At 47.9% G+C, this 70,406-nt stretch overlaps 2 protein-coding genes across 5 annotated transcripts in view; one reads left to right on the top strand and one right to left on the bottom strand.

The window, feature by feature from the left end:
- The first annotated feature begins 20,150 nt into the window (after positions 1-20,150).
- On the top strand, positions 20,151-46,583 carry OGDHL (oxoglutarate dehydrogenase L). Of its 4 annotated transcripts, XM_059398002.1 has the most exons (24): positions 20,198-20,309; positions 22,602-22,672; positions 24,133-24,337; positions 26,184-26,342; positions 30,119-30,221; positions 30,632-30,747; positions 30,851-31,005; positions 31,761-31,907; positions 33,336-33,426; positions 35,716-35,895; positions 36,177-36,305; positions 37,324-37,503; positions 37,798-37,950; positions 38,494-38,596; positions 39,184-39,312; positions 40,361-40,511; positions 40,994-41,121; positions 41,725-41,903; positions 43,331-43,402; positions 43,483-43,608; positions 43,711-43,783; positions 45,100-45,263; positions 45,427-45,581; positions 45,978-46,583. In XM_059398002.1, exons 3-24 carry the CDS (start codon positions 24,134-24,136, stop codon positions 46,099-46,101), a joined length of 3,021 nt encoding a protein of 1,006 aa, XP_059253985.1. In that variant the 5' UTR covers positions 20,198-20,309; positions 22,602-22,672; position 24,133; the 3' UTR covers positions 46,102-46,583. The 4 variants fall into 4 exon arrangements, with proteins under 4 accessions (XP_059253986.1, XP_059253987.1, XP_059253985.1 ...); XM_059398003.1 differs by lacking the exon at positions 22,602-22,672 and having other exon boundaries at positions 20,151-20,219; XM_059398001.1 differs by lacking the exon at positions 22,602-22,672.
- Positions 46,584-65,382: 18,799 nt separating this feature from the next.
- Positions 65,383-70,406, bottom strand: part of C4H10orf53 (chromosome 4 C10orf53 homolog) — a 9,970-nt gene continuing 4,946 nt past the window's right edge. The window contains exons 2-3 of the mRNA XM_059395884.1: positions 66,141-66,260; positions 65,383-65,447 (exon numbers count right to left, since the gene is read on the bottom strand). Of these exons, the coding sequence (XP_059251867.1) occupies positions 65,383-65,447; positions 66,141-66,260 (185 nt within the window). The remainder of the gene's footprint in view (positions 65,448-66,140; positions 66,261-70,406) is intronic.

The following is a 70,406-nucleotide window of genomic DNA, read 5'->3' as shown; positions in this document are numbered from 1 at the left end:
TGTTAAAAACTCTAAAGAAAAGTGAGAAAGTTGTTATCATAAAAGCTAGAATGGCGTTATTTAGAGGTGAAGGGAGAGAACCCTCAGGGGAGCTAGAAATATTCAGTTTATTGACCAGAACAGCACTAGCATGGATGCTTGCTGAACATTTGTAGTTTAAATGTTTACCTGTGATTAAGAGTTTAGCCAAGGAGTAAGGAATAAAGAAAAAGAAAGGAAGGGAAGGGAAGAAAAGAAAGGTAGGATAAGGGAGGGAAGGGAGAAAAGAATGAATGAAGGATAGTTTTTTTTATAAAATAACTTTATGGAGGTATAATTTACATACCATACAATTCACCTGTTTTAAGAGTATACTTCAGTGGTTTTTAGTATATTTACAGAAGTGTACACCATAACCACAATCTAATTTTTAGAATATTTTCATCACTCCAAAAGAAATTTTATGACTTCATGAATCCTCACACTCACCTCTAGCCCTCTGTCTCTAGGTATATGACTTTTCTGGACATTTCATATAAATGGAATCATATAATATATGATCTTTTATGTCTGGCTTCTTTATTGTGCATTGTATTTTTGAGGATCATTTATGCTGTAGCATGCATAGTTCTTATTTCCCTTTCATGTTCGAATAATATTCCATTGTATGTATATGCCGCATTTTATTTCTCTTTTCACCAGTTGGTGGGCGTTTGGGTTTTTTCCACTATTCTGGCTATTGTGAATAATGCTGCTATGAACACTCACATTCAAGTGTTTGTAGGAACATTTTTTCTCCTGTTGGAGAATTTTTCTAACAAAGGAATTTCAGAGTCAATGGTAACTCAATGGTTAACACTTTGAGGAACAGCCAAACAGTTTTCCATCATGCCTACACTGTTTTACATTCCCATCATCAGTGTGTGGAAATTCCATTTTTCAACATGGTCACCAACACTTGTTATTGACTTTTAAAAGACATTTTTAAAAGATTTTATTATTTATTTATTTTAGAGAAAGAGAGGTGCATATTGGCGGGGAGGGGAAGAGATAGGCAGAGAGCATCTCAAGCAGACTCTACACTGAGAGCAGAGACCCACCTGGCGCTCACTCTCACACACATGAGATCATGACCTGAGCCAAAATCAAGAGTCTGATGCTTAACTGACCATGCCACTGAGGCATCCCAATTTTCTTTTTATTGTAGACATCTTAGTGTGTGTGTGTGGTATCTTACTGTGGTGGTTTTGATTTGCAGTTCTCTAATGACCAGTGATGTTGAATATCTACTTAGGTGCTTACCGTCCCTTCATATGTCTGTTTGAAAAAATATTCAATATTCAAATGTTTTTCCCATTTTAAAGTAAAAAAAAAAATTTATTGAGTTGTCAGAGTTGGTTTTTCTTTTTAATATTTCAATTTTCAGTCTGTCTTTAGCTATATGACATACATATAGCTATATGTAGCTATATATAGTCTGTTGGTCTTCTTTTCCATTCGTTAATGGTGTTCTTTGAGGTATAAAATTGAAATTGTTTTTATTAAGTTCAGTTTATCAGTTTTCTTTTATCATTTGTACTTCTGGTGTTGTACCTAAGAAGTAATTGCTTAACCCAAGATTGCAAAGATTTACTCCTGTGTATTCTTCTAAGAATTTTGTCATTTACATTTAGTTCTGTGATCCATTTTGAGTTAATTTTTCCTCGTGGTGTGAAGTAGGGGAGTCAACTTCACTTTTTTCCTTGTTGATACTCTGTTGTCTCAGTACCAGTTACTGAAAAGGAAGGGTTTTAATTGGATTGAAAATCTTTTGTGGCTTCCACACCTTATAAGAGCTACCCAGAGACTGCATGGGTCTTTCAAGCCTTTCTTCATAATTTGGTTCCAGCTTACCTTTTCTGATTTAATGGTCTTTTAACTGTTTTAACTTCTTTCAACAGTCCTTAGTCCATTTGCACATGTTTCTTCAAATTCAAATCAGTCCCCTTACTCTTCCCTAAATACCATCTTTCTTTATATTTTTGTTTGGGCCTGAGAAGGACATTCACTTTTTGCCTTTCAACATTTATCTCCCTTCTAAACCCAGGAACAAGAATTGTCTCTGCAAAGCTTTCCCTGACCCTCCTGAACCTGATTCCATTACTTCGTTCCAAGTCTCTGTAACAGGTATCATCTGAATACTTTTCAGTTTGGTAAAACCTTTCTCTCCTTCTCTCTGTTTTTCTCCCTATTGTCACTAACACTAACAAACAAACAAACAAAAACGTCTTAGACTTAATCCTGCATTTGCTTGATTTGTCTCCCCTCCTGGGAGCAGAGACCCACCTGGGGCTCACTCTCACACACATGAGATCATGAGCAGATCTGTGTGCCTGATTGTTTCTCTCCCAGGATTTAGCACAGCATATTTAGCAGGGGAAAAGTGATAGATATATGCTTATTGATTTACTATTACTAGTATCTCAAGGAACCAAGTAAATGGGTAAGTTTGCATTTATGTGAAATATTCATTCATCTGTACGTGAAAACTGTGTTCTGGAAAAACTATAAACTCAGTATCTGTAAAGAGATTGTCTTCAGTGTATGTAGACACTGGATATGTAAAATCTATGCTGAAGCCTTTTGTAAAGTGAATTTTTGGAGTGAAACAATCATTATTAGATAGATTATATATATTTTACAAATTTTATATGATTTAATGGTCACTTTTCAATAACATCTTCATCCATGTGGTTCTTGTCTGTTGTTCTGTTTTGGTGAATTTTCTGAAGGCTAGATGAACTGGCAGCAAAATAAACTGGCAGGCTCTCAGGGACAGAATTCTGAGTGACAGTGCAGTGCACTCCGGGAAGACAGGGGTGCTGAGGGATTGTCAACAATAAGTCTGACCTAGATTTGAATCCCAGCCCTGCACATCCCAGCTGTGAGGCCTTAACCATATTCATGGAGCCTCAGGTTCCTCATTTGAAATAAGGGTTAATGACAGCTATCTTGTAGGGCTATGGAATTAAATTAAAGGTAAACACTGTGGAGCACTCATTTAGTGACAGCATTTAGTGGGTGCTTGGACTAGAAACACCCCCCACCCTGCCTTTTTAGCCAGTTGTACACATTGCAGAATGGTTTTGTTCTACCTACTCATGCTCTGCTTTTCACTTCTCACACACTTTACCCTCCAATTAGCAATCCCAATGGCCCAAGAACTTGTACTACAATAAGTCACTTTCAAATGCCAGTTTCTCTCTAAAAGTGGGAGCAGTCTGAATTATCCACGCTCGACCTGACACACTGTCTTATTCCACACAGGACAGTTATGTCCTCGTATTCCACAGAGGACAGTTAAGAAATCAATAACCATTATTATAGAGAGTAGGACAAATGTCTTCCACCACTTTTAAAAGCCCCATAGCTGGGGCACTTGGGTGGCTCAGTGGGTTGAGCCTCTGCCTTAGGCGGGTCATTATCTCGGGGTCCTGGGATCAAGCCCCACTTTGGACTCTTTGCTCAGCGGGGAGCCTGCTTCTACTTCTCTCTGCCGGCCTCTCTGCCTACTTGTGATCTCTCTGTCAAATAAATAAATAAAATCTTTAAAAAAAAGAAAAAGAAAAAAACACTGTGGCTTTCTCTGGCTCATTATTGAGGAGATCCATTCGGTTGGAAGATGAAGGAAAGCCTGGACCTGCATAGGGATGGTAATCACAAGATCATGGGCAATGATTCAACGTCTAGTTGATCTGGCTCATTGATTGGCCATCCTTATCAGAACACCAGACTTTGAGTCCTGAGCTAGAACTCAGTTTCAGCCGAAGTGAGGCAAGTATTCTCTATATACTTCGGCTTTTCATGAGGTTGTATAAAAGATTAAACTGTTGCTACTTTGCCTCTAAGAATAATTAATTTGCAGTCCCTTGGCATCGTGTTTCAGTTTAATACCATTTAGAGGAATTGATCATTTCCCTGCCTTTATTGCCTTCAGGGGGAAAAAAAAGTCCTTGGATAGAAATTTTCTTTTCTGTTTCGCTTGAAATTCATGGACTCTCATTCTCTCTGAGCAAACCTGGAGGGCACTAGTCTGTTCTGATTTTTTTCCCCCCTGAAAATATATTTTCACTGTGAACAAGGTCATCAGTACCTCTAATGTGCATTGAACACTCTGCCATTGATTAAACATCAGTATGGTGCCTGGAGAATGTTCTCCCTCCTTGCTTGAGTTCATCCTTAAGAAACAAACAAACAACAACAACAACAACAACAAAAAAACCCCATAAATTCCTTCGTATGGGGGATAAGTATCTTCGAAATCATCTTCTAGCCTGTTTCCAATTTGGCTTCATCTGTCTCTCTTAGGCTACCCTTTCATCCTGGCCCTTCTTTTCGTTGGAATTTCCTTCCTCTCTTTTCAAACCAGTAAGCTCCATTCATCTTTGCAGAGCCAGCCCCGAAGTGACTTTCTTGGGGAAGTCTTCTCTAAACTCTCTCAGGCAGAGTCAGCCCTTCTTCCAACTGCATGGTACCCACAGCCCCTCACTATACAGAGCAGTGCTTCTAAAACTTTGCCGTTCGTATTAAAAGACTGATTCTGATTCTAGAGACAAAGACTGTGTGTTTCTAACCACCTCTCAGGAGACACTGATGCTGCTGACCCCTGGCAACACTTTGGTAAGAATACAGAATTCTCAGCGCAAGGTTTTGTTCTTGTTTATGTGTATCTGTCTGTCTCCTCTTTCTGCTTTGCAGGCTGAGCACTCAGGAATGAAAAGGGTCTCCTTTTTTTCAAACAGGTCAGCTCCCTAAGCCATTCTCTTTTTCCTTTTCTCACTGGCTTGTCTTTTTCTTTCTTTCTTCTTCTTCTTCTTCTTCTTTTTTTTATATACTTTTATAGTCTGATAGGTACAATGGATTATAATAAGCAAAACTAAATTACATAATAAAGTGATACCATCTGTAGACGGAGATGACTTGCAGTGAGGATTTGAGATGATATAGTTCTGAACAACTTTAAAATATCAATCAGTTGTAGGATGTTCCACCTGGAAAGAAATAGCAGAGATAATCTGGTCTAACCCCATCATCAAATAGGGAAATTGACCCCAGAAAAACCAGGCAGAGAGAGCATGTAAGCCAGGACCAGAAAAGAGGACCCCTGAACCTGATAGGAATTGTCAGCTACCTGTAATACACTTCCTGTGTCTGGGGGACTCTGGGGCCCCTTTTGGCCTCTGCAAGCTTTTTTTTCTTCCTTCCTTCCTTCCTTCCTTCCTTCCTTCCTTCCTTCCTTCCTCCTTCCTTCCTTTCTTTCTTGGTTCCAGGTGCATCACTATTTACTCAAGGTTTCTGTTATTCTTCCTCTTGACTCATATTATACCAGCTTTAATTTTTCTTATCTCTGACTTCCAGCCCTGCACTTGCCATCAGACATGACTTATGCTGGGTCACAATTTCCCGTTTACTTATCTGTTTCTGTGGCACAGACTGTAAGCCTCTTGAGGGGAGGGATCATAAGATGCTCACTATCCCCGGTACAGTATCTCTGGCACACAGTGCAGTCTCAGGAAAGTGAAAATTCACTTGTCAGGAAAAGGAGAGCCTTAATGCATTCAGTTGGCACTCACATTTTGCATGCAGACCTCTTTGATACTCACTGACTAATGTCTGGCTGCAGACTTAGCTCACCTCTTTCGAGAAGGACATTATTAAGCTCTGACCCAGAGACTAGTTTATTAAATCCTGTTAAATCCTGTTTTCCCTTTTTGGGTCTCTTTCATCATGACTCATGTTACCTTGTAAAGTGGTGTTAGTGTTCAGAAGCAGCTAAGATACAGTATTCTTTCTGCAAATACTCAGAAACAGCCAAGGAAACTATAATTTATCAAAGCAAAAGCCATTGTACATCTGTCGCCCATTTACAACAGAAGTGTTCAGATATTTTTTCAAAGATTTATATATTTGTATATAAATATAGATATTTATATAGATTTTATAGATTTATATATTAATTTTAGAGTGTGTCTGTGTGTGTGTGTGTGTGTGTGTGTGTGTGTGTGTGCACGCGCCCAAGGGAACATCGAGGAGAGGTACAGAGGGTGAGAGAGACAGAATCCCAAGCTGACTCCCCACTGAGCGTGGAGCCCAATGCAGAGCTCCATCTCATGACCCTGAGGTTGCAACCTGAGCTGGAACCAAGAGTTGGACACTTAGCCAACTGTGACACCCAGGTGCCTCCAGAAGTGTTCAGATCTTAATGACTAAAAGTAGTATCTTACCAACTGTTTATCCTACTCCCTAGGCGCACCGAATACTGTCCTTTTGGGTCATTTTATTACACAATTTACACACTGGAGATTGTGAGTTGACCAGATGACTTGGTGGCAGATCTGCGGTGTACATTTCAGTCCTCAGTCACCCCCTGGATCATGGTTTTTCCTCTATCATAAAGCAATAACACACTGACTGTGGCAAAGGAGTGGGCTTCTAACAATTTGGACATGATGAGTTCAGCACCTCCTAAACTACCAAGGAATAAAGAGCACAGTTCATCAGTCTCCCAGAGGTTTGTTTCTTCAGCTATACCATCACCAAGGGGATTGCGCACCTCTAGCAGCATCTGGTCCCTTTCTCTAAGTTGGGGTCTGGTGCACGATATGACCATGGAAAGATGATAAGCCAAAGAAAAGGAATAGAGCTGGCCAAATTACTTTAACAGTAATAAAAACTTTAAAAATGTATATATATACTAAAGGGGCGCCTGGGTGGCTCAGTCAGTTGGGTGTCTGCCTTCAGCTCAGGTCATGATCTTGGGGTCTGGGGATTAAGCCCCGTATGGGGCTCCTTGCTCAAAAGGGAGTCTGCTTCTCCCTCCTCCTCTGCCCCCCCCCCACTAGTGATTCTCTCTCTTATTTCTCAAATAAGTAAAATCTTTTAAAAAAATGTATATACTAAAAATACATTGCAAACCTTCCTGAGAAGACATGGTCTGTCTGTGAATCACACACAGGCAAGTCCCTTATAGTTCATATTCCTGCAGGATCTTCCATAAATGTCATAGTAGAAAACACTCCTCAGTGGCACTTGGGAGAAAAATAATTGCCTCCCGAAAAGAAGAAAAAGGATATTCCCAAAGATTGGAGTTCCTGAACATATAGTCATATCTTTTCTGAAGAAAAGAGCTGAATGATTCTTTTTTTTTTTTTAAGATTTTATTTATTTATTTGACAGACTGAGATCACAAGCAGGCAGAAAAGCAGGCAGAGAGAGAGGAGGAAGCAGGTTCCCTGCTGAGCAGAGAGCCCGATGCGGGGCTTGACCCCATGACCCTGGGTTCATGACCTGAGCCTAAGGCAGAGGCTTTAACCCACTGAGCCACCCAGGCGGCCCAAGCTGAAGGATTCCTGATGTTACAGAGAGGAGCGCTTCTCAAATTTAATGTGCATATCACTTGGGGATGTTGTTTAAAGATTTATTTATTATTTTAGAGAGAGAGTGTGTGTGCGCACACACAGTGGGGGGAAGGGGCAGAGGGGTAGGGAGAGAGAAAATTTCAAGCCAACTCCTCACTGAGCACAGAGCCCACCCTGGGGCTTGATATCACAATGCTGACATTATGACCTGAGTTGAAATCACAAGGCAGATGCTTAACTGACTGAGCCACCCAGGTGCCCCAGGGTTGCCTGCTCTTTTTTCTTTCTTTCTTTCTGAGGGCGAGAGAGAGAAAGAGAGAGAGAGAGAGCGCATGCGAGCACGGGGAGGGAAAGAGGAGGAGAATCCCAGGCCGACTCCACACCCAGTGTATAACCCGATGTGGGGTCCAATCTCACAACCCTGAGATCATGACCTGAGCCAGATCAAGAGTTGGGCTCTCAACCTAATGAGCCACCCAGGTGCCCCCGCCCCCGGGAATACCTAATATAGATCCTGATAGATCCTGATTCGGTATGATGCTGATGTCTCTGGTTTGTAGACCCCCAACCTAAAGAGCAAGGGCGTGACAATGGTGGAACCCAATTCCTAGAAGATGTTGAGCACTCCTGTTCCTTGGTCTCTGAGCTTGAAACTTAAGGCCTGTTCCCTAAGGTTTCCTTTAAGGTTAGCAGAGACCCTCTTTCTAGCTGTAATTCACAGTGTGAAGAATGACAAATATCTCCTTCCCCCTCCCTGGTCAACCACTGAGAATATGTTGAAAACTCTTTTGGGCGGTGGAGTTTAAATAATGACACATATGTGACTATGTTTCAATAGCTCATTTCTTCCTTATGAAATCAATCTGACCCCAACCAAAAATGGCATTGATTATTCCCTAAGGCCATTCTAGAGCTCACATGCTTCATGTAATACAAGAGACTATCCCAATTTTTTTTTTAAGATTTTATTTATTTATTTGACAGACAGAGATAATAGGCAGAGAGGCAGGGAGAAGCAGGTTCCCTGCAGAGCAGAGAGCCTGATGCAGGGCTCGATCCCAGGACCCCGAGATCATGACCTGAGCCAAAGGCAGAGGCTTAACCCACTGAGCCACCCAGGTGCCCCAAGACTATCCCAATCTTATGAACTAACCTCAGCCTATACTTTCTCCTTGCTTCCACTGGAAGTTAACTATACTGCTATAATTTCTAAGTCACCGTGCTTAGAGTTGCCTAAATATTTTTCAGGAAAACAAAAAATGGATTAATAAGAGTCAGGAAATGAGGGCTGGCTAGAACAGTTGGTGAAGCACGCAACTCTTGATGTTGGGGTTGTGAGTTCAAGTCCCTTGTTGGGTGTAGAGATTACTTAAAAAAAATCTAAAGGAAAAAAAAAGAGTCAGAAAGCTAGGTTTCTTAACTTCTCTTATAATGTAAAAGCAAGTAAAGCAAATGGCACTTGCATTCATAATTTGTAGATTCATTGGAATTCAGGGCTCAGGGATAAGGCTGAATCTGGCATGCCCAGATTAGGGTAATTTGTTCAATGCTGCAATGTTTAAGATGAGCCAGGAAAATTTGTTACATAATGAGAAGTACTTTTGATACTCTTAAGTAAAAAGGGATTCTGTGAGTTAAGACAACAATATAACAACTGTGTTAAAAGTTTGAAAACTAAGGAAGAAAGGAAGGAAAACACTAAATAATAAACTCAACTGAGTGAGAGTTTGAGTGGGAGAATATGAATGTTTTTCCTCTTACCTTTTTCTGGTGCTTTTAAATGTTTCTATAATGAGCAGGTATTGGCATTGAAATTTAAAAACATCTTGGCTCTAAAAACAACTCAGTTAAGAGTTTCTGCTTTATCTGATTTGTTGATCACCTCAGTGTTTTTTCCTTTCCTTTTATTCGTTCAGTCTCTGTCCTGTCTTCTCTGAATATTCGTGGCTGCAGGCTCTTCCTGAACCTGCTGAGAATGACCTGTGTCCTGAAACGACCTCAGAACCATCAATAAAGCAGGGGTTGCCTATGTCTCTCCTCTTGAGCTCACAGTAGTTCTCCAAGGGCAGTGAGGAAACAAAATTCTCTTGGCCTCAAGTGATAATAAGGCCCAGCTCTGCAAAACGCAGGGTTTCCTGAACGATGGTAATCCCCTTCCTGAGAGGCATGAGCGGTCTTGGGCACACCTGAGGACCTGGACCACACCCTTGGCTCTTTCTCCCTCAGTCCCCACCACCAAACTATCCCACCTACGGGTTACAGTGCTAGGGGCGCCTTCCCCAGGAGGGGCTGGCACACTGGCAGTTCATACAGGCCTCCACTGAGGGGCTCCCTCCTTGCCTCTGGCTTGTTTCCTACCAGTCCTTCCACCACCCCTCAGAATGACTTTCTAAAATAAAATCTAACCATATCCCCTACTTAAACCCTGAAGCGGCTCCACGGAGCTTTGTGTTTTGTTTTCATTTTAGTGAAGCATAGTTAACATACAATGTTGTATTAGTTTCAGGTGTACAACGTAGTGAATGGACAGCTCTAGACATACCCCATACTTACATGGTAAGTGTAGTTACCATCTGTTACTACACAACGTATTACAGTATTATTGATTCTATTCCCTATGCTATACTGTGGCCTCGAATGTTAGGTAGACATTTGAGGCCCTTCATTGGACCTGGTTGATGTCTCCGTTCCATTGGATGCTGGGTCACCGAGAGCCACCCTGCCCCCTCCTTTCGCCCCTCCCCAGACTTGTCTGACCCTTGCTTGCCCTCCAGACCTTTGCCCACAACATACCCCTTCCGCTTCACTCCATTCTTTCCTTCCCGTCCTGGAAACTCTGATACATCTGTCCTCTTCCCCAGGCCCAAAGTGGGTCAGGCTACCTGGCCCTGCCTGGAGGGTTCTCATACACAAGGGCTCATATGGTGTATGGGATTTCAAGCTGCCTGTCTCCATTTTAAGGGAAACTCGGGTCCCTCTTAAGAGAAATGTGGCTTTCTTACAGCGCAGGCAGTGTCTTCCCGCATCAGGGGCCTGGCTGGGCTGGATCTTCCCGGATACTCCCCGAGAAAGCCCATCAGAGTTAGGCACAAGGCTGCTGCCTCCCAGGCGCCCATTTCAACACATGGTCGGCGGCTTCCTGCCCCCACCTCTGAACACGCTGCGGGCTCCAGCTCAGGGCGAGTGGGGGGCGTGGTGGGGGGTGAGTGGTGGGCGAGGTGGGGGGTGAGGCTCAGGCAGGCGCGCGGTCTGAGGCTGATGAGGGGAGCGCCTGCAGTAACCGCGGCTCGCAGGCTCAGAGCTTCCTGGGAGGCGGCGTTCTCGCCCTACGCTCTTGGCTGGGGTGAAGCTCGGACGCCGAAGAGCCCGTCGCGCGAAAGCGGGGAAAGGTCTCTTCAGCTCGTCCGTAGACGTAGGGACACCGCGGGGTGCAAAGCTCCGGAGGTCCGAGCGCACTGCGGGGCGTCACCAGCAGGGGGGGCCCGAGGCCGGCCCCAGAGAGCAGCCCCTCGGCGGCGCGGAGTTCCCGCCCAGCTGCCCGCGGCTCCGCTCACTTGCTGTGTCTGTGGGTCGCGTCTCTGTACTCACACGTGGGGGGAGGATGTCTGCCCCCAACCTGCCTTTGCAGCCTCCCCTCCTTCCTCTACCTCTTCCCACTCTAGGAAAGGACCTCGCATCCCTTAAACAACTAGGCAAGGTTGCGTCCTTGGGGCTTTCCTTCCCGCGGCTTCTGCCCGCGTTCACCCCATACACAGCCTGTAAAAGTCTTACTCGTAGTTCAGGGCTCCAGCCCAAAGGCCCTCTCACTTCCTTCCTCCTGCTCACCCTACCCAATGAGGGCTTCCCCGAGCTCCCAGTTCCACTAACTGATATCGCCGAGCCCGCCCGAGGCCTCACGCAGGCAGCATCCAATTGCTCCTCTGGGACAACAGTGGTTCACCAGCGGATGCCTGCCACGCGTAGTCCACACCGGAGTGGCAAGAAAGGAAGACGCTGGTGGTGGTGGTGATCGGCCACCTGCTCTCCCCCCACCTCTGGACTCTCAAGGAGGGGACTGCCTCAGGACTCCTCAGAGGAAGGCTGCACTTACTGAAGACGACACAGAGGAGCAGCCGCTGACGCGCAGGTGCCTGTAAGGACCTTGCGGCAGGTGCCCCAGCCTGGAGAGAGAACAAGGATCGTTGCTTCTTTCATTCCAGTGCCTGGCTGTGACCTCCCCTGGGGTCTTGCTGGGGGAGGTGGGAGGCCTCAGCTGCTGCCCGGGTGGTTGGAGGCTGTACTTGCATCCGAACCCTGCTGCTCCGAACAGAACCCAGAGTCACTGCCCTCTCTGGCTCTGCTCCCCCTGGCCAGGCACAGAGTGTAAAGCATCAGCTGGAGACAGACTTGAAGCAGAGGCTTGGTAACAGGGGTTCCATCTTCCAGGGATGAAGACCCATCTGTCCTCAGGAGGTTGGGAGCCAAGGTCCCATGCCACAGGCAGTGGAAACCTGTGGGAGGCAGCTATGACTGTGTGGAACTAGTCAAAGTGTCTCTGGGGCCTTCCTGTGGAGCTGACCACTCCAGGCTTGTGCCCAGACTAATGTTCATCACAGCTTTATCAGAGAAAGCCTGTTCTCCACTCTGGGCAATGCAGATAATTTTTAATGCTTTATGTTTTGGAACAACTTGCTTTTCTTTTTCTTTTTTTAAAATATTGTATTTATTTATTTGACAGAGAGAGACACAGCAAGAGAGAGAACACAAGCAGGGGCAGTGGGAGAGGAAGAAGCAGGCTTCCCGCTGAGCAGGGACCACCCCCACCCCATGTAATGCGGGGCTCCATCCCAGGATCCTGAGATCATGACCCGAGCTGAGCCAAAGGCAGACGCTTAATGACTGAGCCACTCAGGTGCCCCTACAACTTGTTTTTCTTAAGGTGGTAAAAGTTCCCCTTTTAATTCCTTTTTGGGGTGATAAAATGTTCACAAATTGACTGCGATGATGCCTTATTCCCAACTCTGGGAATATACTAAGAATCATTTTAAATTGGTGAATTGCATGGTATACAAATTATATCTCAATCAAGTTAGCGCAGAAACGAAGCCACACAAATATGTCCAATTGAGTTTTGACAAACGTGCAGAAGTAGTTCAATGGAGGAAGTGAGATAGGGAAACTGAAGGGACCCCATGAAACACTGCGTTTGCTCCTTTTCCTGCTTCTACTTTTGCTAGGACCTGCACCCTTGCCTTACACCTGCCTTATAGGATAGATTGTGTATGTCCTCCTCGTCAAGGTCAAGGAGTTAATGATTTCTTTGGAGTCCTGTAGCATTATAGATAACACCAAAGGAGTGGCTGGGCAAGGTTGTCATGCCCAGACCACCAACTCTAGACACCTTGATGCCAGAACCCCCAGTTCCAGGCATGAGTGACTTATGGAGGACACCTGAACACTTGTCCTTATTTTGACCAGTTCCTGGATGCTTGAGAGGGCACCTATACCAAGACACCATCTCAGTAAACCTTCCAAACACCAACCAAAGATGAGGCTTTCTCTCCTTCCCTTTCTGAGTCTGCCAGACACTCGGTCAGTTATACTGTGTCACTGATGCCATTCAATAAACTGCTCTCACTTTCTCTCAGTTTGGGTTTGATTTCTACTCTGTGCAAAGCCAAGGACCCCCTTGACTGGTCTTGTGGGAACCCTTCTGGGTTCTCAGACCTGGCCACACTATATCAGAAGGATTGCGTTTTCAACAAATTATGCTGGAGCAATTGCCTTTCTATAGGCAAAACAAACAAACAAACAAACAAACAAGAATCTCAACCTGTCTCACACCTTACAAAAAAGTTAACTTAAAATAGATGATGAGCTTAAATATAATTATAAAAATAAAAGACTTTTTGGGGAAAAAAAGAAACTCTTTAGAATCCAGGGCTAGACGAAAAAATTCTTAGACTGGAAGCCAAAAATATGAACCATAAAGTTAAAAAACTGGACTCCACCAGAATTGAAAACTTTTGTCCAGTGTAAGACCCTCTTAAGAAGATGAAAAGACAAGCTGCAGACTGGGAGAAATATTTGCAAATCACAGGGCTGACCAATGACTAGTATCTAGACTATAAAAAGAACTCTCAAAGCTCAATTGTTTAAAAAAGAAAAAAAGCATCCAATTAGAAAAAGGAATAAAAGACACTTCACTGATGATGAGTGAATTGGCAAGCAAGCCCTGAAAAGATGTTCATTAGCCATCAGGGAAATGCAAAGTAAAGCCATAATATCATTACAGAGCCATTGGAAAGGCTAAAATTAAAAAAAAAAAAATAGTGACCTCATCAAATGTAGTTACGGGCATCATGAGGGATCCTCCTGTTATGGAAATATATTGTATCTTGACTGTATCATTGTCAGTATCCTGGTTGTGATATTGTACTATAGGTTTGCAAGACATTACCACTAGGAGAAACTGGGTAAAGAGTACACAGGATCTCTCTGAATTATTTCTTACAACTATAAGCGAATTTGCAAGCATCTCAAAATAGGAAGTGTAAGACTAAAAATCTCTCCTATCCATATCTCTGAATTTAATCAATTTGCTTTAGGACAATTGCGTGCATAGATTAAGATTAATTAGAACATATCTTAAAGGATGATAGACTGGTTTGAAGCTATTGGGACCTGAATTAATGAAGCTTTCTTTCATGCATAGGTCCCCACCCCCCAAGCACTAAAGGGAAAGAGTTTGGAGAAGTGGGAGGTGGGACTCCTTTGGGGCTGAGGCTTGTCCAGAGAAGTTCTCAACAGCCTGGTGCCTTCTGGGTTGGGCCCTCTCTAGCGGAGGGTGTGAAGCATGTGAAAGACAGACTGGCTCATAGAAAGAGCCAAGATGAAGAGGGAGGAGGCCCAGCCTCTGCCCCTGGCCATGTTCTATGATCCTGGGCAAATATCAGAATCTCAGTGGGTTCTCAGCTGCCAGCTCCATTAAAGGGGTATTGAGACTAGAACTGGCAGTCTCAGAGTTCTACTCTGATATTTCTTCATTGATACACAGATACACTCTGCCTTCACCTATGTAGTTGTTTATAAGTGACCTCTGCAAATGTCAGTTTTTTGGTCTCTTAAATGTAAAGATTGAGATCTAACCATCTAACCCAGCTCTCTATTGGGAGCAGTAATCACAGTGGCAAACAAAGCAAACAGTGTGAGGTCTGGCCAGAGGCCACAGAGAATGACTCATATTGAAATTAAAAAAATATATGGTACTGTAGGAAGCACCAAAAAAATTATATTATTATATACTTGCAGTCATTAAAGTGAGGTTTATAAATATCTGATCACATGGGGGAATGCTTTAGTTATCCTAAGTAAGTGAAAGATGATCTCAACTGTATGTGTAAAAATACATTTAAAAAGGTGAGGATAGAGGCACCTGGGTGGCTCAGTTGGTTGAGCAACTGCCTTCAACTCAGGTCATGATCCCAGGGTCCTGGGATGGAGCCCTGTAATCGGGCTCCCTGCTCCGCAGCTGGAAGCCTGCTTTTCCCTCTCCCACTCCCCCTGCTTGTGTTCCCTCTCTCACTGTGTCTCTCTCTGTCAAATAAATAAATCTTTAAAAAAAATAAAAGTGAGGATTAAAATCTGCCCAGAAGCTAACAGTATTTGCCTTGTGCTGATGACCTGTCCCCACTGATAGCTCTCTTCAAAATAATAATAATATAATGGTGGGATGGGAGAGGAATTTAATGGATGGGATGGGGAAGAAAAGATGGGAGAGGAAAAGAATGGAAGAAATGTACTCAAACTGTAAGCAGACTTTAGTGGGGAGCTAACAGAGAAGGTAAAATGGGGCCATTCCTACCCTGCATGAGGATAGAAAGAGTTCTGCCATAGAAGACGGAATTGAGGGAAAACCCTGGAGTTCTGAGTGGTTCTCAAATCAAGGAATGGGGCCACCAACGATAGCATTGTATTCATTTTCTCACCATAACAAAGTATCACAGAATGGAGGTTTAAACAACAGAAATGTGCTTATTTTTTCACAGTTCTGGAGGCCAGAAATCCAAGATCAAGTTGTCATCCGGGTTGATATCTTCTGAGGCTTCTTTCCTTGGCTTGCAGATAGATGTTTTCTCCCTCTGTTCTCATATGATGTTCCATGTGTGCGCGCAGATGACTGTGTCCAAATTTTCTCTTCGTACACGGACACCAGTCATATTGGATTAGAGCCCATTTTAACTTGATTACCTCCTTGGCAAACTTATCTCCAAATCAGATTACATTACAAGGTACTGGGGATTAGGACACCAAAGTATTAATTTTGGCTGGGGAAGGGGGGATACAATTCAAGCCATGACAAGCATAAATTACCATATGACTAAAGCATCTGTAGACAAAGTTAAAAGACAAGTGACAGAGGAAGAGAAATAAATATTTACAACATTTAAAACCTGCAAAGAATTCTTATTCAGAATATATATATACAGAGCTTATTGAATCAGTAAAAAAAATGTAAACAGTTCAATAGAAAAATGGACAAAACATGAATAGGAAATTCATAGGAAAGAAATACAAAATTATCAACATACAAGATTTTCAACCTTACTTATCAGATTCATGCAAACTAAAACAAAGTGCTGTTTTTTCATCTATCAGATGGGCACAAATTAAAAACACTGATAATAACAAGTCTTGTTAGGAAGGAAGTAGGAAGTTAGTAAGGAAGTAGGTACTCTCAAATGCTAATGGCAAACAAATAAGAATAGTGTTACCATTCTTATTACAGTACCTATTAAAATGTAAAACATGCATATCTTTTAGTCCAATGTTAAACTTCTAGGAACCAACGTTACCAAAAAAGTTGCACATATGCTAAAGGATATATGTAAAAGGACTTTTATTTCTGTAAATATCAAAAACAAAGTAAATGTTGGGGTTCCTTGGTGGCTCAGTCGGTTAAGCATCTGACTCTTGATTTCAGTTCAGGTCATGGTCTTGTCATGATTTCATGGTCGTGAGATGGAGCCCCATGTGCGGCTCCCTCTCAGTGGGGAGTCTGCTTCTCTCCTTTTCCCTCTCCTTCTGTTCCTCCTCCTCATGCATGCTCTCTCTCTAAAATGAATAAATATATCTTTAAAAAAAACAATCTAAATGTTCATTCAATGGGAGAGAAGTTAAATACAACCATTATACACGCCTATGTTGAATGCAATATATCCATTAAAATGAACGAGGTGGTCCCACACATACTGAGATTAAAACAAAGATCTTTAAGACAAGAGGGAAAAAAGAAGTTAATTGCAGAACTATATTCTCATGGATCTATTTAATGTTTCTGTAAATGTGTATTTTGTATAGTAGTCATAGTACACAATTTTGTAAAAATGTTTACCAAACTGTGGCCATGCCTCAAAGCTTCTCAGTCTTCTGAGAATGGCAGCTATCCTCATGGGAGCCTTGATTGTCCCAATGTTTGCTTTAATCAGTGTAATTAGCAGAACATCAATTAGGCTGGAAGACCTGGCAGCCCTGCAGTCTTCCACAGCAGTGCCTTCTGTTCTTGGCTGCCCTACCCAGCCCCTTTGGTGACTCAGCTTCCCACCATAGCATGGTTTTCTCTCCCTCCATGGCTCTTTGTTTTTCTCTCATGAGCTCTAAAGACCACTGTGGGCAAATGGGAAACTGTGGAGACCTTTGATTTCCTGGGGTTTTGTTCCTGCCTGTTGCTCTACATCACACTCTTTCTTTCTTTCTTTTTTTTTTTTTTAATATTTTATTTATTTATTTGATAGAGAGAGATCAGTAGGCAGAGAGGCAGGCAGAGAGAGATGGAGAAGCAGACTTATTGCTTGTGGAGCAGAGAACCCGATGTGGGGCTCGGTCCCAGAACTCTGAGATCACGACCTGAGCGGAAGGCAGAGACTTTAACCCACTGAGCTACTCAGGTGCCCCCACACTCTTTCTTAAGTAGCTTCTTGGTAGATGCAACCTGTAAATTTTCTGTTACTCTCCCCAACCTGCATCTCCTTCTGTTTCCCAGTTTATTCAGAGGTTCCATTTCCTGCCCCCAACACCTCACCAAAGCCAGAAATCAGTGAGTTATCATTACCCCCACCACTCAAGCTTCATTAACTACTAAGCCCTGCAGAACCAATTCTTAAATGTTTCTCACATCTGTATCCTTTTTTCTCTCTCTCTACTGAGAGTGCATTATTGTCTCTCACCTGGATATATTTTCACTCTCACTTTTTACCACTCTATCCTCCTTCCAGTTGCCAGAGAAAGCTTTGTAAAAATAAAATCCGACATGTCCTTCACAGCTTAAAATGTTGGTGGTGTCCCATGGCATACTGGAGAGTCCAAACTCCTTGACATATGGTGTAAAGATCAGTTCTGAGAGGTCTGGGGGGCTCAGTTGGTTAAGTGTCTGCTTTCAGCTCAGGTCATGATCTCAGGGTCCTGGAATGGAGCCCCACATCAGGCTCCCTGCTCAGCGGGGAGTCTGCTTTTCCCTCTCCCATTGCTCCTCCCCCTGCTTGCACTCTCGCTCCCTCTCAAATAAATAAATAAAATCTTAAAAAAAAACAACAACAACAAACAAACAAAAACAAAAACAGTTTCACTAGCCTAGGCCACCAGTCTTGCATACATGTAGGTAGTTCTAATCCTCCTAGTCCTTCATATAACTCTGTATAGGTATACATAACCTAACTTTGTACAGGCGCTTTCCTGCTAAAGGTCATCAGTGCACATGTGTTGATTTTTCCTCCCCAGCACCCACTCCTATTTCTTGTGGTACCAGCATCCTAATAACTATCTGCTTTTGTTTCTTAACCCACATGTGTTTCAGATGAGTAACCTCCGGCCTCTATCCCCCACTTCAGGCCAGACCAGATCTTTTTGCTTCTTTGCTCCGGGAATTGGAGTTTTGAACATCATAACAGCCTTGAAGAGATAGTCCATTTCTGGCTCAGCCCTGTTTCCTGAGACTAACTCCTGAGTTTTCCTTTGAATCTATGAATTGACAACCTTCCTATCAACTCCTTTTTGGAATAAGCCTGCCAGGTAATTTTCTAATGCTTTTAATTAAAGAAATCTCAATGAACCCTGACCTTCTGTAGCAGATAATTCCTCCTTATCATTCAGAATCCAGATTAAGTGTCCATTTTTTCATTCATTTATTCATCCAACAGGTATTTGCTGAAAACAGACTATGAGTCTGTGCTATGTGCTAGGGATTTAATAGTAAATTGAATAGGTATGGTCTTTGGCCATATGGACCTTAAAATATCTCCAAATAAACGACTTTTGTGGGACCTTCAGATGTAGAGGGTAGAATTAGTTATATTCCTCCATTCATGGTATCTTACAGTATTGGTATGGGCAATCAGTTAATTACCTCATATCTATATCCCACAACTGGCAACCATATTCATGTGTTTCATATATATTTAAATGTATTCTTGTGAAAAGTATAGTGTAGTTTCATGACCGTGTGCTTTTAGTTAACAGAAAAACTATTACATCGTATGTTTTTGTAGTTTTCCAATTTTCTACATTAAGCATTGTAACATGCCCACAGTAACTGAGATGACATAATGGGCCTTATGAGCAAATCTAAGGACTTTGACTTTTACTTCTAGTAAATTGGGAGGTCATTTGATGGTTTTGAGCAGAGAGCAACATGATTTGGTGTTTTACAAGGAAAATTCTGATGTGTTAAGAGTAAATGAGAGGGGGTCTTTGCCAATAATCCATGGGAGAGGGGCACCTGGGAGGCTCAGTGGGTTAAGCCTCTGCCTTCAGCTCAGGTCATGAACTCAGGGTCCTGGGATCCAGTTCAGATTGGGCTCTTTGCTCAGTAGGGAGCCTGCTTCCCCCTCTCTCTTTGCCTGCTTCTCTGCCTACTTGTGATCTCTCTCTGTCAAATAAATAAATAAAATCTTTACAAAAATATAATCCATGGAAGAGTTGATGGTAGTTGAACCACCGACACAACAAACTCCTGTGTATAAACAAGAACAAAACCCCAGAGAAATACAACAGGAAACCCTCAAAACTAACAGAAAATGTGAAATGCAAATCACTGATATTCAGGGAAGTGCAGCTGAAAACAACTATATGATGTTGCATCTGTTATTCTGGGAAAAGTTGTAAAGCTGGGTGCTGCCAAATGTTGGCTGGGATGTAAGGACTTAAAAGTCCTCTTGCACTCCTACTGAGAATCTAGAATTGAACAACAATGTGACGCTGCTGAGTTGTTAAGTATACACAAAACCATGACCGAGCAATTCAACTTCTGCTTATATATTACAGAGAAAATTTCACACAGGTTCATAAGAGAATATGTAGGAAGATGTTCATTGCAGTATTGTTTGTGGCAACAGGGAGGTGAAGGCAATCTAGGTCTCCATGACTGGCACGATGGAAGAGTAAAAGGTTTATCAGGCTTTACGGTAACCACTTTATATGCATTATCTCTTTTCTTCAAAACAACCCTAAGTCAATGATACTTTTAATAGCATACAGTTTTACAGGAAATAAAACGGAAACTATCCTTCCATGCACACAAATGACTGGTTATTTTCTAGGGCATTTTCCTTAGTGTTCGTTTGAGGACATTGGAATTCAGGGGCTCAGAGCCACAGCAGGTGTCCCAGTCATACGGAGTTTTCTCACCCTGTGGTCTTTGGGATTTTCACTCTTCCCGGGCCCGGGAGACTTTGGGCGTGCCTGGGCTGTCAGCACCGCGGACAGCGCCAGCGGGTGAAGGGGCGGGGCGTACACAGAGACGTCACGACGCGCGGAGTCTCCCGGGCGCGCGCTCTCGAGCGGCCGGCGCTGCCGCGTCATGTGACCCAGGTAATTGGCTGGGCAAGCCGCGCACCCCCTGCGCGCAGCCCCTGACTTGCGGCTTCTTGGACTGCGCTGCTGCGCGGACCCGCCGGCCCGGTGAGCGCGGCGGCCCCGCCACTCCGGGTCTATGCACCTCCTCTATTCCTGCCTTCTCGGGGGCGGTCCCTCTGCTCTCGGGTCCTAGGGAGCCGCTATCCGGGGTCCTGAGCAGGGCCCCGTCGGCGGTGGCGGGGGTGGGGGAGTGAGCGTGACCTTGGCTCCGCCCTTGTTTGGCCGCGGCCTCTTCAAGGACCCTCAGCCGTTCGCGCAAGTTCGACCCTGTGAATGCAGTGTTTTGCGTGAAGGAGAGCCTTGTGAACGGTGGGGTTTCGGGCTTCAGCGTGGGTTCTCCAGCCCGAAGACCATAGAATGACCAGGCTGCCTTTTGTGGCCTTGGGGGAGGGGGGTGCCGGCTGCTTTTCCTCACCCTCTCAAAGGGCTGGCCTGCGGACAGCTGCGGAGCTGGTGATGGAGAGGGTCCCTCGTTATGTACCTGGTGGGACACATAGGCAGTTTTTCAAGTCTCGGGACCTCTTGGGGGCGGGCCCTTATAGACTCCTTTAACTATGGTCTCTGCTTACAGATGAGAAAACTGAGGCCTTGAGAGAGGCAGGATGGGCCAGAGGTTGCGCCAGCCTGGGAAGTGCTTCTCTCGTCCCCAGGGAGATGTTGGGGGAGAGGGGAAGGTGCAGCGGGGTGCAGTGGCATCAACCAGACTCTAAGGGTCCCACTCTGACCCCCTCCCCCTCCACCTAGAGGCCCAAGCCCGCCCTTGCGGCCTCTCCCCCTGCAACTCCTTACACATGCCCTAGTCTCTTGGAACAGGTCCCGGTTACCTTTGTACTTTTTATAACCTCTGAGCTTTAGCTCAGGCCCTCTGTCTCTGCCAGTGAAATAAGCACACCCCTCCATGCCCTGCTCCTTACCTTGGAGTCTGCCTTCTTTTGGGTTCAGCCAACTAGAGTTGGTTTTATTCCTGAGAAAAGCCCACCCAGATCTCAGAATGTGGGACCAGAGTACACCTGCAGCAGTGTGAATCCAGCCTCCATTGCTGCCTGGCTTCAAGGTCTTGGGGAGGGCCTTCCCCTCTTTGGATCTGTCTTAACTCATCTCTGCAGTGGACATAGGGGAGGGCAGTCCACACCAGGGCAGCCTGGACAGGGCCTTGTGTGTGGGAGGGTTCCTGGATGGCATGTCTATGGTTGTGGGGGTGGGGGTGGGGATAGTACTAACCTTGTCCATAGAAAGGTGACTCCCAAGAGCTGCCCAGAGCAACCTACCTATTTGTCTACCAGGGACTGGGCTGGGCAGGTGGTTCACAGGATGCCTGACTCTTAACTCTTTGCTACTGCCTTTACCTGTATGGGCAGGATGTGGCAGGGCTGGCTTGGGCTCTGGCTGGGGTTGATTCTGTTTCCACCCCTCCAGGGCTCTTGGGTCCTCAAGCCCTGCCAGAATGGGGGCAGGGGTGGCCAGCTGGCTTTCCTCCTGCCAGCCTGGGTGAAGGCCATAGCAGTGTCCAATAGCTGCTCCAGACCATTCAGTGTTTGTAAAACACAGTGTTCCTGCACTAGGGCCACTGGACACAGCCAGGCTTGGTCACTGCTACCCGAGCCATCCCGTTCCCCTGTGGGGGTGGGGGTGGGGGTGAGTGCGGTTGCGGGTAGAGAGTTCACTTTTGTTGGAAAGTGCATGTGGTTAAGGGAAATCTGGGTTTACATTTTGACTCTGCAGTGAGGAGGGCACAGGCTCTGGAGCCACACAGAGCCCCATCACTCGCCACCTTCTCACTTTGTGCCTCAGTTTCCTTTTTATAAGGTGGGGCTACTCTAAGTGCCCACCACATGAGATTGTTAAGGGGGTGAGTGAACACAGTGCCTGCACCAGAGTCAGTGCTCACAGACCGTGTGCTCTTTTATTCCTGCAATGAATGGTCTTAGTGTAGTGTCCAGTTTCCTTTGCTTTAGAATGGGATGATAGAACTTCCTGGCTTGTTTCCATTCTTTTGATGTCCTAGGCCAGTTTGTCTTGTGTCTCTCCCTCATTGCCTATGGTCACTTGGGCCCAGTCAGCCCTGTACTTGTATTTGTCTAGGGACAGTCAGAGGTAGAGTAGGGGTTGGGACCCTGGTACTCTGACCCCAGAGCCCAGGCTTTCCAGGGAGATCGAGCCCCTAGGGGCCCTTGCTGTGGAGCCTGGAATCATTGGCTGGTGGGGCTGGGCTTATAGCCCAAAGCTTCAGGGCTCAGCATGAGAAACTTGGGGGTACTGTGGGCTTAGGTTCCAGCTGAACCCACCCTCTGCCTCCCTTCACTGGACTGTATTTTTGCTTTTTAATTTGCTGTTTAGATTTCTCCTGGCTTCCTGGAGGAGCCTACTCTTTCTCCCTTGAGAAGACCACCCCCTTCTCTTTGCTTCATGTGAGTTCGGAGGGAAAGGGGGAGGAAGCAGGCTGGAAGTGCTTGTAGAAGGCCAACCAGATAGTTCTGGGGAATTGGTTGAGCTAAAGGGCAGGGGTAGAGTGGGGGAGCCTTGTCTAGGTGTATTGGCTCAGGGCCAGGTAGGACCTGGGAGCCACTTATGCCCCAGAAGGCATGTTTTCTGGGACTGAGTTATGTAAAGGGAAGCAGGACCCCCTGCTTACGTGGCCTCTGGTGGGGTGGCTTTGGTCCTGCGCCCTACTCAAAGGCTAGGATTCTCTGGGCAGAAGGGTGTTAATGAGGATTCAAGGGAAGCTGTTCTGTGTCCAGGCCATTCTCGGCTGGAGCAGAGGAGGGGGCTTTGCTCACAGTTGTGGAGGTGGGGTAGGGGAACAGAGGCCCTACTTTACATATCCTACATAGGAGGAAGTGGCCTTAGTGGGCCCTGTCAATTCTAGTCTGGCCTGGCTAGGGAGCCCCAGGGCTTGCCAGGATTGGAGGAGGCTCTCAGGCCCTCAAAACTGTCCTCTGATGAGGGAGGAGGTGGAGGAAGCTAGTGTTTAAAACTGGTTATTCAGGAGTTTTTCCTGGCAAAGGGTTGAGATGAGCTACAGGTTCTCCATCCTCTCCAGCCTGTATGGATCCCCTAAGCTGTTGGTTATCCTGAGTGCTGTTGGTTCTGAGTGTAAACTATGGGCAGGGTAGGAGAGCCAGAGCTGGGAGCTGGGGTGAGCTGGGCATGGGGCTGGCTTCTGATCTGCCTCTCGATATTTCCCCTGCCCTTCTCTGAGCCTCTGTTTTCCCCATTAGGAAGTGGGGTCATTAAGGCCTATAATTGGCTTTCTGGGCTGGTTTTGCAGTCAGAGGAAGACACTGTTCACTTCTGGTGACAGGGACCAGAGACTTGGCAGTGCCGTAGGCTTCCTGAAACAGTGCGGCCAGACCCCTTTCTTCAGGCTCTTTCCTGGCCAGGCATGGCACACACCAGCACGCCCCCTCCCCCCCCAGGACTCCCTTGCTCGAGTTTTAGGGTGGCCAGCTGCATGGCCCACTCTTTCTTGAGTGTAGTGCCCGCACATACCCTGGGACCCTCTGAGTGGGCTCCTGGTCCTGGGCTGAATGCTCCCTGAGCCAGCGCCTGGGTGAGGTACTTGTCTCTCTATCAGGCTTAGGGGGAGAGCAGCGAGGGAGTGTGGGCTGGAGTGAGTGGGGGCACAGCAGGATTGGGGCTCAGGGATGTTGAATAGCTGTTGGTGAAGTTGACTGAGCTGGGAGCTCCCACTCTAAGCAGTGACCCCAGGAGGGCTGGCCACCTGTCCTAGTCTCTTCTGTCCCATTGGTGCTGAGCCTGGGGCCACCTGCCCTGTAGAACCAACAAAAGCCAGAGGAGCCAGTAGCGGGTGCCAGAGCCTTTGTTCCGGTCCTGTGGTTTATGCCTCTCCCTCATTGCCCTTGTCCAGAATGAGTCAGCTGAGACTGCTGCCCTTCCGGCTTGGGGCGCAGGCCTCCAGGCTCCTGGCCCCACATGATGTCCAGATGTTCGGCTGGCGAAGCAGGTCGTCTGGGCCACCGGCTACCTTCCCGAGCAGCAAACGTGGAGGCAGCTCCAGTTACATGGAGGAGATGTACTTCGCCTGGTTGGAAAACCCCCAGAGCGTCCACAAGGTCGGCACCCCTACCTGTCTGCCATGCAGGAGGGAACCTTCTAGAGCCAGGCTGTGGAGGGGGTCCTGGGGAGAAGCACCTTGCCTGTCCTGTGATCTGGGCAGGTTCCTTTGCCTCTCAGCTCCTCCAGCGTTCCCGTTCATAAAAGCCTTGTCCTTGTGTTGGGTGAGGAGGGTCTGTGGCTGTCCCGTTGCTGACCCAGCCAGTCGGTGGTAGTCTGGTCTAGGAAGCCCCGATCCTGTCCTGCTCAGCCACACGGGGTCCAAGACCCACCCCTGCCCCCTTGTCATGGGGTGCTGTGCCCAGGAGGCTCTTTGTTGTGTAGTTAGGGCCAAAAGTGTTGACACAGGTACTGAGCTGATAAAATAAATACCTGCTGACTGTTAAAACAAGCAAACAAACAACAACAACAACAAAAAACACAAAATATCAGATGACAGAACGAGGAGTGAGAAGTGAAGCTGCTCTCCCTTGTCTTCACGCACCCTCCGAGGAAGGTAATAACATGATTCAAAACCAGAAAGTGTGGGCTTACATAATAAAAAGTCACCCTCCCCATCCATCCCTGATCTGCTCAGTGCCCGCCTGTCTGTCCCCCAGTTTATTCTTAGTTTCTTCTGTATCCTTTCAGAGTTTCCGTAAGTAAATGTATTGCAAACATAACTCAGTTCACCCCTTTACACGATGGCCGGGCACTCTTCTCTCAGCATACATGGTCGAAATTTCCCGTGTCAGTGCCTCAAGGGGCTCAGTGTTCTTTTCTCCAGTTGTGTAGTGTTTCCTAGCATGGCTGTACCACCCCTGTCCCCACTGACAGACAACTCACTCATTTCCAGTCCCTGGCTGTCACCGCCGGTGCCACAGGGCGTCACTTAGTCCATTTGTCATCTTGGGTGTGCACCGCTCTCTGCGGGATCAGTTCACCAAAGTTGGGTCACAGAAGGCTCCATGATACCATTTTTATGGGCATTGCCAAATTGCTTTCCAAAAGACTTGTGCCACTGGCTTCTCTCAGATGAGGGTGTGGAGAAAAAACACTTCTGTGTTCTTCTGGAACACGGAGCTGTTTGAGTATATGCATGTTTGCTTTTGGCTTCCACACGAGTGGTCTCAGCCACATCTCCTTCTGCTTGGTTCACTTTGCAGTGACATATCTTGGTGATGTTCTACATCCATAGTAATAAATGCACCTTTTTTTTTTTTAAGGCCGCATAATTGCCCAGAATTGAAAGGTACCATAATTTATTTAACCTGTTTCCTACTGGTCACCACTTAGATTCTTTTTAAAATTTTATTTTTGATTTATTTTTATTTTCAAGTAGTCTCTGTACCCAACATGGGGCTCAAACCTACAACCCAAGATCAAGAGTCACATGCTTTGCTGACAGAGGCAGCCACATGTTTCTAGATTTTTTTTTTTAATGTTGTCATTTTTATAAACAGTCTCATAGGGAACATCCTCACACGTACATCCAGGCACACAAGTACATCTGTAGAAATTACTGAAACAGAATTGCCGGTTCAGAAGGTACATTCATTGAAGATGTTGAGGGCCTGGTTGCCAACCCACAGTGTGTGAGGGCATGTTCCCCAGCCGCTTTCACACCTGAGACCCCTGGGTCACAAGTTAGAGCCTTCCCCCAGCACCCTTCCAAGCTGAAGAGATCTGGGCTTAGGGTTGGGGGATCCTGGGCTGTTACAAGAGGTCTCGGCAGAGTCCTGGGAAGGCCCTAAGAGCTATAGTGGTGAAGGAACACCCAACACCCCTTGAAACCCCCAGGCAGGGCCACCTTCCACTCCTCCCAGGCCCCGACTTGACCATTTTCTTCTTTCTACTTCTGCCCAGTCCTGGGACAGCTTCTTCCGAAAAGCCAGTGAGGAAGGCGCCTGGGATCCGGCTCAGCCACGGTTTCCTGAGAGCAGGCCGGCAGTCTCCAGTCGGACTGAGACCAGCAAGCTGGTAGAAGACCATCTGGCTGTGCAGTCTCTGATCCGGGCCTACCAGGTGAGTGGCGGGGAATGCCCAGGTAGGGAGGCCTGGCTTCTGGCATGTGGCCAGGTGCTGCTGGGAAGGGGACTGACTGGAAAGGGGGCTGACTTAGCTCCAGTCATCTCCTCTGGAGAGCCTTTCTCTGCGTCCTGTCATCCTGTCGGGTGGCTCTCGCTCTTCCCATGACTCATTGTCATGTAACTGTCCATATCACTAACCACGCCCTGGTGTTTGGTCTGGTCTTTCTTGTGGAGTGCTGTCTCACTCACCTGTATGTCCCACGCACCTACAGGATTTACTTAGTAATCAGTCTTGCTAAAGATTTGAAAATTGAGTAGATTGACCCTGTTCGTGTCTGTTTTCTTGACTGAGCATTCCAGGAGGACTGGGACTGATACACAGCAGGTGCTTACTTAGGGTTTACTTTCAGGTTTATAATGATGCCTCACTCTCTGCATGGATATATCAGGAAACAGCTCCTTCTCTACTGGCTGCTCTGTTCTGGGGACTTCAGCTCTCCCCTTCGGGCTCCCCAGGCTGGGCCCCTGCTCTGACAAAGCATCTTGATGAGGTGCCATAGTCTTGGTCTTGACCGAACAGGACTAATTGGAGAGGCCGCTCTGGGTTTTCCCTCCCTAACAAGTGTAATCATTTGGGATCTCTCTGGGAATCAGTGGCAGAAAGTATTTCCCAAGAGCAACTTGTCAGGCAGACCTGCAGAAGGAGGGGCAAGGGCATTCCAGGCCCTTGGCAGAGACTCCCTGGGAAGGAGCAGCAAGCCTCCAAGCCTCCACTGGAGCCGGGGAGGGGAGGCCTTAGCCAATGGAAATGGTGCCTTGCCTCTGGGTGGGGGGAGGGGGCTGGGCAGCTGCACTTCCTGGGTACCAGTGATGCAGAGCAGGGCTGGGCCACCCTGCTGGCCTAAGGACCTGTGGATTACATACCACCTGCAAGCAAAAGAAGTAATAATTGTTCCTCTTGGCTGAATGAGTCAGAAAATGATCTAACCATTTCCTTTGAAAACCAAGAACAAAGAACAGAAAACTCCATGTTAAGTACAGGGTAACATTCCTCGTGCTGCCTCAGGGCCTTGTCCTCTCAGCACAGTTCCCAGCTCTTTCGGGGCTCTTTGTTCTTTAGCCTAGACGATGCCCCGGGAGAGTCCTTCCAACGGGGCAGTGTCTGAATTCTGGCCTGTTACTGTGTTTTTTTTTTTTTTTTTTTTAAAGATTTTATTTATTTATTTGACAGACAGAGATCACAAGTAGGCAGAGAGGCAGGCAGAGAGAGAGGAGGAAGCAGGCTCCCTGTGGAGCAGAGAGCCCGATGTGGGGCTCGATCCCAGGACTCTGGGATCACAACCTGAGCCGAAGGCAGAGGCTTTAACCCACTGAGCCACCCAGGCGCCCCTGTTACTGTGTTTTTATGGGGTAGAAGTCTGCCAAAGGCTGTGCCTGTTGTGAGGGAGTTCCTTCCTACCAGGGCGGCTATAGCTCCTTGCTCTTGTTTGACCTGCCAACGGTGCTCAATTGTATAGCAAATCCCACCCCTATTACAGGGTCAGTCTCTAATCCTCTGTTACCACCTCAGGCCCTCACCTGTTGGCCGATGATTATGTTGAAGCCTATCCCAGACATACCATTTCATTCACCAAAGGTTTCAGCATGTATTTCTGTAGGTAAAGGCTCTTTCAAAATGTGCCATGATAGCGCCATCACCCCTAACAATGTTAACAATAATCCTAGGGGCATCAGATACCCGGTTGGTATTTACATTGTTTGTCTTTCGATTTTACTGCTTGAATGAATCAGGATCCAAATAAAGCCGTAGGTTGTGATAAGCTGATGCGGTTCTTAAGTCTATCGTGCTCTCCAGATACCTCTCTGGTTTTTCTCTGTGTGTGTGTATGGGTGCGTGTTTTTCTTGTCATTCATTCATTCGTTCACTTATTTATTTATTGTGTGTGTGTGAGTGTTTGTGTGTGTGTGTAAGAAACCAGGTTGTTTGTGCTGTAGAGTTTTTCTGAGTCTGGATTTTGCTGATTGCATCCCCATGGTGTCACTTCATCTGTCCCTTTGTCCCGTGTAATTTCTGTAAATTGGTAATTACATCTAGAAGCTTTATCCAATATAGATTTGATTTTTTTGTTTCAAAATCAGCTTCCTGGTGGTGATGGGTATTTCATCAGTTGGCAGCTCTGGATAATTATTTCCTGGACACATTAATTCATTAGGAGTGGTAAAAAGGGTGATCATACTCCGTTTCTACCTTTCTTTGTTTATTACCTGAAATGTTTCCATCAGGGGAAACTTCCATTGTTAACCCCATGTATCCTAAGCTGCAAAGGGTACAGGAAAGGCAAGATCAGTGCTTGATTTTTCTTTTTATTGGCTTATTTTCGAAAGTGTTCAGTGTCCTCCGAAGATGGTCCAGGAAGGTTTTTCTCCTTTTAGTGTGATATGAATGTATGAATTTAAACCTATGTGGTAAGTTTAATCTGTTACAGACACCATCCTTTCCATTGTCCCCTTGTGTCCTTAATTCCCTTCCCCAGTAGTTGGAGTACCCCTTTGCTTTCTGGTCTGAGGGGACGCTCCGAGCTTGTCTTGTGCATTTCTGCCCTGGACGAGCCAGTTCTTCAGGGAATGCTGGGAGTGTCCCTGGCGTGGTCTGGTCGTGACTTCTGGGCCCTTTTAGTGGTTAGAGCCAGGAACTATGTACATTTTTTTTTTTTTAAAGATAACACATTTATGGGTTTATTCTGATGCCTCCGTGTACTTCAGATGCAGGACTTGGGGTTTTTTCTTCTCTTCATTAATCTTACGTCACTGTCTTTTAAAGAAGCCAAAAGTAGAGGTTCCCAAAGACATCAATACCATGACTCACTTGATTTTCCCACAGTCTGTATACTACCGTTTTATGATATAACTCTTAATACAACCCCTACTGATTGGTAATTGAAATGAATTTGTAATACTTTTTCCTGGAATTCTATTTGCCTTTCGGGGATATTCTGTTAGTCGATTGTGTAGTTATGTGACAAAATGGATGTGTGAATTCACTTGTTTTTGTTTTAATTTTAAAACTTAATTTTGTTTTATATTATAGTGGTATAAAATATTCACAAGATTCCCAAATCAAATCTTCGAAGCGAAATATATTCTTAAAAGTCTGGCCTCTAGCCCTGGCATTCTACCCTATTTTGTCCTTTTTCCACAAGTAATAGTTTTTCTTGTTTTATGATGTATTTGTCTAATGCATATATTTATTTGCATATATACAGATAAGTGCAAATGTGTATATTTTCTCGAATCTCCTCTTTCTTAGATAACGGCAAGTTTGCCACACATCCTTTTCTGCAGTTTGCTTTTTCGCTTAACGGTATTGTGTGGAGATGACCTCACTGCAGCCGAAAGGGACCTTTTTTACTACTCGTAGCAGCTCTATCGTACTTCCTTGTCTGGGTTTCCCATATTCATATGCCAGTCTTCTACTGATGGACATTTCGGAAATTTCTAGAATTTTGTGACTGTCAGTACTACTGTAGTTAATCCTTTTGCATATGCATCCTCATTTTCAAAAGCTGACTGTTGCGCTTTGAAACAGGTTGAGCTCCTGCCGCCTTAGTGCCTGAGGCCTGGGCAATTGTGCAGTGGCCGGGTGCTGGAGACAGGTGGAAGGTGGAGATTCTAAAGTGGGAGATGAGGGGCCAGGGCCCAGAATGTGGCTTTTAGTGAGAGTCTGTCCATCTGTGTCCCAGCCTGGCCCCAACCTTTTTCCCTTTCTCCCAGATCCGGGGGCACCATGTGGCCCAGCTGGACCCCCTGGGCATTCTGGATGCGGATCTGGACTCCTTTGTGCCCTCAGATTTAATCACAACCATCGATAAATTGGGTGAGAGTTCTTGTTGCTCTGGCAGCTCCAGAGCCAGCTGGTACCTGTAGCCCAGTGAGGGGCTCTGGAACTGACTCGTCTCTGGAGCTTGGGGCTCAGCAGCCAGCCCTAGAGGCTTTCTTCTGCCCTTTGCCCATCTACCTCCCTGTACTGTCCCCCCATCATCCCTAGCTGGTACACCATGTTCAGCAACCTCAGAGACTCATTCCAGCACCCCCTTGTGGTAGAGGCTGGCCTCTGACTTTCGCCCTCCCTGGATCCTGTGGATAGGGTCCTTGAGCTTTAAGCCCCGAGCTGGTGGGGGAGCACCAGGGACACTGTTGGAAGTTCCGGGGGTCCTGCTAGGTCCCACTCAGCCTGACCCCCCTCCCCTCCCCTCTGCTGCCTGGGCTGTGTGTGTGCCTCATCAGCCTTCTATGACCTGCGGGAAGCTGACTTAGATAAGGAGTTCCAGCTGCCCACGACCACCTTCATCGGAGGGTCTGAACATACCCTCTCTCTGCGGGAGATCATTCGACGCCTGGAGGTGAGCTCTTTCTGGAGCCTACTAGAGGGAGGGCGGGTGCTGCCTTTTCAGAACAGTTGCCCCTCCTGCTGGCTCCTTGTGGAGTCCCTGCCTCTTCCCTCAGACTACCTACTGCCAGCACATCGGCCTAGAGTTCATGTTCATCAATGACGTGGAGCAGTGCCAGTGGATCCGGCAGAAGTTCGAGACGCCTGGCGTGATGCAGTTCTCCAGTGAGGAGAAGCGGACCCTGCTGGCCCGGCTGGTGCGCTCCATGAGGTCAGACCCACAGCCCTGCCCTGGGTGGCTGTGGTGATTGGAGGGGCTGCTCCAGGCTCTTCGAGAAGTCCCAGGCCCTGGTTAAGAAACTGGATCACTGGCAGGGGACGTCAGGACTGGGTGGGCCTCGTCCCCTGGCCTCGGGGAAGCCCATAAGAGGAGCACGGGGGGCAGGTGGGCAGGGATGGGCTCCAGGAGCATATGACAGCAGGGGCAGAGGGGCAGAAAGTGGCTGTGGGAATGTTTGGATAAGAAGCTTTCCCTCCATGGAGCAAGCGTCGCAGCACCTCCCTGCAGGCGGGGCGCCCCCTGGCTCTGCCTGCTGGCCATCTGAAGCTGGGTACACTGGGCTGCAGGGCCCTGAACAGCATGGGCTCAGCTGCCGGGTGCAGAATGGATACCTGGTGGAAGTGCAGGCTGGAATATGAATTGAGTGGTGCAGGGGTCTTTGGAGCATGGAGAGGGAGCCCTGTGTAGTGTGTGTGTGCAGGATGGTGGTCTGGGAGCTGGGGGTGGGGGAGAGAAGGTGAGAGATGGGTTTGGGTGCAGGCAGAGGTCTTTGCTTGGGCTGGGAGGATGCCCAGCCTCCCTCTGACCTATGCTTCTTATTGGCAGTTGTTGGTGGCAGGTCTTGATGATGCAGAAGGAGGTGACTTTGCCACTTCCTCTGTCCCAGGCACCCAGCCCTGGCCCTCACGAATAGCCCCTGTGAGCCCCATTCTCTCCATTCTTTCCCTTCTCCTCTCCCCAAGCAGATTTGAAGACTTCCTGGCCCGGAAATGGTCCTCCGAGAAGCGATTTGGCCTAGAGGGCTGTGAGGTCATGATCCCTGCCCTCAAGACCATCATTGACAAATCCAGTGAGATGGGGATCGAGAATGTCATCCTGGGGATGCCACACAGGTGGGCCCCCTTTCTGCTTCTCCACAGCCTGTCTGTTCTCCAGGTCCAGCAGAAAGAGGTGGAAGGGAGGGGATGAAAATCAGAGCAGGAGTTTTGGTGGAACCTGGCGGGGAGAGGTGGGATGGCCTAAAAAGTTCTCAGTCCTTGGGCCCTAGAACCTGCTCATCACAGAGTTAGGCACTTGGCCAAGGGCGCAAGGAGGCAGGGACTCCCCGTGTTTGCTCAGACTCCGTTTCTCTCTCCCCATGTTGCCACTGTCCTCAGGAGCGTCAGAATTTCAGAAAAGTGGTGTATTGTGCCTTTCAAGGTTCCTGTGGAGGGGTGTGTCCCAGGAAAGTGAGGGCCGGGTCTGGGCAGATGGCCTTGGGTTGGCATCCCCTGGACAAGGGGTCTGTGGAGGTGAGCTGAGGGCTTTTCCCCCCAGCTACAAGCTGACTGTGCATGGACTTGGAAGGCTGGCCCGGCAGCCTCTGAGCTGGAGCCTGTGGACTAGTGAAGCAGACAGCCTGGGGCCCGAGTCAGGGTGGCCAGGGGTCCTGGGGAACGGGGTGGAAGAGGACATGCTGAGCAGTCCCTGAAGCAGAGCCCCAGTATTTCCTATGGTCGTTTCCATCTGCTCACGGGTGGGCCAGTCCCGGACTGCACTAACATGAGGGGTGTCTAGGCATCCTGGTGCAATGTGAGAGGGTCCCTAACCTGTGGGCTGGCCTGCCAGGAGCCTGGGGCTGGTGTCTGCTGGTAGGGTATGGGGGTGAGCTCTGAGTCCTCCCCTGTGCCCTGATCAGCCTGGTGCCCACCCCTGAATGAACTGTCTCCTGATGGGAAGTCCAGGCTGGACTAGAGAGCCTCTGGCTACTTTCCTGACCCTACCTTTAGACTTCAGCTCCCCTGGACAGGTCCCCTGTAACTTCTGACCTTAGAATCAGTCAAATTCCCTCTTCCCGTCCTGTGGCAACACACTGCTGGCTGAGCTGGGAGTCATGTATGAGCAGCTTTGATGCGTTAGCAGGTTGGGGTTGGGGTACTGGGTTAGGCTCCACTTCTGGGTGATGGGGGTGGGTGGGGGGAGGGAGATGGGGTTCAGCAGGGAGGGAGGGGTGGGTGGCAGGAGTGGGGGCGTGTATATCCTGCCATGAGGCTGAGTGGCCATGAGGCTGGGTAGCTTCTGCTTATGAGGGCCCCCACAGTCAGAGTGAGAGTTACAGGGGTTTCTGGGGGAGCTGGCCAGCTAGAATCACTCATGGGCCTTGTAGATTGAGATGGACGAGAGGCTGGGCCTCCCTTGGGCTGTACACAGAGGGTTCCCCTGCCCCCCTCCCCCATGCTAATTCTGATAGCCCAGGTGGGCAGGCATGTGGGGAATGCTAGGGCCTACCAGGGAGAGGTGGCCTCTGTGCCAGATGAGAGTCCTACCACCTGTGGCTCCAGGGGCAGGCTGAATGTGCTGGCCAACGTGATTCGCAAGGACCTGGAGCAGATCTTCTGCCAGTTTGACCCCAAGCTGGAGGCGGCAGATGAGGTAGGTGCTGAGCCCTGGTCCCATTTATGTGGGCGGTGGACTAGGGAGGGGCTGGACCAGAAGCATCTAGGCTCAAGCAGACCTGGAGATGGATGGATATGTAGGAAAGTGGGAGAAAATGGGTGTGTTTGTGTGAGGTCCCTAAGGTGTTTTAGAGTGAGTACTGTGATCTCTGACAGCTGGGAGAGCCCTCAGGTAGTCCGGACCAGTGTCTTTATTTTCAGCTAGGGAAGCTAAGGCCCGGAGAGGTGCAGGGGAGGGCCTAAAGGCATTTATTTTGGCTGTGTGGTCTGATTCTGTTTGAAAGGTCCTGTGTACCAGCCCAGAAGGGTCTCTTACTCATATATTTGCCCAGGACAGCTTCCTGTGCCCGCTGAGGAGCAGAGGGAACATTTCTCTGCTCACACCCCGGCTCCTGGTCTGCACATATGTTAAGCACACCTACCATCCTGACGCGATCACTCACGCTAGGCGTGAACGCAGATGGCCTTCCTCTCTGTACTGTCTCTCTTCTGGCGTTCTCCAGCCTGTGCACGTGTGTGTGTATCTGTTTTCCTCTCTCCAGGCTGGTGACAGGATGAGGCAGGGACCTTGTCCCTGAACCTCCAGCACCCAGTACAGGGGCTTGGTTTGTTAAAGTGAACCACATCAACTGGCCACTCCAAGGTCATCCCATACATTAGGCAGAGCAGGGACTAAATCCACATCTGCTGGCTTCCAACCCAGAATCTCCCCAACATGCTGTTCATTTGGCTTCTCAGAGATCAGCGCACTCGCTCTGAAGTCACCTTCATCTCCCCTGGACTTGGTTTGTTCTTCTGTAAAATGGAGATGAAAACCCCTGCCCCCAGGATGGTGGTGAGGAATCACGGAGGTGACATGTGTAAACTGAAAAGTCTGGTCAAAGGATATTTTTTACAGAAGTATTTACTATTTTTTTTTAATCAGAAAAGAAATATGAACACTATTAAAAAAAAAAAAAAGTAGACTCGATGAGAGTGTTTCCCTCATGAGACCCTGCCCCTCTCCTGCTCTTGGAAGGCTCCTCTGTGGCTGGGGTATGTTTGTGTTCAGGTGTGTACTTCCACCAGTGTTCCACACAGGTACACACACACACCCACACAGCTGTCTGGTGCAGTCCTGTTTGCAAAAGGCTGGGGGAGCAGTCTCTGACAGCACTGGGCACCTTGCTGTTTTCCCTTAATGAGCTGTCGCTGCCTTGTGCAGTGCACGGGGGACCCCCGAGCTGTGAACACACTGCGGGGGTTCGCCTCGCCAGTTGATGGCGGTTAGGCTGCTGAATGAGTTTGTTTTCACACATGTGCGAGTACATTGTTGTATGGTGTCTGAGAGGGCAGTGGCCAGAGTGACTTCCCCCCCAGAGAGCTTCAAGACATCAGTGAGCCCACCCCCAGTGTGTGTGAGGGTCCCAGGCCCTTGTCCCCACTTACTCTGTCAGATCTTTCTGGCTTTGTCAATATGATAGATGCAAAAATGCTTGTATTTTAACATATTTCTTTGTTACTAAGTTGAGTATCTTTTCACATGTTTTTAAGCCACGTATATTTCTTTTTCTGTAAATTCCTCTTCCTGGCTTTTGCTCATTTTTCTATGGGATTTGGGGTTTTGTCTTGCTGATTTATAATAGTATCTTGTATATTGAGGGTGTTAGCTCTTTGCCTGAAGTTGTCTTATAAATATTTTCTCAGCTTGATTCTTTCCCCCCTAACACTGTGCATGGATTTGCTTCCCCGCCCCCACCCCGGCAGGTTTATTAAATTTTAGCTCCCTTATCTTTTATGCCTTCTGAGCTCTGTACATTGTTTGGAAGGGCTTTCCTTACTCCAAGATCACAAGATATATGATTTCTCTGCTATACTGTGGGTTCACCTGTTGTGTGTACAGTATTTGTTATTTGGTGTAAGGACTCAGGTAAGGTGCAGCTCCAATATTTGCCCAGAGGCCATGCCTCTTTTCTTAACAGCACCTTCATTTCTCTGCTTGCCCTGTCATTAACTCTGGGATGGTAGTTGGTAATGCAGAGGGGCTCTGATGAGGGAGCTTGTCTGGCCTCTTGAGCCAAGGCCCAGGGGAACATGTCTGCCTTTCTCAGGGAGGGGTAGTGTGTGGGAGTGTGAGGGCAAGAAGAGGGTGTGGGTTAGGAATAGCACAGCCTTCCCAGGGAGCAGAATTCAGGGAATGTCCCAGCCCCGCAGTGGGCTTGCATGTCTACTTCCTGCCTGTCTGCGGTGAGAGGGCTGTGTCATCAGCGCCTGCCTCCACCTTCAGGGCTCCGGAGATGTCAAATACCACCTCGGCATGTACCATGAGAGGATCAACCGGGTCACCAACAGAAATATCACTTTGTCCCTCGTGGCCAACCCCTCCCACCTGGAAGCCGTGGACCCTGTGGTGCAGGGAAAGACAAAGGCAGAACAGTTCTATCGAGGGGATGCCCAGGGCAAGAAGGTGAACCCACCTGGTTGCTAAGGGGTGTACCCTGAGGGGCTGGATCTGAGGACCGGGCTCTGAGGAATGGGCTCTGAGGGCTGAACTCTGAGAGAGTAATGGTCTCTGAGGGCTGGTCCCCGAGGAACTGAACTGTTAGGGGTGGGCTACGAGGGCTGGACTATGAGGCCTGGGCTCTGAGTACTAGCTTCTGACAAATAGGGCTTGGATCTTTACGTTGTAGGACACAGAGCTGGGCTGCCCAGGCTCAGATTCCTCCTGTCTCACATCCTGCCCCGCAGGTCATGTCCATCCTGGTTCATGGGGATGCTGCCTTCGCTGGCCAAGGTGTGGTGTACGAGACCTTCCACCTGAGTGACCTGCCCTCTTACACCACCAATGGTACTGTGCATGTGGTTGTCAACAACCAGGTGAGGACCTGGGCTGCCTGGCGGTCCTCTTCAGTGTCCCCCTTTCCTGAATTCCAGGTAGCACTTCTGCAGGAAGTCTGAGATGATCCCAGTTTTGTTTTTTTTTTTTTAAGATTTTATTTATTCAAGAGAGTGCATGAGAGCAAGTGAGGGTGTAGAGCAGAGGGAGAGGGACAAGCAGACACTGTGCTGAGTGTGGAGCCTGATGTGAGGCTTGATCTTAGGACCCTGAGATTGTGACCTGAACCAAGACACTTAACCGGCTGAGCCACCCGGGTGCCCCAAGATGATCCTGGCTTTAATCCCACCACTCTGCCACTCCTTAGTGTGTGACTTCAGGCAGGATCCCTGCTCTCCCCAGCCTGGTCTGTGAAATTGGTGTGTGTCTGTATGTATACAGTACATGTAAATGCACACACACATGCACACACCATGGAGGCGTTACAAGGACAAAGGTATACAGGTGTAGCTAGTACAGAGGCAGGACAGGAAACTAGATGCTCCTTTTAACTCTCCGGGAACCAGTGAGTCTGGGAGCACAGCTGTCACAGGCCTTTGCTCTTCTGGCTGCTGTGCTCACTAATAGCTCTTCTGAGCCTGTAAAGTTAATTGCCTTATTTGCATTAAGTCACTTACTTTTCACAGAATAACCCTGTGAAGTGGTATTTAATGAGCCCTTTTACCAGACAAGGAAACTGAGGCTTTGGGGAATTGAGCACTTGGCTTAGCACTGCACGCATAGCCACTGTGGGCCGTGGCAGCGAGCCAGGCCTGTGCTCTTCCACTGTATGAAATGTAGGACAAAAGCACAGGCAGGGTTTCCTTGGTGTTGCTGCCATCACTGTAGGATCTGCTGCAGTGCCTGATTGAGGGGCCCTTTATTCTTATCCTTCCTGTGCCATGTCTCTCCTGGTCACACCTAACCTCAAGGCAGAGATCCCCCCGAATTCCTGGACCCACTGGTCTCCCAGTGGGCGGTGCCTGTGTAGCTCTGCAGAGGTGCTGTCCACTCCTGCAGATCGGCTTCACCACAGACCCCCGCATGGCCCGCTCTTCACCATACCCCACCGACGTGGCCCGTGTGGTCAACGCGCCTATCTTCCACGTGAACGCCGATGACCCAGAGGCTGTGATATACGTCTGCAGTGTGGCAGCCGAGTGGAGGAACACGTTCAACAAAGACGTTGTGGTGGACTTGGTGGGTTTGGGGCTGGGACCAAGATGGGGGTGTGCGTGACCGACTGGGCTGCATCTGCGGTGTTGTGGGCACCGAGGGCTGGGAGTGCTTCCTGGCTGGAAGGTTTACTGCCACTGAGAGAGTCTGTGCAAAGGCTTGAATTGGAGGTGGGGCTTTCAGTGGTTCATGGTAGTTGGGGGCTTTTAAGGGCCTGGAAGGGTGTGTTCTGCCAGCCACCCCCAACCGTGCCCGCCTCCCCCTTGTGCAGTGACTAGGCCTGCATGGCCTGAGCCCCTCCTCACGCTGTCCTTGCAGGTCTGTTACCGTCGGCGTGGCCACAATGAGATGGACGAGCCCATGTTCACACAGCCGCTCATGTACAAACAGATCCACAGGCAGGTGCCTGTGCTGAAGAAGTACGCAGACAAGCTCATTGCTGAGGGCACAGTCACCCTGCAGGAGTTCGAGGTGGGCAGGCGGGCTGCATGGACGCCTGAGATAAGCCTCTGGCAGAGCTGGAATCCTGGAGTAGTTGCTGACATTGGCAGTGATTTCAAGAAGTAGCCAATATGGTCTTTGTCCTTGCAACTTGTCGTTGTCAAGGGGGACAGAGAGCCAAAGACATTTACAGCCTGGTGGGCCAGTGAATGCTTGCCATGTGAGGGAAGCTCTGCTTCAGGCAGGAATCCAGGAAGGCTTCCTGCAGGAGGCAGCCCTGAGCTGGGTTTGTCCCCACAGTTACCTATGGATGCATTGGTCCTCCTGCTTTAAGGGAGCTCTGAGAGCAAACGCTGTGAGTCTTTTCTGAGCTTCCTCCAAGTCCCTTGCTGAGCAGGAGGGATCCCCCTTAACTCCGAGACTTTAGCCCCTGGTCACAGGGTCCCTGCAGGCCAGCAGAAAGACAGTTCTAGAATGCAGCGAAGGGGACCAGGGCTTACAAGTCCAGGTTGGTCCAGCCTCTGGCTATCCAGGCCGTCACTGCCTCAATCCTTGCACTCACCCTAATTTCAGGAGGAAATCGCCAAATATGACCGGATCTGTGAAGAGGCATATGGCAGGTCCAAGGATAAAAAGATCCTGCATATAAAGCACTGGCTGGACTCCCCCTGGCCTGGTGAGTTTCCCCTGGCCCGGTGAGGGAGTGGTGTGTGGCTGAGAGTGACTCACCTGGGCGTGGGACCAGGACTGCAGTGGTCCTGGGTGAGGGCAGTCAGGGCCCAGCCCAGAGGCTGCACGCTTCATCCCTGAGACTCCTGAGGCTTTCGGTGGGGGGGGGGGGGGGGGGGGGGGGGCGGTTGGGTGCGGGGGGGGGGGGGCAGGGTACAGGAGAGATGCCTTTGGCCTGGGAGCATATCCAACCAGCTGTCCTCTGGAAAAGGAGGGCTGAGCCAAGGCAGGTGCACACCAAAGTGGAGGGAGCCTGGGGAAGGGATGCTCAGAGGGCCTTCATATGCTGGAGCTAGATGGCAGTGACCCTGGGCCCAGGGAGCAGCCCCCACAGGCACTCAGGAGAAGCTGTTGGGTAGGTGTTGGAGATGGAGCTGCGGCTGTCAGCTGTCTCGGGTCCTGAGGGTGGGTCAGGGTTTGAGTGCAGGTGGGGTTAAGGAAGAGCAGGGCCCCTGAGTCCTGGGAAGGCGGGCTGACCAGGGGATCAGAGGCCTGACCTCGACCCAAAAGCACACAGAGTCTCTGCCCTCGCAGGCTTCTTCAACGTGGACGGGGAGCCCAAGAGCATGACGTGCCCAGCCACAGGCATTCCCGAGGATATCCTGACCCACATCGGCGAGGTGGCTAGCTCTGTGCCCGTGGAGGACTTTAAGATCCACACTGGTGAGGCTGTGGGCAGGCACTGGCATGGCCCCTGCAGGAGATGGTGCTCAGGGGTCAGGGGAGCTGGGTTTGCGTCCCTACCCGGTGCTTGGCCGGTCAGCTGAGTTCTTGGAGCCTCTGGCACTCTTGTGAGGTGCCCGTGAGAGTAGTTCCTGTCAGGGTGGGCAGATGTGGAAGCCATGCCCGCTGCTGGGTGGTAGTGATGGAGGCTTATGTCGGGCCCCAAGGGTTTTCACAGTGCCTTTGCTGGAGTGGTCCGTGGGTCAGACAGAAGGAGAACAGAGAAGCAAGGGCTTCCATGGAGGGGCTGGTTGGTTCTGGAATGCTCGGAAGGGGCAGGAGTGTTGGGCCTGCTGGTGGTCTAGATGAATGAGAGAGGGCGAGCCTGCCGCTTCTGAGTGAACCTAGGCTAGCAGGTGGTTGCTGGCCCAGCCTCTCGGCTGGGTGGCCTGGAGGCCCGCCTGGTGTAGTTGGATGCCTGCATGTGCTCTGACCAGCCTGTGGGATTCCTGTACAATGTGCCTGGTGGCCCAGGTGTCTTGGGGTGCCTGCTCTGTGTGCCTGTCACCTCGGGCTGGTACAGGTGTAGGGCCAGCAGGAGTCCCTCTAGGGCCGGTGCCTGGGCTCAAACCCAGACACCTTTATAGTGGTGTGGTTGTGTGTAAATCAGTTCCCTCTTCTGAGCCCCAGTGTCCTCATCTGGAGACTAGGGACAGTCAGCAGCACTCTCTGGCAGGTGGCCAATGAGGAATGTTCCTGGCTCAGTGCACATGGTGTCGGTACGTGGCAGTCGCTCACTTACTGATGCCTGTTCTTTCTTCCTGAAGGGAGGGAGGTTGGTGGCCAGAAGTTCAGTCCTGCTTGTGGAGTGGAGGTGCCAGAGGAGGGCTGCCCAGTGCTGGGTCTCCTGTGGCCTGCCAGGGCCCTGCTCTGTGTGAGGGGTGTATACTGAATACATACATACCAGGTTAGGGCCCCGGTGCTACAGCTGTCCCAGCTGCGGTGGCTGAGGCCCTGCATCCCTCAGCGTGGCTGCTCATTCCTGCAGGCCTTTCTCGAATCCTCCGGGGCCGTGCGGACATGACCAAGACACGGACGGTGGACTGGGCGCTGGCGGAGTACATGGCCTTTGGCTCCCTGCTCAAGGAGGGCATCCATGTGCGGCTTAGCGGGCAGGACGTGGAGCGGGGCACGTTCAGGTGAGGGTGGGAGAGTGGTATCTGGGTCCTGGGCCCCACGGCATTAGCCTTGTCCTCACTGACCCCACGGGATTGCTGAGAACTCTCTGTGTGTGGGGTCTCCCAGAATCAGCCCAAGAGCTCTGGACGGAGCTGGCTCTTCCTCCTTTTCCTGGACCATGTCTGGCGAGCCCTTATCTGGCTGAGGTAGTCACAGGTAACCCCATCAGCCTCTCCAGGCCCCGGTCTTGGGTCAAGCCATCAGAGGGCTGCTTGGCCGCCTCTCTGACCCCTTCCACTGGGAAGGGAGGCTACCTGGAGGAGAGACCAGATTGCTCTGGCTTCCCAGGGCCTTCTTGGTGTCACCATCCTCTGGAATTCTGTCAGGTTTCCTGGCACAGTGACAGAGGCTTGCCTGCCTCCTGCTACCTGTCCCACCTGCTCTGGGTGAACAGGTGGTAATCCACCTGCCTTCCATCCCTTCCCCATCTGTCTCTCTCCAGTCACCGGCACCACGTTCTCCATGACCAGGAAGTTGACCGGAGGACATGTGTCCCCATGAACCACCTTTGGCCTGACCAGGCCCCCTACACTGTGTGCAACAGCTCCCTCTCAGAATATGGAGTCCTGGGTGGGTCAGAACTCGGCCTGCAGGTCAGGCGGGCCCTGTGATACCTGGGGACCAGAGAGGGTCTTGGACCCCAGGCTGTCCTGTCTTTATTATTTTGACCTTGACCACCCAGCTGCCCTATCTTAAGAGCCCCTCCAGAGGCTCTGGGCTCCCAGGACTGTGTCTCCTGTACTCTTTCCTCCCTAGCTTGACCTTTAACTAGCCTGCTTCCTCCTTTACTGCCTCGTCTGAGAAGCAGGAACCCTGCAGAGGGCAGCCCCCATCCTGTTCCTTCCCCTTTGCTGCACTGCACATATTTTGGGGGGATTCTTCTTGGCAGATGACTCCTGATGCTTCCCTAGGATATCTTTGGACTTGGCTTCTTGTCTAGATAAGGCTGAAGCTGGCCATATAGGGCTGAGGGTGGCATCTCTGGGCACATTGTGAGCTGCCAGGAAGGGAGATTCTGGCCTTTGGGCCCCAAGGAGTCCCCTGGCTCTTTCTGGCCTGCTGGGAAGGATGGGTGGGGGCGGGGAGAGTTAAGAGCAAGTGCTGATTTTGACTGGAGTCACTGCCACTTGGTGACAGTGTGCGGCGGGCTCTGTCTCTGTGTCTTCTGTTTAGGCTTTGAGTTGGGCTATGCCATGGCCAGCCCCAATGCCCTGGTCCTCTGGGAGGCTCAGTTTGGTGACTTCCACAACACAGCCCAGTGCATCATCGACCAGTTCATCAGCACCGGCCAGGCCAAGTGGGTGCGGCACAACGGCATCGTGCTGCTGCTGCCCCATGGCATGGAGGGCATGGTGAGGGCCACGTGGTGGCCGGGGGCCCGGAAGGCTCTGGTGTGCCTGGGAGAGGGTGGGTGGGCCCTTGGCTGCTTGCAGGCCTAGGGGGTGTTTTCCTTCCAGGCCCCTGGAACATATGGGTTTGCCCAGGGTGGCCCACGTGTCTGCAGCACTGCTCTCATTAGCCGACACGTCTGAGGGTTTGCTCTGGGCCTCGTGCTCTTTCATACCCTTTGTACAAACTCTTCTAGTCCCGACAACAAATGCAGTAGCTCTTGTTCCCGCTTTCCACATGAAGGAAACTGAGACAGAGAAGTAGAAGCTGGGACCTGAACATGATGCTCTGTAGTAGTGCCGTCCGGTGGTCTACTCCTGAGTGGTGGTACAGAGGGAGGACGGAGGGCAGGAGCAGAGCCCTCGAGACAACTTGGGGCGGGGTGCAGCCCAACTAGGTAGGGGACGTGTGGGGCCGTGCGGGCTGCAGGGCAGCAAGGAGCAGGGTGCGTGCAGCCTCTAACCTGGCTCTGTGACCTGGAGCAAGGCCTTCCCCACTCTGGATGGCTGGGCTGCTGTGCGTGTCCCCGAGGGCCTGTTCTGCATGGCCTGGTCATCCAGTCAGGGACTGATGACCTGGCCGGTGCATGAATCCTGGCCTGTCGCAGCCAGGATTCATGGTGCTGAGCGTCTTACACGCCCAGCGTCATCCTGTGGAAGTCTCACACCTGGGCTGGGCGGTCAGTCCTGTTTCCCGTTGCATACATGAGGAAAGAAGGGGAGTGACCTGCCCTGGGCTCGTAGCTGGAAAGGTCCAGGGTGGAGCAGGAGCCAGGCTGGGTGGGGAGGCTGGGAAGGCCTGACTGGAATCTGTGGGCTGTGGGACAGAGCACCCTGGTCCCTCGGGGAGCCACCCTGGATGCCAGTGTGGTGTCGTCCTCCTGCCTCATGGAGCAGAGGCACCCACGTGGGCGAGGGCAGGAGTAGGAGTCAGTCATGGGTTCGCATCTGCCCCTTGTGGTTGAGTGACCATGGGGTTGTTCTTAATCTCTTTGCCACTCAACTTCATCTGTAAAGTGAGAAAACATGTCTACACCATGGGGCTGCTTTCAGAATTAGTGAATAATGTGTATGGAGCCCATAAAACTCTGCCTGACACACAGCGGGTACTCACTAAATGGCAACTGCCCATTCTAGAACATTCTGGAAGAAGCACCTCATCTTGGCCTTTTTACCTGTTCTTCCTGTCCCACACATGTTCACAAGTGCTGGCTCTGACCAGACCGTCCTCTGAAGATGTTCTCTCCACTCTACTCCCACATTCCTGGTTCTTTACTGTGGTTTGGGCTCCAGAGAGAGAGGACATCTCCTCTAGGAAGCCACCCAGGTTTTCCCCTGTGCCCTGGGCCCCCACACTTAGGCCAGTCCATGCCATCGGCACTTGCTTTCAGGGCCCAGAGCACTCCTCAGCAAGGCCTGAGAGGTTCCTGCAGATGAGCAACGATGACTCTGATGCCTACCCTGTAAGTGCTGTGCTCCCTCCCTGGGCCAGGGCACGGGTGCCGCAGGTGGGCCAGCTCCCAGCCATACCCTGGCCCCCCAGGTGTTCACAGAGGACTTCGAAGTCAGCCAGCTCTACGACTGCAACTGGATTGTGGTCAACTGCTCCACGCCGGCCAACTACTTCCACGTGCTGCGCCGCCAGGTCCTGCTGCCCTTTCGTAAGCCGGTGAGCTGCCCGCCTTGCTCACGGCCATGATTGCGCCGGGCCCTGGGGACGGGAGCTCTGGCGGGGTGGGGCCGCAGGCAGCTGGGCATGTTTCCCTTCCAGCTGATCATCTTCACACCAAAATCTCTGTTGCGGCACCCAGAGGCCAAGTCCAGCTTCGACCAAATGGTATCTGGTAAGTGCCCAAGTCTACTGGGGAGGTGGCCAAGGGAGATCCTAGTGGCCCATGGTTCTCTGCTCCTGGGACTCTCGTCCTTGCCTCTGCTTGTGCCTCTGTAGTGGCTCCTGGCTCAGTCTCCATCAGTGGTCAGGTTGGGAGGGGAGGTTCGTGTGGTAGCCACCTGACATGGTCTGGGCAGGCTCACCTGGGCCAAGCAGCCGGGCCCCCGGCTGTGCTGGGGGAGCTGAGGGGGGAAGCCTGGTGTGGGCCTAGCTAAGAGGGCAGGGCACTGCGTATCATTCATGGAGTCAGTTTGGTTTTTTTTTTTTTTTTCCTCCTGAGCCAAATAGACATTGCTGGCCCTGGGGACCCAGTGTCCCTCCAGGAGCTTTCAGACGCCTTAACCTGAAAGTTGAGGGTCACGTAAAGCATCTGACCTGATCTGAAGGATCAGGGGTTAGAATTGAGATGTGATGCAGGGGAGGCTGAGGGAGGGGCTGAGGGGGGGCCCTGAGGCTCGCCAGAGCAGAGTCATCTTGGAAAACAGTCCTAAGTAGTAGAGGGAGATGGCAGGTGCTGGCCAGAAAGGGACTTGGCATGGTGGACAGGTGTTTTTCACCTGTATATGTTTGGGCATCCCCTCGGGTGTGGGCGGGTGACTGAGCCAGCAGTTCAGACCCCTGGCATTGGCTTTGCGGACCGCCCCACCTGAGCATCCGGTGCTCACTTTCCTCTGCTGGGGATGGGCAACTGCTTTCCCTCTGCGCCTCAGTGTCCTCGCCTGAGATTGGGGGACACCAGAGTGACTTCTCTGCTGCACGCTTGGCTTGGTGCCTGGCATGTGGTGTGCGCGCAGGAAGGAAAAATGTTCAGGGTGGTGGGGGCTTGGCTGCAGGGCTGAGGGAGGGAGGGACAAATGTGCAGCAGCCTCCCAGACAGCTGCTCACCTTCTAGCATGGTGGTGCAGTGGCTGGAGTGCATGCAGGAGGGAGGCGTGACTGGCTGGGGAGCAGGTTTGGCACAGACATCGATGCCATTAGATGTGGACTAGATGCCACCTTCTCTGTTCCCCCCAGAGGTCCTCCCCAGCATACATGCCCACCTGCACCCCCAGCCTGCAACCTTACATGTTCATGTTCCCAGGGCTGTGCCCTTGACTCCAGCCCATCTCAGGGTGTCATCAGTCCGCTGCTCCATAGATTGGCTCAGAGGTGCCCATGGCAGCCACAGATCCAAACCTGGGGTTAGTCTCAGGGACCAGAGAGAGCCTTGTGGGGCAGCAGGAATGGAGGCCTGGTTCTCAGGCTGTCTGTGCCCTGTTGGACCTCCAGGGACCAGCTTCCTGCGGGTGATTCCTGAGGACGGGGCTGCGGCGCGGGCCCCCGAGCGGGTTCGGCGGCTCATCTTCTGCACTGGAAAGGTGTACTATGACCTGGTGAAAGAGCGCAGCAGCCAGGGCCTGGAGGAGCAAGTGGCCATCACCCGCCTGGAACAGGTGCAGCCTAAGCCCTCGCCCAGTCAGAGTAATGGATGGGGTCAGATCAACGGCCCCCCAGCTTTAGGAGGCATGCCCGTGAGGGGCAGGGCTCAGCCTCACCAGGGGTGCTGAGGCTGCTGCCCTCCCCTGGGGTACTCTGCTGTCTCCCTGCCTGCCCCAGATCTCTCCGTTCCCCTTCGACTTGATCAAGCGAGAGGCAGAGAAGTACCCAGGCGCAGAGCTGGTGTGGTGCCAGGAGGAGCACAAGAACATGGGCTACTATGACTACATCAACCCGCGCTTCATGACCATCCTGAGCCGGGCGCGCCCCATATGGTATGAGCCTGGCTGTGGGTGCCCCTTGCCTCCTCTGGGCCCAAGGGACTCTGGGGGCATGAGGCCCCATCCTGGCTCTACCTGCCCTGTTGGCCACTGCCCTTCTCTGGACCAGGTTGGAAATTGAGGGGATGGGTCCCCTAGTCATTGCTGGTCCTGTGATTGTTAATGCCAGATCAGGGACCCCGTCAGTTCTGCCTTATGGAGAGTAAACCTTTGTTTTTGTTCTGCAGCCAGAGCTGAATGAGAGAACCTCCTTTGATCTTAGGCCAGTTGCTTGGCCTCTTGGAGCCTCCGGCTCTTCGTCTCTACGGCAGGGTGGTAGACCTGATGCAGTCCTGGGGTAGTGGCTGGGTCGGGCCCAGGCCTCCGCTTAACTTGTCTCTTCTCCTCCAGGTACGTTGGCCGTGACCCAGCGGCCGCACCGGCCACAGGAAATAGGAACACTCACCTGGTTTCTCTGAAGAAGTTTCTGGATACTGCCTTTAATCTCCAGGCTTTTGAGGGCAAGACATTTTAGAGTTGGCAGGGCCCAGCTGGGTCTTTCTGTGGGACTGGCTGGGGACATGATGGGGGCTGTCATGGAGAGGGATGGATGGTGCTTCTGCCCAGGGGAGGGGCCGTCTAGAGCTCCAGGATAAAACAATACTCATGTAAGTGATTCAGGCCAAAGAGTGGGCGTGCCAGCTTCGGTATTACACCACCTGGGTTATCGTGTTTATGTCAGAATCTATTAGGACTGAGCAAGCCAGAGGGGTCTGATAGATGGGCTGTCATTCGGGTGTGTTTCCCCACTGGCCCTGGTCTTTCTGAAATTTTTGTTTGGCTTCTCCGTCAGTGCTGTTCATGTCTCTGCAGACGGCCACGCGGGAGCCCATGTCTTTGGTCCCTCTCCCCATCCCAGCAGACTTGATTGCTGCTTACCCTGTCCCATTCATCTGTAGATTCAAGGAATGTTCCCTTTTGTGCTCTTAGAAATAAAGATTTCAGCAATAACAGCCAGGTGAAGCAAAACCCTGCCAGGTGATTTATATGTGCTCTGTTTTATGGGGCGTGTCATAATGAGATGTGTCAGCTTCTGTGTGAAATATAGCCACAGCTCATGTGTACCAAAGTAGAAACCAAATAACAGAGAAATAAAAAAATGCTTAAGAGAGGTTTTCTGTTTTCATTTCATGTTGTAAAATTGGGGAAGAGGCATATGGTTTAGAGAGGGTAAGGAATGGGGAGGAAGAAAAAAGACTGAACATGTGGAGGGTAAAATATCTGCCTCCACTGGACAGATTTCTTTTTGCGCCCTAGGCAGTGTTTGCCAACAATCTGTTGGCATGTCCACTCTTCAGCCTTTTGTTGATTTTGCTTCCCCACAAAGATGCTGGGAAGGTGCAGCAGAAGAAGGATGTCTTGCTTTCTACTAAGCATTTATTCATTTATCGCTTCTTTGAGTACTTAATTAGTACTCTGTGCTAGATGCTGGGGCCTAAGTAAAAGACTTATATTGGAGGTAAGTTCAGAGGGCTGTGAGAATCAAGGAAGACCTCCTGGAGGAGGCTCAGTTGGGCTGAGCAGAGAGCCTTCATGCTCCAGAGGTGAATGGTTGGGTGTCCACCTGTAGCACACATTGCCCTTCCTCACTCTCAGTGTAGAAAGACTGTGCAAAGGCTGATGAAGACCAGCTGCCGAGATCCTGAACTGAGGAAAGCCAGCTTCTCGAGACGAGGGGTCCAAACTCTATAAACATAAGAGCCAATTCTGGGAAGTAAAATGGCACTTGTGGAACAAACACAAGCTTTACATGAACTGTAATAACTTCAGAGGGCAAGGAGGATATTGCTACTATGAAGCAGTAACAGCCTATTTTAAAAAATGACTATTTAGATATTTAGGAAATACCAAATATTGCCATGATAACTTCAGTAGATGTTCTGAATAGCAGAAGGGACACAGCTGAAATGCAAAATATTACATTTGGAGATAAGGCCAAGGAATTCTCCAAAGAATGTAGAACAATGAACAAAGACGTATTTAAAAGAATGCTTTAAAGAGACATGGGATACGCATAGATCCCACAGTTCTGACTCGCATGGGATGGGGGTCCCGGGAGGAGAAAATATGGGGGAGTCTTATGATGGAGATGTTCTTGGACAGTACAATGTCAGAGTTGTGGCTGTGATACTATGCTATAGTTGTGCAAGATGTTATCATTGTGGAAACTGGATAAAGGCTACACAAGATCTATTTCTTACAACTGCATGCAAATGTACAGGTATAACAAAAACAAGTTCATTAAAAAATGAATTGTTTGCTCCCTGTTATCAAGTTGTGTTATCCAAATCCTTATAGGATTTGGATACAAGTCCTTTATCAGATACATGTTTTACAAATATCATCAATCTATGGCTGATATTGCATATTTTTATGTCCTGTAAAAAATTGTTCTTTAAACTAATGTCACAAAGATTTTCTCTTAGACCATAGTTTTACTTTTATTTATTTTTTAAAATAGATTTTATTTATTTATTTGAGAGAGAGAGAGCACAGGTAGGCAGAGCAGCAGGCAGAGGGAGAGGGAGAAGCAGGCTCTCCCCTGAGCAGGGAGCAGGATATGGGCCTCGATCCCAGGACTCTGGGATCATGACCTGAGCCCAAAGCAGCCACTTAACCAACTGAGCCACCCAGGAACCCCTAGACCATAGTTTTAAATTTAAGTCTATAAATACACATTTTGAATTACTTTGCAGGTGGTATGAAAAAAGAGTCAAGCTTTAGTATTTTCTACATGATACCCAATTGATCCTGTATCATCTGTTAAAAAGACTGTCCTTTATTCATTGAATTAACTTTGCAACTTTTTCTATGTATAGTCAATTACATGGCATCAAGAATATGAAAAGATAAGTAAGACTTAATGTATACTACTGATAATTAAAGTAGATCTAATAAATTAAGAGTTCTACCATGTTCATAGATTAGAAATTTTAATATTGTTAAGAATCAGTTCTACCTAAATCAATCTATATTCTGTACAATCCCCACCCAAATTAAACTGTTTCGTGGAAATTGACAAGTTGATTCTAAAATTTATATGTAAATACTTAGTCCAAAGAACACTGAAAAGGAAGAACAAAGAACACTACCTAATTTGGGCTTGTTATAGACTATTCTGGAAATCTGCTGGGATTTTGAATGGGATTCTGTCAAATGTGTGTATCAGTTTTAGGAAAAAACCTCCCAATCCATAAATATGTTCTATATCTATGTTCCATTTATTTATATCTTTATATTTTACTCAGCAATATTCTGTAGATTTTCAGTGTAAAGAATATTATATACATAATTAAGTTTATCTGTGAAATTTTTTTAGCCATCAAAAATGGTATTAGAGTTTTTTGATTTGTGCTTTTTCATTGTTTATATTGGAATACAATTTATTTTTATATGACGTTATGCTTATTAGTTCTAGTGGCTTTTAAAAATAGATCTTGGATTTTTACAAAGATAATCATGTCATCTGCAAATAGAGTCTTATATCTTCCTTTGTAATATTTACACATTTTGTTTATTTTTCTTGCCTTATTGCACTGGCTAGGGCCTCCTATAATATGTTGAATAGAAGTTTTAAGAATTTGCCTTATTCCTGTTCTTAGAAAGAAAGTATTTAGTCTTTCATCATTAAGCATGATGTTAATCAAAATATTTTCTTGGGTACTTTTTATCAGGTCAGCAAAATTTCTTCTATTCTGGTTTGCTGAGAGTTTTTATAAGGGAGGGATATAGGACTTTTGCAATTCTTCTCTCATTTATTGAAAGATCATATAATTTTTTTCTTAATCTGCTAATATGGTAGATTGATTGACTTTTGAATATTAAGTCAACTTTGTATTCCTGGAATAAGCCCATTTTCCCAGGGTATGTTACCTATTTACATATTGATGGACTTGATTTGTTAAAATTTTGGTTTAGGATTTTTGTATCTGTGCTTTTGAGGGATATAGTTCTGCAGCTTTCTTTCTTGTAGTGTCTTTGTCAGGTTTTAATATCAGTGTTCCATCATCTCTTGTTTTCTGGATGAGATTGTGTAGGTATAGCATTAATTCTTCCTTAAATACTTGAGTAGAATTAACCAGTGAAGACACTTGAGCTTGAAGTTCTTTTGTTTTTGTTTTTGTGGAAAGGTTTAAACTACAGATTTCATTTATTTGGGAGAAGGGAGAGGAGGAGGAGGAGCGGTAGAAGGAGAGAGAGAACCCCAAGCAGATACTGCACTGAGAACAGAGCCTGATGTGGGGTGCCATCTCATGACCCTGAGATCATGACCTGAGCAGAAACCAAGAGCTGGGTGCTTAACCAACTGAGCCAGCTAGACAGCCCATGAATTCAATTTCTTTAATAAATTTAGGGCTACTCACATTATCTGTTTTCTCTTGAGTGAGCTTTGGTAATTTGTTATGAGCTAAATTGTGTTCCCTACAAATTAAAATGTTGAAGTCATAACCCTTGATATTTCAGAATGGGACTATATTGAGAGATCTGGCCTTTGATGAGATAATTAAGCGAAAATGAGACATTAGGGTGGGCCCCAATCAAATATAACTGGTGTCTTTATAAGAAGAGGAGATTAGGGGGTGCCTAGGTGGTGCAGTTGGTTGAACGACCCACTCTTGGTTTCAGTTCAGGTGGTGATCTCAGAGTCCTGGGATCAAGACCCACATAGGGCTCCAGTTCAGCTGGGAGTCTGCTTGGGATTCTCTCTCCCTCTCTCTCTGTTCCTCCTGCTTGTGTGCACACACACACACACACACACACACACACACACACTCTCTCTCTCTCTCTCTCTCTCTCAAATAAATAAATAAATAAATAAATAAATAAATAAATAAATAAAAGCGAGGACACAGGTTTAGAGAAAGACCATGTGAAGACATTGGAAAAAGGTGACCATCTATAGGCCAAGGAGAGAGGCCTCAAAAGAAACCAACCCTGCTGATATCTTGATCTAGGACTTCTAGCCTCCAGAGTTATGGAAAAATAAACTTATATTGTTTAAGATATCCAGTCTTGGTACTTTATTATGACAATCCTAGCAGAGTCTTTTAAAGGTCTTTTAAAGAATTTGTCCATTTCACCAAGTTGTTGAACTTACTAGCATAAAATTATTGATCAAAATGCAAAGTAAAACTACAACAGACATCATTTCACACTCACTAGAATGGTGATCATTAAAAAAAGAAAGGGGTGCCTGGGGGACACAGCTGGTTGAAAGTCTGACTCTTGGTTTCAGCTCAGGTTTTGACCTCAGGGTGGTGAGTTTAAGCCCCATGCTCAGCTGTGTGCTTGGCACAGAGTCAGCTTAAGACTCTCTCTCCCTCTCCCACTGCACCCCCCTCCAAATACATAAATCTTTAAAAGAAAAAAAGAAAATAACAAGTGTTGGCAGGGATGTGGGAAAATTAAAACCCTTGTGCATTTTTGGTAGGAATGTAAAATGGTATAGCCGTTGTGAAAACAGTATGGCAGTTCCTCAAAAAATTTAAAATAGAATTGCCGTATGATCTAGTAATTCCATTTCTGGGTATATATTTCAAAAGAATGAAATCAGGGTCTCAAGGAGCTATTCATACACCCATGTTCATAGGAGCATTGTTCACCATATCTAAAAATGTGACAGGACCCCAGAGGTCACATAGCTGGGAATTGCATGCAGTTGGCTGGGGTCTGGTATTCTTATCCTGAGCCACTGAATCACACTGCCTCCGGACTCAAGTGCATTTTCATACCCTTGACTGAACCTTAAGACAGTGCAGGGAGAGCACCTAAGAGAGCTCAGTCTGTGGTGCTTGTTTAATGTCTGACCAGGTCAGTCCGTGTGAGGCCAGCAGGGCTCACTAGGTTTCCTCCATACGTGGGGAGTGAGAGGAGATACTGTGAGCTGTTTTCATTTTGAATACCCCAGGGAAATTTTGCCATAAGCAGGAATTCTCAAACATCAGAGGCCAGAGTCGAACTGTGTTACAAATTGTCCGCCTTCCATGCTGCCTGTCGCCTTTATTTCCAGCTGAAGTGCAAAATGAAAACACCCTGCAGCCACTTCCTTCTCAGAATCACTGGGCCCAAAAGAAAAGCCGAAGAAAACAGATGCTGCTGCTTTGTTTCAGAGGATCTTAAAAACCATTCTTCATCTTTTTCTTGATGGGAAAAGAATATATGTCCCTTGAACAAAAATAGACACTCAGGATCATAATAAGGAATAGTAAGACCTCACATTTACTGATGGCTTGTCAGTATGGCTGATGGCTTATCAGCGTGCCAGGATCCCTCCGCTCCTTAGAGTCTTTCTTTCATTTTTATCCTCATACCAGTCCGATCAGGAAGGCGTTAGTACCTCTCCCATTTTCTCAATGAAAAAACTGAGGATTGTGAGGTTGAGTTATTTTTCGTCCATACAGCTCCTGAGAGAGGAGGCTAGCATTCACACCCAGACTCTGAACCTCCAAACTGAACTCTGCCTATGGTGTTGCTGACAAAAAGAAAAAAAAAAAAAAAAAGCCATGTTTTCTTTTTTCTGTGCTCCAAGTCCGTAAAATGGTACACATGTTTCTATCTGACCAACCTGCAAAGCATTTTCTCCAACCTGTGTTCCCAAGGTTGTCTTGTTCAGGGAAGGGATTGGGGGACACTTCTTTTTATTGTTGTAAGGGGAGATTTAATTTATACAGCAACCACTTGGGGCCCGGTCAGAGCTGGGACAGTGGGGGGGATCTATAACCAGGAGGGACCCCCAACCCCTTCCCTTGAAGGCCCGTTCTAAGTGTCTGGACAACCCAGCGAGTTGTGCAGAGGACTCTACAGTCAAAAGGAGATTTGGAAATAAGGCTGTCCCTGAAGTTGGGGGAAGCCAGTGCCCTGGAGAGGGCTGCCCAGCTGGGGGTTGGGGGGGGCGACCTTTTGCTTGGATCTCACAGCTGATTGAAACGTGCGCTTTAAACAACAAAAGGGCCATCCGTGCTGTGAGTCTACATGCCGGGGCGGGCATAACTCATGTTATGAGCAAGTCAGGCTGTCTGGAAAATAGCCACATTCACGGTGACACACTGAACAACAAATTGGGAAACGTGCAATTTTCCCAAACATATCAATGTTACAATCATTTTTCTCAGGAAAAACGCCACCACACATATTGCTGTACCTTTGCCCAAAGCCCTAACATGTTTGGACGCCTTCTCATTTAATGAAGCAGAGCCGAGCATTCTTGGACCCCTCCATTGCCTGTCTCCCTTGTCCGTCAGCACCCGGCTTGTCCACACCAGCTGCTTAGCCTCATCCGGATTGCACAGGCGGAGTGGGTTTGAGGCCCAACTCTGCCCCCTGCCAGCCTCGTGGCCAGGAGCAAGTTCCCTCACCCTGTGAAATACTGTTTTAAAAAATCTGGATAGCAAGTCTCATTAGCTCCCAGGTTGCTGAGAGCTCATTAACATCCATGATGAGCACCGTATGGTTTCCTCTCTTAAAACAGGTACCGCAGCGAAGCCTCAGGGCCTACGGTCCTTGTTTGCCTGGAGGAGTTTGCCCCCTGAGAAAATAGAAAAGTGTTTGCTTCTGTAGGGGGGAGGTTGCAGAGCCCTTGGGAGTTGGGGGGCAAGGAGGAGAAGGATGTGCCAGGCCAGAGGGGACAGAGAAGAGCCTTGGGGAGTGCAGACACGTGATGAAGACTTCTGAAGTCATTGCTGTGGGGTACGTGACAGAAGCCTTCCCCTCTCTCCTAGGAAAGCTTCCATTAATTCTACTGTGCGCATGGTCTCCCCTGGGTGAGTGGGTTTATTTGGGAGTGCCCTAAGAGGAAGATAAAGTGAGTGACGAGTCATCTGTTGCAGAGGTGGGAAGGCCAAGTCCTACACTGGAGGGGCGTGTGCCCGGAGCTGCAGGGAGCTGCCCCAGGGCCTGGGTGAGAGGTGACACAGATTCCCCAGATGCTCTTAGATGCTATAGCCTTGGCTCTTTTTCCAAGCACCCACTGTTGTGTTTGGTGGCTGAGCTGGTGAACACCATTTTGGTTCCAAGTGATAGGGATCCAAACTCACTCTGACCTAAGAAAAGGCAGTCCCTATGTCCTGGGGGTGCTGTGCTCTGATTAGTTGGCCTTGATGCCTTCAGATGCCGCAGAGTTAAGAGGGGCATCCCAGTTGGACCCCACAGGCTAAGGGCAGGGGAGAAGTGGGTTCCTCAAACAACAGAGCTATTAACTGAGGAAGGGGGCAGGGAGGCAGCAGAAGTGAAAAGCCACTATTCCCCACACAGGGGAGAGCCAAGTCTCCTCGGCCCCACAGTTCCAGAGATTTTCCAGACACCTAGAACCTAGGGAGACAGTTTTCTCCAGTAGGTCAACTGATCCCCAAAAGGAGATGCTAAGAAATCGTCAGCAACCAGTCCTGTGTCCTAATAAGCACTTTTTGCCAAGGCAAGTTTTTTTTTTTTTTTTTTTTTTAATTTCTACAGAAAACCACTGAACTACTATTAGATGCCTTGGAAACATTTTTCAGAACAAGGGAAAATAAACGTCTCTCCTTCTGAGAAGGCACACACAATTTAAATGCCAGGGGGCTGCCTGGCTTTGGTGCCACTCCGGGGCTTGCTTCAGAAAATACAAAAATCAACAAGTAGTTTGCATATTTTTCCACTGTGAATTGTGGTATTTAGCTCTTTTAGCTCATTTAATACAGTTCCCCAGTGATGCTGAATTCCTAATGAGTATTTAAATGACTGGAACATTTTAAAGACAAGAATCAGTCAAGCCTTGGAGCCTGATCACCAGCAGCTCTGAGTCTCTCCTTTGGTGTTACTTAGGCTCTCGCTTAATTTTGGTGAACTTTGAAGTGTGTTGCACAAACCTGGTTAATTTCACATGGGCCCTTTCACTAGGTTAGTGTTGTCAACCACTGTTGTGGAAGTCGACTCCCAGGAGGCCTGTTTGAGGAAAAATACAGCAATAGCATGAGGTCCATTCCAGCAATGAGGGGATGGAGGCGGATTGTTTAGGCTCAGGGTCCTATGGGTGAGCTCTCTGCACCCAGGCGAGGCCACCTCTTGCCTATGTAAGAGAGCCCTCACCTCTGCTGGGACTCGGTCTTCCCACCCAGTAAGAGACAATACTTACTGTGTAGGGCTCTAAAGGAGATCACTTTTTTGCCTTTTCTTCTTTATATTGTTTACTAACAAAATAGCAAGTGCTCATTGTAAAAAATTCAAACAACATAGAAGTATATAAGGTAAAAGAGAAACTTTCCCTCCTATTTACGTTTCTCAGGGAAACCTGGTGAAAGGTCCTGACGTACTTGTCCTTGTGCAAGTGTATGTATGCACACTGTACACACATGGCACAATTGTCCACATGAGTTCACACGAGTCCATACGATATGCACATCTTTGCAAGACGAGCCCCTATAGGTAGATGTATACAGTATCTTGTTCTTTTTTAAAATTATTCAAATAGTTTGGAGGAAAGAGACAATTGACCTTTTTCTGGCAACAGTTTTATGGATGTATGATTCACCTGTCATACAATTCACCCATTTAAGGTGTACAATTCAATGGTTTTCAGTTTATTCACTGACCTGGATAGCCATGATCACAATCGATTACAGAATATTTTCATTATGTCAAAGAAACTCCATACAATATCCCACCCTTACTTCTCCAACCTGCTGCCCTATGTGGCCACTAATGTACTTTCTCTCTCTCTAGTTGCTTTCTCGGACAGTTCATAGGAATGGAATCATATATGATGTGGTTGTTTATAATTGACGTTCTTCACGTAGCATAATGTTTTCAAAGTTTATCTACATCTTAGTATGTAACAGCACTTCATTCCTTTTTATGGCTGAGCCACCCAGGTGCCCCTAATTCTTGTTTTTCATGTCTCCCAAGACCCTCTGCTGTGCTAGGCTCTGGCTTCTCTGTTAATCCAAACCTAAGTGCTTTATTTTTTAAAAGGCAATTTTTGAAAAAATTTCTATTTTTGAGTCGGTAATATCATATATACAAATTTAAATTTAAATACAAATTTAATAGGTAAAAAGGCTGTGTGATGAAAAGGTCTCCCTTTCACTGCTGTCCTTCTGCTACCCCAGGCCTCCCAATCTAGACATAGCTACATCCTGCTTCTTGGTGTTTTATGCACATGTTTATGTATGTATGTGTATATATACGTTTATACATAGGTTCTTTCTCTTTTTTCCCACAAATTGTAGCATAGTATATATACTTTTCTGAGTCATACGTTCCATGATTTTTTTACTTAAACAATGTATGTAGGCGATCCTTCCATTACAGTATTCCAAAGATCTGTCTTCTTCTAGGACACACAGGACTCTATTCTATGAATGAAGTGTGTGGTTTATCAAATCTGTCCCTTGTGAGTGGACATGTTGTTATGATAAGCCATCCTGTAAAGAATTTTCGTACATGTAGAAATTCATATGTGTGAATGTGTATCTTTTGGATCAGAAGAATCTAATGTGAGGTTAGATATCTTTTCCCATGTTTAAGGGAAAAGGACCCTATGTATTTCCTTTTCTGTGAATTGTCTCTCTGTGTCCTTTGCCTTTTTTTCTGTTGGGTTTCTTTCTTTCTTTTTAATATTTTATTTATTTATTTGACAGAGAGAGAGAGACCACAAGTGGGCAGAGAAGCAGGCAGTGAGAGAGTGGGAGAAGCAGGTGCCCTGCTGAGCAGAGAGCCCGATGCAGGGCTTGATCCTAGAACCCTGAGATCATGACCTGGGCCGAAGGCAGAGGCTCAGCCCACTGAGCCACCCAGGTGCCTTCTCTGTTGGGTTTCTGGTCTTTTTTCTCATTGATTTGTGGAAGCTCTGTTTAAACTGAAGATACAAGTTGAAAATACTTTTCACTACCTATATTTTAACTTCAGTGTTGTTTGCATTTTTTAAAAACCACAAAATTGTTTCTGTTCTTATGGAGCTGAATTTATTTTTTGTGTTCTTCTCTGTCTTTGGGTTTTGAGTCACACTTAAAAAGGCCTTCTTGATTACAAGTTTAAAAAAATATTTCATGTTTGTGATTTTATTTACTACATTTAAATAATGGATCTGCCTGGAATTTATTCTAGATAAAGTTGAATAGGAAACCAGATTTTGTCCAGATGGCCACCCAGTTGTCTACAACAATTCTAGAAGAAACACTCTTTTTCTCCACTGATTGGAAAAGCCCTTTCTCATACCCTACATTCCTCTGTTTGTCCATTTCAGATTTCTATTCTATTTTTCACCACTGATTTTTTTATATTTCAATATAAACTTTATAATCAGTTCTTGTTTCTAAAAAGGCCTGTTGGCATTTTAATTTAATTTAACATGACATTTATAGATTACTTTAGGGAGAGTTGATGTTTTATGATGAGTCTGCCAGTAGCCTCTAGTAGGAGGTAGGAGATACGAGGAGAGAGCTTTTGAACTTCCTAGAAATATTCCCAGAACTATGACACTCAGCTTGTCATAAGACGGGGCATGATGAGCCTCCCAGGATGACTGAGTCGCCTTTAATGCATCTAGCAGACATCCTGTGAGCATGTGGCTTTGTGCCCACGTGTGGCTGAGGCCTTACATTACTGTTCTGTCTTTTTAATAATAAGATGTTCTAGAGCATGCTACTGCTTGGCTGAACATCCCTATTTCCCTGTTCCTTTTGCAGCAAGGTTTGGCCATGTGAATGAAGGATCCTGTGAAGCTTCTGAGAATTCTTCTTAAAAAGAAGGGGAGGGGCACCTGGGTGGCTCGGTCGGTGAAGTCTGTAAGCGAGTCTGCCTTCAGCTCAAGTCATGATCCTAGGGTCCTGAGATGGAGCCCCGTGTGGTTGGGCTCCCTGCTCAGGCAGGGGAAGACCCCTCTTCTTGGCCCCTTCTCTTTCTGGCTGCCTGCTGCATGACCTGGTAGCTACAGGAGGCTTGATGTTAAGATGTTGGGACGATGAGGTCGATGGAGTTCAGGTCTCTGGAGGGGCAACCACAGCCTGGACTGCTGTATTAGTCAGGCTTCTCCAGAGACACAGGACCAAGAGGAGATATATATGCATTTGTGTGTGTGTGTGTGTGTATATATATACATACACACACACACACACACACACACACACACACACACATTATATTTTTATAATATTTGTGTATAGGGACGTGTGTATGTGTGTGTGTATATATATATATATATATGTAGTGTATGTATGCTCATGATCTATATATATACATTAGAGAGAGGGGGGAAATGTATTATTATTTTTTAAAGATTTTTATGACACACAGAAAGAGACAGCAAGAGAGGGAACACAAGCAGGGGAATTGGGAGAAGGAGAAGCAGGTTCCCTGCTGAGCAGAGAGCCTGAGTCAGGGCTCAATCCCAGGACCTCCTAAGTTGAAGGCAGACGCTTAATGACTGAGCCACCCAGGTGCCCCTCAGAAAAATGTGTTATAGGGGATTGGCTCCCAGGTTTAGGGAGGCCGAGAAGTCCCACAGTCTGCTCTCTGCAAACTGAAGACCTGGGAAAGCTGGTGGTATAGTTCAGTCTAGTGTGGAGGCCTGAGAACCAGGAGAACCAGAGGAGTGAGTTCTCTAACTGAATTGCCACCCAAGACTGATGTCCCAGGTCAAAGAGTTAAAGGGGGCAAGGGGTGCATTCTCCTTCACCCTGCCTTCTGTTCTAGTCAGGCCTTCAGAGAAGGGATGAGGCCCACGTACATGGGGGCAGTCAACAGATTCCAGTGTTAATCTCAACCAGAAACACCCTCACAGACACCCTCAAAATAACATTTAAGCAAATATCTGGGGACCCTGTATCCCGCCAAGTTGACTCATAACATTAACCACCACTTCTTCTGGCTTCTCACTGGTTTCAACCACTGTTACTTTGGGTTTTTCTTCGATGTGTTGCCGAACTTGATTCCACTCATCAGGAGCGGACCGGCAAGAAGAGAGTCTGGACGGAGGAGCTCCTCCCGCAGAGGCGTGGGGAACGCAGCAAGCCTCCTCAGCAGAGAGTACCTCACGGTAGGAGCCACCGGTGAGGCTGTACCCAGTGCCTCAGGCCAGACAGGGGAGAGGCCAGGGAAGGCTTCGAGCAGGGTTGGTTGGGTAAGTGGGACCTGAAGGTTAGGCAACATTTTTTCAGCCAGAGAACACAGTCTGAGCACTTCAGGAGGAGAAAAAAGCATGAAAACGCCAGGAACAAGAAAGGCGTGGTGTATGTTTGAGAACTGTGAGAAATGTAGGTAACCAGGTTGGGCGTGTATGGGCTAAGGTCTAGGTCCGTGGTAGGACTTAAAAGGCGTGAGAAACCATAATGAATTTGGGGTGCAACTTGGAGTAAATAATGACTGTAGTTCAGAAATACAATTTTAGGTTTAAAATGAAAGTTAATGGAGAAAGAGGCACTTTGTACAACATTTCCAGCTGGAGTTCTCCCCACCTAGTCTTCCCCATATAGGACATGTCATGTCAATGGCAGAGCTTCACCTGACCGCAGGCTCCTCCCCTCAAGGGAGGGTCAGGGTACCACCTTGTCTCCACAGAAGGTGTCTGCAGTTTGAACAAGGCCGAAATCTGACCCAGCCTTAGTCAGGTGCGGCCTTTCGTCAGCCCTCCTCCTCTGTCCTCAGAGGGGCTGCTGTCTGCTGCCCTGAGCTGGAGTCTGCCGCTTCTGCCAAGGGAGGGGCACCTGGATTGATTTTTATCCAAGATAAAAGAGCCACTAATTGAAGTGTGTGTCCTTAATAAACAGATATACATAGAGAAGGGCAAGTAATTTTTATTTTTAATTTCTTTCTGTATGCATAACCCAAATGCTGCCCGACTCTTCTTGGTTCCTGGGTACAACTGAACTGTTGGCCACAAAAAGCCAAGTTTGCTCAGAAGTGTCTTCCTGTGTGGCTAAGGACAAGCGCCCTTCAATGTGCCCCCTTCTCTGGACAGGAGTGATGGGAGGATGCACCCCAATGGTCTCCCACACTGCTCTTTTTTCCATAGGGAGCCACCCCCAGCATGTTCCAAGGCCACTGCCTTCCAAGGCCTCTGCTGCTGCTGTACACACCTTGGGGGATATGCCCTTCCCTCGTTAAGCCTCCCTGCAGCCCAAGAGTAGACACAGACTGAGAAGAAGAATCGATTCCTCTCCACACATCACAGCGCAGATGTCAAGAGCTCGCTGGAGGCTCTGGGATCATTGGTCACATTCATGGAGTACCAGCCACGGGAAGCTTCCCCGTCTAACCCCCAACCTGCCTTTGTGCTCCAGAGGCCAGCTTCTCTCACACCCCAGGAGGATTCCCAAGTCTCTTTGGAATCTGAGAGGCTCAGAGGGAGGAAACATTCCATCTCACCGGTCTTCCTTTCCCTGCAGGGCATGACTGAAGGAGGGCGACTCCATTCTCTTCAAGGGGGAGCCCTCCTCTCCCTGTAGGGAGGTGGTCTTTCCCTAACACCCTGGTCCCACGTTTCTCAGAGAGCAGTTGGCTTTTGTGCCCTGGAATCAATAGACCAATGTGTTAAAATGCAGACTCCTGGGGCCCATCCCAGACTCATTAAATCAGAGCATAGGAGAACATCAGAGAATACAAACATCATAGCACTCCTTTAAGCAGTCCGAAGATTTTGTCCTAAATATTATATATTGTGGGCTTGAGTAATACAGCTGGACCTAATACTCCCATGGGAAGCAATGGTTGGGACTTACCATTCCCCTTGGGCTTCTGAGTCTCCACTCTTGTCCCCTTCTGAACAGCCACTCAAAGAGGAACCCATACTTCCAAAAAGGCCCATCCATAATCATGCAGGCCCCTAGAGTCTAATACCTACCTTACGTAGAGAAGGAGCATTTCCCAACAGGAAATGTGATGTGGGGGAAGCAGCGCTTCCTACAGCTGGGTCCCCTTGCACCCAATCACAGAGAACAATAAGGCTTTTTAGGAGCTCAGCTTGTCAAATGTCTTCATTTCAGAGATCAGCAAACAGAGTCTTTGCTTTTCATTTGCATAATCAAATAGCAGGGTCAAGCTGTTTCACTGGGACTGGAGGGCCATGGGCCTCATGTGAAGGGTGACCTCATTCCTTATGGGGAAAATGACAGCCAGATGGAAGGTATAAACCGGTGGGGTTTCAGGCAACCAGGAACCGGTGATTATCCTGCAAATGGACCTGATGTGGTAGTCTCAGTTTTGCTTATTGCTTTTTGGTTGGCACTGTGTTTTTCAAAAAATCAAGCCTGTGCTTTAAAACCAAAAGTTTCAAATAAAAATCTAGATTTCCGGGGCACCTGGGTGGCTCAGTGGGTTAAGCCTCTGCCTTCAGCTAAGGTCATGATCTCAGGGTTTTGAGATCAATCCCCACATCAGGCTCTCTGCTCAGTGGGGAGCCTGCTTCCCCTTCTCTCTCTCCTGCCTCTCTGCCTACTTCTGATCTCTGTCTGTCAAATAAATAAAATCTTTAAAAAAAAATCTATATTTCCACTCCTGGTAAACTTGGAACGTTGGTCCCAAAGGGCCTGCCTGTCTTGCACAGTGTGGGCCCCTCTGGCCCTTCCAGCCCTCACCCCCCACAGCGTCCCTCACACCTCCGCAGCCCGAGGTCGCCATGCTGCCATTAACCCTCTTGTTTCTTCTTCTTAGTGCCACTCAGCCTGTGCTGTCCCGACTGCGGCCTCCGCGGGCTGGGGAGTGACCTGTGGCCCCCACGAAGGAGAATTCAGGACTCTCTTCCTTTTAGGACATCAGCTCCCCGCCAGGACTGAAGTGTATAACCAAATAACCATAGATCGACTCTTTTCCTTGAAATGTTCAGACGATTTGGGAAGGACATTTCTCTAGGCTTTATGCCAGCCACCTGGGCCAGTATTTGCTTGCCTTTCACCTGGATTTGGTCACCCGTGTATTTCTCCTGGAAGCATGTTCCCCATAGGGTGTCCACAAGTCCCCCAAGATATTCTCCCCCAAAGCACGGGGGATTTGTACATCAAACCCCAGTATTCCTTCGGGGTAGGTGTCTGTGGGAGGAGACTTTGCTAACGAGGGTGTGCAGGGTCCTATGGGTGCCCCCCTCCCCATATTCACTGCTCAAGTGTCCTGGCACTCACTTGGGAACTGATTTTTCACACAGTTCTCTTCGATATGTACTTGTCCCGTATGGTTTGTCAAGGTTTTAAGGGTGAAACCATCAAGAGAGCGGGGATAGCCAGCCAGGTCCCCAGGCAGCAAGGCCGGGGAGGCTCCTACAAAGTTCATTCTTTTTGCATTTTAAAACTAGAAGAAACAAGCTTAGAGAGTCTGAATTTCACTTCATATAGCTAATGAGTTAGAGAGTATGTTTCCAATTTTATTAGAAGATAGGAAAGATGACCTCTCTAAAGAGACACTTTTTTTCCACATTCTCATGCCACACAATGAAATTGATTTGGCATCTTAATAAACTTAAAATATGAGCTAATTAAGTGACATTTTAAAAGCATTAAAAGGCACCTGGATGTCTAGCTTGTTGCAGCACAGAGGGCTTTTGCCTTCAATCGGGAGCAGGCCATGTTTCCTGTTTCTTTGCAAGGAGACAGATGTTCAAGAAGACATAAGACAGAGGATGATGAAGAAGCATTTGGGCACATTTCTTTGACTGAAAAATGATTACATTTCCAAAGAGAAAGCTCTGCTTAATCAATGACAGAAAAGGGCTAGGTTATATGGACAGATGACCTCTATATCAAATTCTCGATTTTTAAAAAAGATTCTATTTATTTATTTGAGAGAGAGAGATCACAAGTAGGCAGAGAGGCAGGCAGAGAGAGAGAAGGGGAAGCAGGCTCCCCGCTGAGCAGAGAGTCCGATGCAGGGCTCGATCCCAGGACCCCAAGACTATGACCCGAACCGAAGGCAGAGGCCCAACCCACTGAGCTACCCAGGTGCCCCTCAAATTCTTGATTTTTTTATTTATTTGAGAGGGAGAGAGGAAGAGAAGGAGCTGGAAGGAGGAGCAGAGGGAGAGAGAGAAGCACACTCCCCACTGAGCAGGGAGCCTGACCCGGGGCCTCTGAGATCAAGACCTAAGCTGAAGGCAGACACTTAACTGATTGAGCCACCCAGGCGCCTGATTTTATTTTAAATGTTTATTTGAAAAGCATCCTCGGGGTGTCCAGGTGGCTCAGTGGGTTAAAGCCTCTGCCTTCAGCTCAGGTCATGATCCCAGTGTCCTGGGATCGAGCCTCGAATCCGGCTCTCTGCTCAGCGGGGAGCCTGCTTCCCCCACCCACCCCCGCCCCCTGCCTGCCTCTCTGCCTACTTGTGATCTCTCTCTCTCAAGTAAAAATTTTTTGAAATCTTTTAAAAAAAAGAAGGAAAAGAAAGCACCCTTAAGCCCAACACATACACACTCAACACAAAGTAGAAATTCCATCACTGAAAACATCTACAGTATGGAAGAAATGGAAGTCCTGCTGCTATCTCCAACCCCCCCCCCCCACCACCACCCAGGCTGACTACCCAGAGGTAACTCTGTGACTTTTTCTGGTAATGCTGATTCATACCTCATTTAACTCTGGTTGAAACTGGAGCACAGCATCCTGGGCACAGGCATTTCCCAGAAACTTTGTGCGCTCAAGTTTATCTTACAATCTTGCCTTACCTGCCCTTCTTCTCTGGTCAGGGAGGGAAGGAGAGCAGGTTGGGGGGTGCAGCTCTGAGGGCACAAAGATGGGCTGGGTTGGGGCGTGTCAGGGGAGGGCAAGGCCGCTGCCTGGTGGAGCTCTTGCTCAACATAGGGGCTGCAGAGCCCCAGAAGGGGCCACAGTCCTTAAAGCTGAAGTTACTGCATCGAATGCAGATGGGAAAGCTTGCAATTTTATTTCTTAGCAGAAAAAGTTATGGCAATGAAAGTAGGAATCATTGTTCAAGAAGGAAGAATTTCCTGATTCATGATAGAATGCTTAGACAACGGACACCTGGGTGGCTTAGTTGGTTAAGCGTCTGCCTTCAGCTCAGGTCATGATCCCAGAGTCCTGGGATCGAATCCCGCATTGGGCTGCCTGCTCAGCGGAAGCCTGCTTCTCCCCCTGCTGCTCCCCCTGTTTGTGCTCTCTCTCTCTCTCTCTGTGACAAATAAAATCTTAAAAAAAAAAAAAAAAGGAAGAATGATTGGATAAGTGTTTTAATCACACAGGAAGGGGGTCAACACAAAATATTAAGTTAAAAAAATACATAATTGGTTACATACAATGTGATCCGAAATTAGTGAAATCAATTTCTCTATACATCTATCTCTTAATAATCAGCCATAAATAAAAGAAACCCAAATTGAAATATGACAAAACGTTATCAAATTTTTATTTTATCCTCACCTATCTTTTTTCATTTTACTATAATGGAAATGTATTTCTCGTGGAGTAAAATGTTCCTATGAAAGCAGAATGCTACGTCTATAATAACTTAAACTGGTTGTTGAGAAAGAGGGACTACATCGAAGGTAACTGGCACCAGACACCAGGAAGAAAGTTTTTTAGCCTCAGGTTCTCAGTGAGGATGATTAAATATTTCCAGAGTCCTAAGTGATGGTAATCTCTGAATGAAACCTGGTAAGTGAAGCTTGGGCTGAAAATGAAACTTACATCCCCCATCTCCTCACATGCGAGAGACAACTTGCCCAAGTAGTTTCATCACCTCCCAGATGCTTTTGAAGTTCTGGGTTACAGGGGCTTGAGGCCACTGGGAGGGATGGAAAGCAGGGCTCACCGGGTGCCGGGAAGCCACAGGGAGCCCGGTAGCTGCCTGGGGTGGGGGGGGGTTGGTTGTGTTCTGAGCCAGCCGATGGCCTGTGGAAGCCTGAAAACTCTTCTCTTTCACCAGGGTGTCCCGAGTCTTCTGTGAAGGAACCCTCTTTCTCCTAGTTCTCCTCTAAGGTGTGATGCTTTTTTACCATGACCTCACATTTACTGTCATCAGATCAATATCTGCATTTCTCTATAGCTGCCAACGTGGGCTATAGTTGGGTGTCTGGGACCTGAAAGTACAAAGAACATCCTGTAGGCATGGCTGGTTTCTACACTGACCGTAACTGAAATCCTTCCTTAACTCTGCAGGGCTGTGTTTTTCCCCAGACGGACAAGGAGCCACATGACCCTTCTGCCCTGTGCTCTTCTGGGCTCTCTCCAGAGCTGCTCATTGGACTGGCGAATGCAAAAGAAGCCAGATAATTTTCTTGTTCTAAAGAATAACTGATGATTTGACTTCAGGTACTCATATATGAACGTTTAAAATATGATTGCCTTGGGGCCAAGAAATCAGCCTGCAGAAATGGCTGGGTTTCCAAATACTGACATTTACTTTCGGTTCAGATGTTCAGGAGCCCCAGTTCTCCCTCCCTGCTCCCCTTGCCGCCCAATCTTTAATTTCACCTGTTCCTAGCTCTTTACTCACTATAGAATGGAATCTTAGATGCTTCTGGCAAACTCCGTGTTATTAGGATGAGATGGCGTTTTGTTATTAGGCTGCATTTTATTATTTCCTTCAGCTCAATGTGGACCCGATTGATATTGGAGGGCTCTCCCTGTGGGTTGAGACTGAAAGATGCTGCAAATGATGTTTTATTATTTTTGTGGGCCCTGCTTCCTTGCAACCAGGTGAGGGACCCTGTGTGGGGCAGGCTGAAGGTCAGGCTGGCCTTACCTGGGATTGTGAGAGCCTTCAAAGGCTCAGGCTGCTTTTTTGCTGCACAGAAGGGCCAGAGGTAGCTGCTGTTCTCTTGACTTCAGAGCCCGTTCGGACAAGGAGATCAGTAGGCATTTAGGACGGCTATCCTGGCCTCTTCACACAGAGGGTCTAGTTTGCCATCACCTCCTGGGGAAATAGATGTAATTTTCTCTTGGCCAGTTTTCTATATGATGTCATGTCATAGAAGACAATGGCTTCCACTAGAGGTCACGTCTCAAAGTACACAGGCACGTCAATTGTTAACTAGCCTTTAACAGAGTATGAGTGGATTGTACAAGCTTTTATTTCTGAGCAGAGTGTAGGATGCGTGATGCTCGTCTGCCTGGCGGGAAGCTCTCCAGGGCCAAGAGGTCCCTAGAACCTCACTAATAACGCCATGCACGGCTGGCGTACAGACTCTCATTTTCTTAGCAAGCCTGGGTAGAAGAGTCAAATGGAACAGAAACTGTTTTGGAGGAAAATCATAATAAAACACACATAGTTAAAATGTGAAAAGAAAAAGAAAGAAAAAAGAAAACCCCCAAACCTCTTATCCCTAAATCCCCATTTGAAATCTAGGGCTAACATTTCATTTTTCATTCGGTCCCTCCTATGTTTCCAGGGTTCTGGGAAGAAGCCCAGGGCATAGAGCACTTATCTCTGTATCCTTTAGGATGTGCTCATACACGTATCACAGAACACAACGTTTTGAGTAAGAATTTAGGACGCAGAAAAAAAACCAACTTGAATCTGGGCATAACCACTGGCCACTTGCACTTGAAATCAAGCATGCTTCCGGGAAGGCAAAGGGCTGGCTGGGAGCAGTGCTGAAGGACCTACCGAACTCCAAGTCTTGGATGTTACAATGAAAGACAATTTCTTCGTTCACCATGAGTTCCACCACATTCCAGTCTTCTATCTTCTCTAGGATGACCTTGTGTCCATCTCTGGTCAACACAGCTGCAAAAGATGGAGAGGGGTGTGAGTGACATGGGGACAAGCTCTAGATTAACCTGATAGGCAGCTGTCCTCATGGATGGCAGCAGCTGGCTTGTTCTCCAGCTGCTCCTGGCTTAACTCAGCTGCGCTGGTGGGTACCCAGCTGGTGCTGGCCCAGGTGTGCCTTCACCTTTGCTGGGAAGTGCAGCCAGGGACCTGAGCAGTTCAGGGGTCGGTAGATCACAATTTGCCCCAGACCCATAGGGTGCACGAAGATATGAGATGTCTCTAGGAAGGGTTTTTAAATGTTTCTTATAGAGATGATACTCAATGTTGGAAGCATTGTTGGAAGAAGCAGGGCCCACTTCTTATCCTGCGGGTAGAAATATAAACTGGTCACTTTTCTGGAGGAAATTTGGCAGTACACGTCAAAAGCCTCAAAAGCCTCAAGAAAATGTAGAATGACAGAATGAATTAAACTCTGGCCTGGGAAATTGCACTTATAGGAAAGCTTCCTCGGGAAAAAAACAAGAAATACAGGCAGACTTTTGTAGCAAGATGTTCCTTTCTGCAGTATTACAACAGAAAATACTTTGAATAACATACTGTCCTAATCGGAAGAGGATGGTCAAGCAGGTCCTTATAATGAGATTTTATTCAAACACTTCAAAAGATGTTTATGAATTTTTTAAATAGCAAGAAAAATATTTCTGACATAGGTAAACAATCAGGATATATATATATATATATATATATATATATATATATGTAGGTATATATACACACACACATACATATATAGTATCTATGAAAATGTATATTCAATACTAATTAAATATGTTTATGTAATAGGAAAAGAAATACCCAGTGGGTATATATTTTTGGTAATAGTATGTGAAACCTCTTTCTCTTTATACTTTCAGCATTTTCCAGATTTTCTTTAATAATAAGAAACAAAATGCCCATTTTATTTTTTAAGTTAATGAGCTAAATTTTGGAAGCCGCTTCTGGTTATCACTTCCCTAGAGATCAGCTGTGGAACAGTTTTAGATCTTGCCTCCATTGTGGAAATCCAAGAATATATGCATTTAGGAGAAATGATGTGCATTGACCATCACAGAGTTCTGTTTTCTCTAACACGTCTCTCCGCAGTTTTCTTAATAATATGTTCATCCCGTAACCTTGGTGGTAGAGTCAGTGGGCTAAGCTGCCATCTATGGTGGTCTTCATACGTTGGCGAGGATTTTGGTTAGGATGAGAAGAGGAATCAGAGGAAGTTTTTTTTTTTTTTTTTTTTTTAAGTCTTAGAATCTCAATCCGTCTTACATGCAGAAAAGCAGACAGTTACGTCAGTTAATTGTATTTAATTACAGAGACAATTGCTATTTCCAAATGTTGGCATGTCCACTTCTTCATCTTTCAATCAGTTCAAGAACATCCAACCCCAACTGTGAACATTTTAATTGCGTGATTTTAATTTCACTTCTGGAAAGGAACTTCAGAGAGTAACTCAGTGAGGATCTCCATTAACAAGATCGCTCTCCTCAGGCCCCCAAGTGGTGGCCCTAATTGACCCGGCATCAGCTAACGCCTCTTTCTACAGAACACCAGCATCTTTTTCTCTGGCATATTTATGTTATTGTATCCTATTTCAGTGTCCTGTCTTAAATGTCTTTGGAGGAAGGCACTCGGCTTGGACCAATGACTTGTTTAAATGAAGTGGTCCGTGCAGTTTGGGATGGCCATTAGATCTGGGGCTCAGACACTCTCCCAGCAGCACCTCAATAGTGGGGACGTGTAGCCCTAGAGGAAAAAGCTGCAAGGGAGTAGGTCGGAGGCAGTTTGGCCTCCAGGACCTTGGCTTTGCATTGTCAGAAAATGCTCTTGGGAAATGGACTTCAACTTGATGGTAAGAAATCAGGAACACATCAGCTTCTCCACTCCTACCCGATCTCTGGAGACAAGGTGTTGCCTCTATCCTACTTACACACAACACCCACTCCCTAAGGCCTGGGGCTTCTGGAGAGGAGGAGGCACGGGTTCTGTGGGGAGCTGCCCACTGTGATTGCACTAGAAGTGTGGAGGGGCTCTGCAGAAGGAGCCCCTAAGAAGGTGTGCACCCGGCAGCCCACCATGGTGCTTTACTTTCTCACAGGGCAGGGCCCCATCTGACTGAGTCTCATGGAGATTCTGGGTTTGGGGTTTGCTTTATGAGAACAGCAGGACTCTTTCATGGCAGAGTGTCTCCTAAGAGACAGGATTGGATGCACCAAATGACCTACCCTGTGCAAGTCAGTGGTGCCAAATAATGGCACCTGAGCCATGAAGCCCAACAGGAAGAAATCTTCTGAATATATCGCACTTCACATCACCTTCTATATGGTTCACAAAGCATGAGCTCTCGGGGCCTTTAAGGGCACAGGTCTCCCTCACTGACCCTGACCATAATCTCCCCACCTCCCAAGCCCACCAGGTGCCTGGTATTAGAACAGCTTGTTAAATAAACAAGCTCAGCGTAATGGTGCTGGGTACCTCCAATGACTCTTTAGGGCACTGAGCGACCTAAGTCTGCTTCTTATGAAAGCGATGAACCACCTCGGATTCCACATCATACATTCACCCTCAAGATGCCTGCCCCTTCTCATCTGTCCATGATGGGCTGAGCCCAGCTGCAGGGTGGTCAGCCCAGGCTTAAGGGATCAAACTTGGAGAAGCACCAGAATCCCCGCAGCTCACCCAAATGCCACCTCGCTACATGGAGGCCCCATTTTTTCTTACGAGCTGCTATGGGGTTGTCTATTCAAAGAAAGGTCAGATAAATATACTCCATGCAACAAAGTCTTTCCAAAGGCAGTGGCTAAACTCCAGCATAAATCAACCAGAAGCTGTAAGGCCACCCGCAGAACGCCTGCCTCTTTGAAGTGGCACCTCATTCTTCAAGGGACTGAAGGGACACAGAAAAGCCTCCCTCTTCTCAGCGCTGGCGGAATTGTGCACCATCTGGGAGTGACTGAAACACAGCTAGTTAGGAAGTCACAGCAAACAGACAGGCATCTCCCCCTCCTCCGCTCAGCACAGTTGCAAGGCTGATGACCATTACTGTGTGCATCTTGTGTGGAGCTAGGGATGCGAGAATGGCACAGAGAGCATCTTAGCTGAATAAGGGCGGATCCTAGCTTTCTGGGTTGGTTTCAATTCCTTTTCCTTCCTTTCAGCAGGTCGTTTGGCAGACTTCATTTGGGACAAAGGACAAAGTAGCAACGATGGGCGGGGAATTACTTCAGACTTGTTAAACATTAGATAGCTTAATTTCATCAATATTGAGGCCACAGTAGAGACACTTTTGCTGAGCGATTAGAATTTGTGGGTAATAAGGAATGAACAAAAATGTTCAGATTTCTTAAGGCAGGAAAGTGAGTGCAGGAAAGATCAGGCATATTTCCAAAGCCAGCAGGGCTTTGGGACATGCTAAAGGGCTATGATTTTCAAAGAAATGTACAGAATTCAGATGCAGATTTTACAGAGGAGGACCTGTGCTTGGTCTGATGCTAGTATTGACTCTAAAGTGGTGGAGGGAGTGGGGGATTGGGGAGTGGGGAGCAGACCCTTCCTGTTTTGTTTCTGTTAGGACCCTGGCTTTTGTCGCCAGCCCTCAGGAAATGTTGGCTGCTGGCATTATACAAATTATCATTCAGAATACACAAACTAACTTTAAAAATCAACCACCTGCGGGTAGCCTGCAATGTTGTTCTCCTTTAACCATAAAAATTCTCCCCTTGATCTTCTTGAGATATTCCTTCCCCTCCCCTGCTGTGGGAAGAGCTGTTTGTGCTTTTGGCTTTCTCATCTCTCCCTGCTTTCCTGCCTCCTGCGGATGGAGGCTTCAGTCCATCTTCTCTTGACCCTGTGCTCTCAGAGGTGGGGAACCATCAACACACTCTGGGGACGCACTCAGTTCTCCCGACCCCTCTTAGCAGATGGCCATTCTCACTTATCTCCTTACTTACTTCTTTAAAATACATTTTTGGGGCGCCTGGGTGGTTCCACTGGTAAAGCATCTGCTTTCAGCTCAGGTCATGATCTTGGGGTCCTGGGATGAAGCTCCGCATGGGGCTCCCTCCTCAGCAAAGAGTTTGCTTCTCCCTCGGCCACCCGCCCACCTCGTGC

The sequence above is a fragment of the Mustela nigripes genome, chromosome 4, assembly GCF_022355385.1.
Source record: "Mustela nigripes isolate SB6536 chromosome 4, MUSNIG.SB6536, whole genome shotgun sequence".
In the NCBI taxonomy this organism is placed as follows: Eukaryota; Metazoa; Chordata; class Mammalia; order Carnivora; family Mustelidae; genus Mustela; species Mustela nigripes.
Note: the sequence above shows the minus strand (reverse complement) of the source record. Positions and strands in the feature narration are given on the sequence as shown.

Coding starts and splice junctions, on each gene's coding strand:
- OGDHL (XM_059398003.1), top strand. CDS start 24,134: ATGAGTCAGCTGAGACTGCTGCCCTTCCGGCTTGGGGCGCAGGCCTCC. Junction 30,222..30,631: donor CACAACCATCGATAAATTGG/GTGAGAGTTCTT, acceptor GTGCCTCATCAG/CCTTCTATGACCTGCGGGAA. Junction 40,512..40,993: donor GTGGAGCGGGGCACGTTCAG/GTGAGGGTGGGA, acceptor GTCTCTCTCCAG/TCACCGGCACCACGTTCTCC.